At 42.3% G+C, this 72,089-nt stretch overlaps 3 protein-coding genes and 2 long non-coding RNA genes across 5 annotated transcripts; all 5 read left to right on the forward strand.

The window, feature by feature from the left end:
- Nucleotides 1–20,036: 20,036 nt before the first annotated feature.
- Nucleotides 20,037–21,464, forward strand: LOC133903557 (small heat shock protein, chloroplastic-like). The gene is made up of 2 exons (XM_062344978.1): nt 20,037–20,346; nt 20,870–21,464. Exons 1-2 carry the CDS (start codon nt 20,130–20,132, stop codon nt 21,244–21,246), a joined length of 594 nt encoding a protein of 197 aa, XP_062200962.1. The 5' UTR covers nt 20,037–20,129; the 3' UTR covers nt 21,247–21,464.
- A 3,131-nt stretch (nt 21,465–24,595) lies between these two features.
- LOC133902911 (uncharacterized) lies at nt 24,596–26,328 on the forward strand. The gene is made up of 2 exons (XM_062344234.1): nt 24,596–24,861; nt 24,982–26,328. Exons 1-2 carry the CDS (start codon nt 24,657–24,659, stop codon nt 26,064–26,066), a joined length of 1,290 nt encoding a protein of 429 aa, XP_062200218.1. The 5' UTR covers nt 24,596–24,656; the 3' UTR covers nt 26,067–26,328.
- A 16,870-nt stretch (nt 26,329–43,198) lies between these two features.
- LOC133902989 (uncharacterized) lies at nt 43,199–44,017 on the forward strand. Its single transcript, XR_009907180.1, has 3 exons — nt 43,199–43,433; nt 43,517–43,690; nt 43,783–44,017. It is a non-coding gene; the product is annotated as an uncharacterized LOC133902989 (long non-coding RNA).
- Nucleotides 44,018–44,465: 448 nt separating this feature from the next.
- LOC133903085 (uncharacterized) lies at nt 44,466–44,969 on the forward strand. Its single transcript, XR_009907200.1, has 2 exons — nt 44,466–44,595; nt 44,713–44,969. It is a non-coding gene; the product is annotated as an uncharacterized LOC133903085 (long non-coding RNA).
- Nucleotides 44,970–45,768: 799 nt separating this feature from the next.
- LOC133903610 (uncharacterized) lies at nt 45,769–51,630 on the forward strand. Its single transcript, XM_062345032.1, has 2 exons — nt 45,769–45,992; nt 49,465–51,630. Exon 2 carries the CDS (start codon nt 49,475–49,477, stop codon nt 51,602–51,604), a length of 2,130 nt encoding a protein of 709 aa, XP_062201016.1. The 5' UTR covers nt 45,769–45,992; nt 49,465–49,474; the 3' UTR covers nt 51,605–51,630.
- The last annotated feature ends 20,459 nt before the right edge of the window (nt 51,631–72,089 follow it).

Here is a 72,089-nt window from a genome sequence, read left to right on the forward strand (position 1 = left end):
TTACTTTGGAAATGATTCGGCTATGAGAAATTAAATGCGCCAACCAATTCTTCGGATTTAGCTTGTCAAGCTTTGTGCTCTTGTGTTACTGTCTCTTTTTGAGCCTCTATGCGATTCTGAGCTCTATGTTCTGCCCTTTGGAGCCCTTTGACATTTCTAGCTCTCACAAATGCTTTGTGGTATACTTATAAAAACTCATTTAGGATTGCATGTTCATAATGTTTTATCCTTGATGTTTACATTGCCAAAGGGGGAGAGCATATGCACAAAGATGAGAATATGCATAAATATGCTTCAAAGGAAGAGAAATGATAATATTTGCAACAAACCTCAAAGAAAAATGAAAAATGTGCATTCATCAAGGGGGAGCATTTGTTTTTGAGTCCTAGAGTTTTTCTTGCTCTTTTGAGATTTGTGGCTTGTCTTTTCCTCTCTTCGTCCTTTTGCAATCTTTCTTATGCCAAGTGATATGGTTCTTGCTCTTTCTCAAGTTTTGGTCACTTGGACGTGCTTTAATTCTTCAAACCCAAATGTTTGTGTTTTGAGTGTTGTCAATGCACTCATCAAGTGGGAGATTGAGAAACCAAGTTGAAATGTGCCTTGGTTTGCATGTGGTGAGTCATTGACAATGTTGGATTTGAAATGATTTTGGTTGGCATGAGCTCGTGTGTGTGTGATCTTATTTGTGTCTAACCAAAGTTTGAATTAGAGCAGACTGTTTTAGAGTCTAAGAAATTATGCCTCACCAGAACATCCTGTGTGTGGTTTTTTGATCACATCGGATAGTCCAGTGTTACGGTGAAGTGAGCACCAGAGTATTTTCAGTCCTGAAGAAGAAATAGAAGCAAACACCGGATGGTCCGGTGATGGACTTTGAGAGTGCCAAAGTATTTTCTACAGAGAGAGGATTTTTGGAGCCAAGTTTGATTATGTATACTGGGTAGTCCAGTGCTAAGATTGTGAATACCTGAGAATGCACCAGACCTTTTGTTGTAGAGAGGTTGTAGAAGGGTGGTTTGGTGGATTGGCACACGTTGGATTATCTAGTCATGGACATGAGATCACCGGACCTTTTCTTGCAGAGAGCAAAAGTTTCCTAGAACAGATAGCGTTACACTCATCAGATGGTCCGGTGTTCAAGAGCAGAACACACTGTAACATCCAGTGTTCACGTTTTATACAGGATATGCTCTGAGTTGAAGTTTTTGATTTTCAGCTAACCTAGAGATGTTTTGGAGTGTGGAGAAATGTATTTGCTTGTTTCAAGGTGTGTAGGTGACGGATGGAACTTGACGATCGACTGCGGGTGATCAAGGCTAAGAGGGTGCTTGGTGCCAGACAATCAAGAAGGGCTGGGCGGTATCAAGGGTGATCCTAGCTGTACATATGAAGGTCAAGCAAAGCACAAAATGGAGGATGAAGACGGCATGTTGACAAAGTCAAGAGAAGGGGATGCCGATGCAAGCGACAAGACGACCAGAGGGATCAGGAGCGGGAGAGGCTTCCTGGTGGTCAAGATCACAAGACAGAGGACACACGTCATCATCAGAGCGCTTGCTTCAGGTGGAAGTAAGTGGCGGCTAGTCATGCTTTGAGAAGCATGCTAGGGTTTCGTGGTTTGGCCTCAAAACCATGGGAGGACTGGAGAAGTACATAGCATCATCGTAAAGGTTACATCGAGGCAAAGCCAAGTAGTGAAGGCACCGAGGTCATCCGATGAATGGAGAAGAAAATTAACCAAAATACCCTCGGTGGTAGGTAGGAGTGTACTACAAGAGAGGTATTTTGAGAAAAAGCTAGGAAACTTGGGGGTCAAGTTTCATAGGTCTATAAATAGAGAGTAGGGCCCGCGGGAGGGCGCCACGTGGCGGATTACTGGCCCAGCCTCAGGATTCGGGGACCCCTGGTTCCTGATTCACTGACAACGTCGAGGTAACCAGCATCCATCATCAGACTCCCGGATGGGCCAACGCCCCCATAATGTTCACTTTTGATGACTCCGAGGGGTTAAAGCTCCCCCACTCCGATGCCTTAGTCATCTCAGCCAACATCGCCGAAGTAGAAGTCCAAAGGGTGTGTTCTTCATCTCCCCCATAGGTCAGTGGACTGAGTTCACCACTCGCTTGGAGTTCAAGACAACCAATAACATCGTGGAATATGAAGCTGTCCCCTTAGACCATCGAAAGGCCTGGACCTTAGGAGCCGCCAGAGTCATCATTAGGACCAACTCTTAAGTCGTTGTTGGGCACATGGACAGGATCTTTCAGGTTCGGCATCTAGACATGGTGAGATACCTCGAGGCCATCCATAGGACCGAAGGGTGCTTCTGCGGCATATCAGTATGGAGCATATCATGGGTGGACGATCACAATGCGAACACCTTGGTAAAAGTTGCCACTGGGAGCGGAGACATGCCATTGGGAGTGATGAGCTCATGGCTTCTTCGGATGCGATCAATACTGCCAATAACCCTCAAATCACACAAGCTCCAATTATAAGAGCACGTGCATGACAATTAGACCACCAGGTGAACTCGTTTCTCGCTGTTCATGCTTCATTGGATGGATTCCTACTAAATTCTTGTGATGTTTTATTGCTTAAGAACGTGGGAGAAGCACCACAACCTTACCTGAATGTCACCCCTTGAAGGCCAAGTCTACTTGGACTCAACACTGAGCTCTAATCGTGGTCGTGGTCGAAGTCATGGTCATGGTTGAGTCGCAAGACAACACATCAGTAAAACGGGCATAACTCTCTCATACGAAATCCATTTTAGGCAATCTTTGACATTCTGGAAAGCTTACGATGAGCCATTTCAAATGGATATGAGCTCAACCAAATATTACTTATAGTTTAGTCAGATTCAAAGAAATAAGGTGCTGCTCCACTGTTTTGGACCTACTTGGGTCTTGTAATCGTGTCGGGGTCGGAGTCCAGGTTGTGCACGCCTCTTTCCATGGTTGACAACTCTAGGTCGACCTCCTCACATTCGCCCTATATATACAAAGTAGCTGTCATAGTTTAGGCTCGGGTTTAGCTTAGATTATTCTGTTTTAAATAGTTCCACCGTTTATCGGTTTGTTGAACCCCAACTCAAGCACTTCATTGGTAATTAGCAATATTCAGATTGCATCTACCTGTTCTTGCTTGTGTTCTCAATTCGCTTGCAGGAAAAGCCTTCTTGGTGAGGTCAACTGCGTCTTGGCATGGTTGATAACCACGGAGTAGTGGTGTGGTGGTTGCAAGGGTTCTCGATCTGTTCTGTTTGGAGCCTTTGGATCATCAACATAGAAACTCCACCAATCAACTTATAATATTACATTCGGAAGATCGAGTAAACACGCATCAAGTGGTATCAAAGCCTCGGTTGCCCGTTAGGTAATCTCAGTTATCTCCTTTGTCCGTTAAGTGGATACCACCAGATTAGAATGAAACTTAGAGATGAATGGAAGACTGTATTTAAAACTAAGTTTGGTTTGTATGAGTGGTTAGTAATGCCTTTTGGTAAACTAATGCACCTAGTATTATCATGCGATTGATGAACGGAGTATTATGTGATTTCATTGAAAGATTTGTGGTGGTTTACTTTGATGATATCTTGACTTACAATAAGTCATATGAACTACACTTTGATCACTTACGTGCTATTTTTAACGCTTTGAGAGATGTATGTTTGTTCAGTAGCCTCGAAAAGTGCACCTTTTGCGTGGATCGAGTCTCTTTTCTTGGCTATGTAGTTACTCCACAGGGAATAGAGGTGCATGAAACAAAAATTGAAGTTATAAAGAGCTAGTCAACTCTTGAGACTATTACACAAGTAAGAAGCTTTCATGATCTTGCGGGTTTCTATCGATGATTTGTGCGGGATTTCAGCACCATTTCTACTCCATTAAATGAGTTGACACAGAAATGAGTAGTTTTCAAATGGGCACCTGCACAAGAATAAGCATTGAAGTTGTTGAAAGAGAAGCTCACCCATACTCCATTGCTCCAACTCCCTGATTTTGGTAATGCTAGTGGGATTGGAATTGAAAGTGTGCTAATTCAAGAAGGTAAACCAACTGCTTATTTCAACGAGAAGTTAAGTGGGCCAAGTTTGAATTACTCCACTTATGATAAAGAATTGTATGCTTTAGTTCGTGTGCTTGAAACGTTGAAACAATATTATCTATGGCCCAAAGAATTTGTTATACATTCTGATCATGAACCACTGAAACATATTAGAAGTCAATGTAAACTGAATAAACAGCATGCTACATGGGTAGAATTTATTGAGTCTTTTCCATATGTCATAAAACATAAGAAAGGAAAGGACAATGTGATTGCTGATGCGCTTTCTAGGCCTTATACCATGTTATCTCAACTTGATCTTAAGATTTTTCGTTTAGAGACTATTAAGGACTTATATGCTGCTGATTTAGACTTTAAAGAAGTACTTGAACGTTGTAAAGAAGGGAAAATATGAAATAAATATGTGCTGAATGACGGATTGCTCTATCGTGCTAACAAGCTATGCATTCCAGCTAGCTCCGTTTGTCTTTTGTTATCGTAGGAGGTGCATGGAGGACGATTGATGATACATTTTAGAGCAAAGAAGACTGAAGATGTGTTGGCTGCTCATTTCTTTTGGCCAAAGATGAGACATGACGTCGAGCGCTATGTGTCACGTTGCACCTATTGCAATAAAGCTAAGTCTCGCTTAAATCCGCATGATTTTTACATGCCTCTTCATGTTCTTAGTGCACCTTGGGAGGATATTTCCATGGATTTTTCTTTAGGAATGCCTAGGACAAAGAGGGGGAGGGATATCATATTTGTAATTGTTGATCATTTTTCTAAAATGGCACATTTTATACCTTGTCACAAGAGCGATGATGCTACAAGCATAACTGATTTGTTTTTCAGGGAAATCGTTCGACTACATGGAGTGCCTAATACTATGGTCTCAGATCGTGACACAAAGTTTTTGAGTCACTTTTGGAGATCACTTTGGAATAAATTGGGGACAGAGCTACTGTTTTCTACTACGTGTCATCCCCAAACCGATGGTCAAACAGAGGTTGTTAATCGTACATTATCGACCATGTTACGAGTAGTTCTAAAGAAGAATTTGAGGATGTGGGAAGAGTATTTACCACATATTAAACTTGCTTACAATAGGTCGGTACACTCCACCACCAAGGTCAGTCCGTTCTAGGTAGTGTATGGATTTAATCCCTGTGCTCCTGCTGATTTACTACCATTGCATACCTTTGAAAGACAATTTAGATGCTAAGAAACGTGCTGAATTTATTCTTAAGTTGTATGAAACCACTAAAAAGAATATAGAGAGCATGACTGAAAAGTATAGGATTGCTGGAAGTAAAGGTAGGAAGGAAATAAAATTTGAACCGGGTGATTTAGTTTGGTTGCATTTGAGGAAGGGTAAGTTTCCAGAACTAAGAAAGTCAAAATTGATGTCTAGAGCTGATGGATCATTTAAGATAATTGAGAAAATCAATGACAATGCATATAAATTTGACCTACCTGTAGATTTTAGGGTTAGTGGTTGCGAGGGTTCTCGATCTGTTCTGTTCGGAGGCTTTGCATCATCAATGTAGAAACTCCACCAATCAACTTATCATATTACCTTTCAGAAGTTCAGGCAAACGCGCATCACCACTAACCTACACCTGAGGATCACGGATCTCCAAAGGACGTTAAGGTCTCTAGTCTCCGGGGCTCTCCGAAGCCCTTGCCCTCCAAAGCCTAGGTGGGCTCTCCGGAGCCCCTATCCTGTGAAGGACAGGGCAGCCTCCCCAGAGCCTGGATGGTGAGCCATCATGTCTTGGGAAAAGATTAGCTAGAGGGGACCCACTAGACGTCTTTTGCAGGCAAGAAAGTGACTGACATTTAATACCTATGCAAGTGGAGGTCATCCTGACATCCTAGCACAAGTGGCGGCTAGCCTAACACCCTCGACAGTGTGGTGCCATAATAGGCGGCCGGCCTAGTACATCGCCCTTAGGACTACTTGCACCATTGTATTTATCATAATGGATAATATCTTCTAAGTAGGGGTAAAAGTATTCTTGCTAGACCCAGGCTATGTGATTCAACTGGCCCTAGGTCCATGTGGTATAGCGATGGCTAGTATCGCTATCTCTGTAAGTGCAAACTTGTGTACTTGCACCCTGATGGCACTATAAATACAGCGGGCGATCTTTCCTATCAATATAAACAACACATTTGGTTTTTCTTTCTCTCCATTTCTTCTCCAAGCTTGAGTCTCCTCTCTAGAAGAGGCTCCTGCCGCACTTCTTCGTGGAAGATATTTTCTTGCACCAACAAAAACCAGATTCAAACATTAACTCACTCAAATAGAAAATCTCAATTTAAACTCGGTATTCCACTGGAAACAGATTATACATGCTCTAGTAAAAACAATATAGAGAAAGATCCGTTGGTCCGATTGCCTCAAATTTGGATAGAATAAGATAGATTCAAATATAAAATTATTCCAATAAGAATTGATTCAATTGGATATGTGGATCAATAATTATGCCTAGTTGAAGCAGACTGTATCAACCAAAATTGAGTAGATCAAAAACTAGTCGAGTTGACCAAAAAGCTGCTCGAGATCAAACCAAAGCCATTCAAAATTTTCTCAGATCAAACACTAGATATTCTAGAAAGGTTTTGGATGGATTAAACAAAGATGAAACTCGCTAAAAATAGGAAATTAATCGAAAACCAAAACCAAGCACATAGAATATAGAGCAGAGAGAAAATTCCGAATCAGCAATTCATCAACTTACGAAACTTGATTTTCATTGCATAAATGAGTTTATAAGATGCCTCTCCAAAGCATCCAACAAGGATTTTCATGAAATCCCAAAATAGCCCTCTCAAGGGTTTCTCTATTTTTCTCTGTTGTGTTGTCTACCCAATACAACAAACCTCTGTATTTATTTGATAGCCACATGCACAAACATGAACAAATCGAACTACATCTCCAGGTCATATTCAACCTGGTCTGTATCCTCCTCTAATCACAAGAGGACAAACAACTTCTACTAACTAAGCTAATTAGCCAACAACTCTCACTAATGATACATGAAACATCTCCCATGCATACATGCATGTACGTAACAACTCAGAGTCCATCGCTAACACCAACTCTTGTCTCTAGTGTAGCCACCACATGACTCCCTCGTGCTTGCTCCGACTCGAACAAAAGTTCATCTTCTTGTCATCTCCTGATGGGAATGCCTCCTACGTCCATCGTGAAACCTTGTCTCCATATGCATTATTCTCTCAGCTTGAACGTCCTGCATGACATCCTCGATCACATGACCTCAGTTCCTCCTGAACCTAGTCACCGAACCTCAGTTCCTCCCTGAACCTAGATCGTCGATCCTTCATCGACCACGTTCACCTTCGAGCAACACCTGCACATGAGTCAAACAAGTACGAGCACAAGTCCTTCCTAACTTGACTCAAGATCAGTTCACGCAACACCACACAAACTCCAAGCAAAACCAACATGCTAACATAAGCATACCCAACTTCCGATAGCACATCAAACCATCTATGCTATCCAAGTATATCCAAGCAATATCTTAGGAACTCATGAATATCATCCTAATGTTATTATGCTAAATCACTTTGCTCTACCAATTTCATTATTCAAACCATTTTTTCATCACATGATCTCACAGCCAAATTGGTGCTAGGATTGTAAATTATGTGGATCAATTGGCATGGAAACATACTTTACTATGTTCATGCAGTTTAACCATACGCTTCGATTTTCCACAATTCCTGCAGTGCCACTATTGTATTATGGAGAATCGTAGTATAAGATTTATGTAATGCAACTGATTGAAATTAACTATGTAATGGTTGCATATCAGTAAGGGCCAGCCACGTGTTTGTGTGTTCATGATATCAGCTATGTCATATTTTTTTTAATCTAATCATGTACAGATATACTCTAATTTCTCAAAATTTCACATAAATAGTACACATGAGTACCAATGAGTGCGGTAGCACCATTCCAACCCATTGATGATGCTTGGAGAACTACCATATGCTAAGAGAATAGAACATTTGCCCATAAATATGATTAAGAGAAATTAACAACATAAGTAAGGAAGAAGGAATATACAGAATTTGGGTCACTGATAAAAACATTTCATATAACGGCTACTCTTTGTGAGCAACATGAATACAAATAAATAATAACAAGATGTAATTTCTTGTATGTGATATATATACTGTTGACTAGTTTACATCTGTTGTTCAGTTCTGTCAGTACATATGCCCTACTCTTTGTAGATGCCACATGAATCTAGCAGGTACCATGGACGCAGCCAAAGGAGCGTCTACTTCCCACCGCGTGGTGCCCCACCCCACCCCGCCCTCTCAGCCTATTCCTCTACAATGGCTTCGCCTGCCCTCCCCGGCACACTTAGGATTGATCAAAATGGTATACCTCTCATCTAGTTTGGTTGTACAACTAACAATTGGAAAATGTGTAGTTGTTAAATATTTGCCTGTATTGATGTAGGTATTCCTCCTCTAGTTGCATTAAATAGAATGATTGCTGATATAAAGGGTTGTACACAATTTGTTGTGACTACACTATAGGTGATGGTGGTACGAGGAAGATATCAATTAGATTTTAGATGTCGGCAAGCAAAGAAGAATCTATCAATATTGTTGCCTCTGGTATCCAATCACCTAAGAGCTATGTGGTTGAAAAAAAACGTAGTGGCAGTGGTTTTGCAAGAGGTTGAGGATCAAGTTAAGTACATTTTACCTGACTACAGGTATTTCAAATTGAAAGCGCTTGAGCAGAATGTGGAGGATGTGGCTTCATTTGACTACCATTCTCTCGTGGTCATATGCACTTGACACGGTTGGTGACATGAATTTTAGACTATAGTATTGTTTCACTCAAAATAATTTTTTCTCTTCATGTTCATGCTCTTTGTTTGTAGGATTTTTACTGGAACAACAGGCATTTGGATGTTAGATTGGGTTCACTCTTATGTTATGTCATGATGCAGCTTAATTACACAATGATTAGCCCAAAAGCAAAGAGGGTTCATGAAGGTAGGTGTCAAGCTTATGTGGAGTTCGGTAGAGGAGGTTTCGCTGTTTATGGAATGCCGATGGATCTATCCTTTCTTGCTCGAGATAGTGTGCTCGTTTATGCACTACGCCATTTGGATGAGATAGATGGAGTTGATATCGCAGATATCAACTATTTGGACTCTATGATTCGGCGTGCACCATAGAATCAGGGATGAGTGCATTTGTAATGTGTTTAACTTTATTATGTGAACTATGATAATGTTTATGTGTGGATGTTGATGAACTCATAATTTTGTATGATCTCGATGAACTCATGATTATGTGTGGATGCAGATTAACTATTTGTGATGCATGTGTTTATGTATATATCTTCCTATGATAAATGCCTACATATATGTGAATACAAATTTGAAATCGGATTTTGAATGCTATATTGCAGAATTCATAATTTATTTGTGTCTAGAAAATTATCAGTGCCGGCTCATGACAAAAAGCCGGCACTAATAGACTCTGTATTAGTACCAGCTTTTCCCATAAATCGGCACTGATAGTCTGAGTATCAGTGCCGATTCCTTCTTATGGACCGGCACTAATAGTTATAGGCTATTAGTGCCGGTTCAAAAACCACCATTGATGGTGTTTTTCAGCTGGCACTGATGACTCTTTCTTGGATCTTGCAATAGCCACATCCCAGATTCCAGCTTTGCTCACATACCTTTGCACGCGATGTCCAAGTGACCTTAAGTCTCATCATTCTGTTCTGGATTTGATCAAATAGGGTTCAAAAAATGCAGAGTTCTCGGGCTCAAATAGGGCCTTGGCTTTTAAAAATACTTTAAAAATAATAATTTTGATACTAGACAAGGCATTTGACCAATTGTTTTCCTTTTTAGTGACATAAATGATTAGTTACTAGTAATTTCAGTGGAAACCATGGCCAACCTAAGAAAAATTACTATTGACCATAATTAAAATGACGCTAGTGAATGGTAGACACGAGGACAACTCAATATAGCAAAAAAAAAAAAGAGGCAGATTAGTGCAGTTGCCATACATTAAAAGTGAAATATTTTTTATGGATACCTGATGACGACATATAACTTACTTATACAGTGGTGGGTCATGCGCCCACTGCGAATCTGACAATACAAACCTGTGCAGGACGAAACTGCGTCAGCCCTTTCGGGGGCACCATGGTCACCGATGATGGCACGAGGTTCTCCATTCTAGACCGATTTAGCATGTGCTAACCCATCTACCACTTCCTCAACACGTCCACTTTCGTCGAGTACATTGTGATTGACGCGGTATGCACCATCAAGATCAACCCTAAGGCTCTGCTGGAGAAGATGTCCATCCTTAGCTACTGCATCTCCACAGGTAGAAACGTGAGGGTGGAGTGCCTTCATGAAGTCCCTCTAGTCCTCATCATGCGAGGAGGGGGAACACTTGTCATCGGAGGAGAAGGAGCTAGGGTCATCGGTGGAGACCACCATTACCGCATTATCAAGAGATGACGGTCATGGTGGTTGGGACCAAGGAGAGGCCGAAGATGGCGGTGTAGGAGGAGAGGCCATGATGATGATGATGTAGCAAGCTAGGAATGATGGTGACTGATGGAATGAGGAGACAGGGGAGGGCGAGCAATTGTAATAGCCATTCACGGAATACAAAAGGGTGCCATCGAGTTTTAACAATGGCATGAAGGATGAAGGGGCATGTGGAGGTACGAAGGGGCAGGTAATCTATAAGTGCCCATTGGAGTTACCAACCGGCATTGATGACCATCACTACCAGTTGATAAATCCAATCAGCAATGATAGGGGGTGCACAAATTCACACGTCAGTTGATAAGTGCTAGTTGTTAACTCTAACTTGTAGTAATATCATTACGCCGAGCATGGAAATTAAGCGCGTTGATTTGTCATTGTCAATATGATATCTATTTAATCCTCATGCCACTATTTCTATAGCACAAGTGAGAATTCACTTTGACACTTTTGAGCACCGAGTTCTTTGCTCATCCTTACTTTATTCCAAAAGGCATGTGAAGAAACGTTGTTTCCTTTTCATCATCTAGTGCTTCGGTCTTCCTTACTTAGATATTTGTTCTTCTTGACATAAGTTATAGTTCTCTATTTTATATTTGTACTATTTTTTCTAGAGGTACTCTTCTATGTCTGGCTGCCCCACCTGGAAGGAGGGTTAGAGTCAGCCATATGGTAGCTCTAATCTAGATCTCGTTGCAGACCCTCAGGAATGATTGCCCATCATCTTCGAATACTAGATTCATCCAACCCAAAGTCGGTGTATGATTGTAGCTACTTCTCTCCAAAATGCCTTTGGATGCAACAACACCTTATAGATTGCTTTTGATCCTCGTGAAAACAATTGCTACATTCTCTACCCTAATTGCTGAGATGCAGAGTATTTACATTGTCATGTATACACAATTGATGAAGACAGTGTGCACTTCATGTATACACAATTGATGAAGACATGTACGATGAGGCAGAGGATGTTGAGCATAGTTTAATCATTAGGAGATTATTTTAAACTGTTCTCATGTACTTTTATATATGTATTAGTATATAACTTTTGTGTAATGAAAATTTTCATGTATTATGTTAATATGTGGTTTTCATTTAATATTAAGTCCGACTACTAGTTATTTGCAATTTTTAGTTGTATTTATATTAATAGTATAACTTCTAGTTTTGGTTGTCAATTGACAATGATAGATTATCACCAACACCTCAGTTCTCGCGCCTTGGGCTTTCAAACTATCATTATCGATAGTAATTGTTAACCGACTGAGCTAGTCTATCATTGCCGCTTGGTTACTTGATGCATCAGTGTTAGTTTCGATAACCTATATAACTATCTTCATCTGCCCTTCTTTAATAATTAGCCCTCCCCAGTCTGGTCTGTTCAAGCCCCGCATTCCTATGTGCCTCCACGACACCAACATAATTGCATCTCCTCGGCCTCCACTATCTGGAAGCCACATGCTACCATTTGCCTTCATGACACCAACATCGTCACACCTTTCTCGACATCTTCCACGCTGACACCAGCCTTCTCCACACCGACACCTTGACTCCCACCCTATACCACCATCCTCCATGACACCACATATGTCGTGCCTTTTCAGGCTCCTCCACCATGAGCCATTCACTACGTGAAAAGCGCCCTTCATTGATGGGTGATAACCGTAATGGGTGACGGGTCTGGGACCAGTCACCTTGAACGCGTCACTGATGACTAGTGATTAGTGATGGATTAAGATACATCACTTATGAGGTTATTAGTGATAGGTCATAACTGTGACCTGTCACTTATGACTTGTCATAAGTGACAGGTCATAATCTTGACCCATCACTAATGAACATGAAAAAAGCTAAAAAAAATATTTTTTTCACCCCTCATGCGCGTACCACCTTACCACCTCACATATCATGTAGTTTTGATAGAAACAAGATATCTTATCCTTTTAATCTATTTTACGGAAGGTCATGAGTGATGTGTCGTAACCATGACCCATCACTCATGACTAAATAGTAACAGGTCAGAATCTTGACCTGTCACTAATATTCAATTTTGCCAAATCACGTAGTTACATCCATTTCCCCTTAACTTTTCTTGTCCCATTGCACTTGCACATTCCCCAATTCTTAAATTACAGTTACCAGATTCCAAAGGGTACAATTGCATCAATTCATTCTTTTAAATGAGTAAACGTTTACATTTGTGCTTTTATGCATAAATGTTCAGTTATAGCATGGTTGTAAGCTTTCTGCACTTGGGCAGTAGCTGGCTAGCTCTAATAACAAAGTTAATAATCAGTGATAGGTTATAACATCACTCACTTATGACTGACCTAGGGAGACCCATCACTGATGACAAGTCATAAGTGATGGGTCATACCATGACCCGTCACTGATAACTTGCCTAGAACGACTCGTCACTGATGAGTTAGTCATTAGTGATGAGTAACAACTTGACCCGTCACTAATTTCATCAGTGATGGGTAACTTTATGACCCATCACTAATGACCTATCATAAGTGATGGGTCATGATCCGGTCTCCACCTAAGGCTACATAAATGACGGGTCGTAAAAGGACCCGTCACTTATGACTCTTAAGTGACGAGTCTTGGTGATCCATTACTTATATAGTGTCTCTTTTATCTGTTTTTCACGTAGTGATTGTGGCCTCCTCCACACTATTGTCGGTGTCCTCCTCCACAACGAAATAATTTTGGTTAAATTTTAGAAGATTTTAGGTGCATATTAAATGATTTAGGTTAATTTTAGATTACTTAAGGTAAATTATAGATTAATTTTAGGTGTATTTTAGGATTTTAGTGGATTAGTTTTCTTTTATAGTAATTTAGTTTAATTTAAGCTTTGTTTATCCTCTTAATGATGAAATAGGCCAATGATATGATGCCACATATTTGAAAAATGACAATGTTGGATAGCTCCATGTAGTATGGCAATGATGATACAACATTAAATTAAGTTTGGATGTGATGTTCCATGGTATTAGGGTTTCGATTGAGCAAATTACCTAAACCCTACTACCCATATTATCACATTCAAATTTTGGGACACACGACTGAGACACAAATGAATAATATTTGATGCCATTTTCTTGGAGCAATATAGCTTGCTCAAATTATTTTTTTGTATGACTAAAGTGCACAATAAGTCGCATGGGTCTGTGATGATTATGCACTTATATTGTTGAGGGTTAGTAGCTTGATTGACACTATTTTGTGTCTTATTATTTAATCTCTCTCATATCCTATGAGGTATGGAACAAGAAGGTGTGGAATCGTAACAATCCACTTGTTGCTTATTTTCTAACTTGTGCCCCTAAACTAAGACCCTTTTTACGCGACTCATTGAGGGCAACAATTGCCAATGAAGTATTGTATCTTAAATTACTTTTATCCGATGTAGGGTTTGATTAATAATGTTTTGAATTTTAGTTGAATTTAAGGTATGTTTATTCTCTTACTGATGAAATAGGCCAATGATGATACCGTGTCTAATTAAGTTGTAATATGATGTTGTGTGGTATCAAGTTTAGGTCGAGCAAATTAATTACATAAACCCTGCTATCCATAACATGACATTCAAATTTTGGTACATTCAACTAAGACACAAATGAATAATTTTTATTGCCATTCCTTGGCGCATGGGCTTGTGATAATTATGTTGCTAAGGGTCAATAGCTTGACTATCATAATTACATATTTTCTTATTTAACCTCTCTCATATTCTATAAGATGTGGAACAAGAATGTGTGTAATTGTGATAGTCCATATGTTGCTGCTATTATGACTTGTGCCCTTGAGCTTGGGCTATTTTTACGTGAGCCAATGAGGGTAACAATTGCCAATGATGATAGTTGCCACTAAGGTGTCGTATCTTACTATTGGGGGATTGGTACCAGGCTGGTTCCCCGCTCGACTTTGGCCAACCAAATCTCATACCAGAATTGACAGTGATAACATAATACAGAAGACTTGTGCCAAGTGTCAAAACAAAAGGTCTCAAAGGGTGCACCGAAGGTCCAGAAGTGTTCATTGGAGGCAACGAGGGGACTGAGAGCTACTTGGCGAGGGGTGAAGATCTGGAGGCTCTCATGTCTGTGCCAGGGACATGAACATTGGAGCGAAGGACAACCTAAAGCGGAGAGAAGGAAGGACCCGAAGGGGGCGAGGCCAAAGGGAAGCACGAAGGGTTGGCCGCCATGCGTACCTACAAACATGTGTCATGCACTAGAACAATGAAATGTTATTACAGTGTAGTGATTGTAATACCCATGGAATATCCTGAGAACATTCCAAAGAAAGGGGCACTAATGTAATGATAAATACCACAGCTCAACTGATGTGATGGTATGAACAGTCCATATATCATCATATACTAGTCCACTACTATGTGATTGCTCACCTTGTTAGTAATGTTCAATGTGTTGTGATTTAGATTGCAACACATATGTTGCTTTTATCTGATGCAAGGGTTCACTAATGCTATTTTAAAGTCGATTTTTAGCCACCGTTGAGAGATCATACTAGGGCATATTACACCTGGGCAGGAGGAGAGGAAGGTGCATTAGGTTTGGTGTCACCTTCTTTCTCCTTCTGCCTAGATGAAATTTTCTTGCCAATGATGAATTATTATGTGGTTATCGTTTTTTTGACCTAACCTATGGTGATTTGTTGAATCTTTGTTGGTTTTAATTGTGCCATCAATCATTCATCACTGTTGGATTTTAACATGAATCGATAGTGAAAATTTATCACTCATAGTTTAGAATAAAAAATCAACAATGATAAAACTTTATCATTGCTAGTTTAGAATAACAAAAAGATACTGATAATATTTTATCACTGTCGGTTCATGTAAAAAATTGGCAGCGATAATAATTTTGTCATTGTCAGTTCATGGAAGTAACAATAATATTATCTCTATCAGTTAATCCTTGATTATCAAAGTTAGGTAATCACAGTTGGTTTTAGAACCGACAGTGATATCAGTTTGGAACAGACAATGTTGATTATTTATGTACTAGTGAATATACACTACTACAAAACTGGTCATAAATAGTGGCTCATCATAGCTGATTGTGCAAGAACCAGAAGTGAAAATGTATCACTACCAGTTCTTAATCTCTTGTACCCAAGAAATGATGGAGCCATTAAGAACTGGCACTGAAACAGACTAGCAGTGTCGGTTCGTGTTACAAACCGTTACTAATGTATCAGTGCAGGTTTGTAACATGAACTCGCACTGATAGTCTGTATCAGTGCCAGTTCTAGCCATGAATCGGCACTGATGATCTCACTCCATGATATATTTTCTAAGTCCTATCGGTAAGCTCTCTCGCCTCTCATTTCCTCACCTTCAAGCCATAACATCACCCCCCTCTCTCTCTCTCTGCCCAATCTGCGCCACCTCCCTATCTCCCTAAATCCATTCGCCTTCCTGAGGACGCTTAGCAATAGATCCATGGAGGGAGCCTAGCCTGAGCATCGGTAGCCCCCTAGCTGGATCCAGAGTTCATGGCAGTGGCCGACCTTGACTACACCATGGTTGAGGAGATCGCTGAGATCTAGATCCATGGTGGCGGCCGAAACCACGGCGTGCTCCTGCACGGCGAGTTCTGGCCGGATCCTTTGATTTCTTCTTCAACTCAACAGAGGGTGAAGAGGCTAGACTGTGGCATAGGTGGTGTCCTCATCAGCGATGATGGTGCGGATGGAGCGACCAGCCTCAAACTCGCCTACGCGTCCATGGTGGACATCGACCTTGCCTATGCGCCCATCGGGAGCTCCACAGCCGTGACCTCTACAGTGGGATCTCCATGGCGGTCAGATCAAAGGCGGTGAGGTCCACATTGGCAAGCTCCACATCGGTCAGTTTCTTGTTACCCCATTTGTTGTTTTGTTATGTGCTCGGTAGCTGAAAGCTCTTTGATTGTTCTTTCTCTCTGTTTCTATCCTGCTTGCAAGTGTTGCAATTGTTTGGATAGGAGCAAATTGATCTTGTGTGAAAGAATAGTAGTGAAATGAATTATGTTTGTGTTGTGGTTTAAACTCATGGAATCATGGGGAAATATGATCATGGGCATGATCTTGTGTGTGATGTGTGTTTTGTTTTGCAATAAGGGTCCCTTGTTTCTTCTTGCAATTTCATTTTCGATGATGTGAATATTTGATCTTGCTGCATTCATGGATTAAACCGTGGGGGAGGCCGCTGCATCGGGCATCAATTTTTTGGCCGTGGAACTGATCAATTTTTTGGCCGTGGAACATGCAAGCCCTCTCCCATGCCATCCTGCATCCTGAGCTAGCGCCACGTGTTGCCATGCCACAGAGAATAACCACCACTAGCCCTCATGCTCCTAAGTCGTTGTTGTCAGTCTCTTCATCTGTGCCACCACGGTATGACTGGCCTGTCGCCGCCAGCCTGTCCGCCCTGCATCACGGTATGTTCACCCTCCAAGTGAACTATCCGCCAACCTTCATTGGACCGTCTATCATGTGCCCGCAAACTGTCCGGCCACCACTATCAAACTATCATCAGTTGTCATGTGCATCACAACCAAACACCATCGACAGCCCATGCTCATCACCGAGCATCACAACACCAGCCTACGGTATGGCCAATCGATCGACTGCCTCTTGTCCTTCGCCTGTTGCAATATTCATCAGCGTATGTGACCTCCTATCATGTTTCAGCACCTGCACACCTCGTGTCTACGACCTCCTATCGCACCCCAACACCTGCGCATCCCGTGCATGTCCGCACAACACACCTTGCCACTTGTACGCCGATCCATCAGACGCTTGACCAAAACTTTGATTTCATCTCGCCGAATCACCAGTCTATTCGTCTTTCCCGTGAATTGTCTGCTCGGGTTCATCACTAAACCCGTCTGTCATCGTCGAATCACCTTGCAAGAAACCTGCTGGTCCACACGCGTCGTCTGCGTGCCTTGCCGCACGATGTCTGCCGAGCACACATGCCAAAAGCTGCTTTGTGAGCCGTCCCTCTGAGTAGACCTTGAGCCAACTTTGTGCACGCCCGCTGCTAGAAAAATGCCTGAAAAAAAATGTCGCTCCCGAGCAGTTTTAGCTCCCGAGCTGAACTATTTTTCCTTTCCTTTATCTATTCGGTTGTGCACAATTCCTTGGCTGCAGAATTTTTGTTCTTATCAAACGTGGCTTCCAAGTTTGCTTGCCTTGCTCGTGCATGCCTCCTGCATGGCCCTCATGGGACCCACCTAATGCCGCATGCATCACGCCACTTGCTTGAGCCAGCTGACCGGGCCACAAGCCGCACCATGCCAGGTCTCCGCTTTGGCCTACCGTAGCACTCAGCGCCACACACTTGTCCTCTGCGCAAGGATGTCGCCTGAGGGTTCCATGTCCATCACAAGTATGAGTCCTACTCCGACTCCCCTCCAGACCTGTGCCCGAACACTACCTCCTCAGGCGTGGCACACCAAGTGGTGCCGCCACACGCACGCAGGCTCCCACACATGCATGTCGAATCCAGCCATACCAGCCTCGAACTCTAGCCCGAGCACACCAACTAGAATACGACTCCGCATGTCTGGAGTCTCGATCAGACTCCACTTGCGCCACAACTCGTCAACTCATGTCATTGAGCCAACCACCAGGCGCCAAGTCCATACCGAGCTGAAGCTGTCCTTCACCTGCACGGCTATCCCGTCGCACCTTGACGCTACTGCGGGCTCCCCGAGCAGCACACGATCTGCCCCAGGCTGGCCTACTGTTGTGCCCTCTAGCCTGAACCGGCTGCATCGCGCGTATAGACCCTGGAGACCGCCGTCAGCGGCTACATCCATGCTCCATCCTCGACGATGACGACCGGCTAGCAATACTAGCCACCGCCAACGCTTTCGTACATGCATGTGCACACTGCATGCCCGTGACGCCTCCACGCTGCCATCCACGCTGCATTGTTCATAGGCATGCGTCGACTCGCTGCAGCCATTACACGCACCGCCTGTGCACACCGGTCACCGCCATGCTCCACCTTGCGCTGTATCCACCCACACTGTCGTGCGTTCCACGACACCCTGTAGAAGCATAATCCTCATGCCTCTGCGGGATCTTCCACGCAACGCATCTAGATCCAATCCAACCATAGCTCTAGTATCACTTGTTAGGAAATAAGCCATCAGCGGAAGCAACGGGTGGATCTACCGAGATGATGTACACGATCACAGACGACACCAGAGGCACGATGTTTGTTAACGAGGTTCAACCAAAGCCTACATCCCCGGGGCATGACTACGGGTGCTCCTCCCCAACTAGCAACACCGGCCGCTTTCCGAGGTTACCGCAGACTTGCTGCCCCCTGCGAACCTGTCGCTATGCCATCATGGTTACAAACAGCGGTCCTCCTCTCATATTTATGAGGAGGCTTGGATACAGGAGTCCTACTAGGATTTTACAATGTACCACTAATACAACATCAAATCCTATATGTAACCAACTCCGTACAATTATTCGATACATATCTAATAAGATCGATCTTCTCCTCGCTCGCACAAAGCCGAAACGGCCCTGGCACAATCAGATTTCAGCACCAGCGGCTGCCGCCATTGCGTTGCCAACCTAAGTCCCTCGACGCACGCTCGAGCCTCTGGTTCAGCTACACTAGCACAGCCTCTCGTTCATTGTTTTTCTCATTTTACTATTTTTATACGTGTTGATCTACATATGTCATCAACATAACCACAGTACACCACAGTTGCTTTTATAAAAGATATTTCAAACTGAGGGCTCATATAAAACTAGAAATAAATAATTGGCTCCATTGAAAAACTAATGCAACCACAAAAAACTATTAGTGAATGTTTGGTTCACTACCTGTTGTGCCAAGCCAGATTTTGGCCGTGCCCAGGACATTTGTATTCTATTTGGTTTGTAGGACAAATTTCCCATGCTTCGATTTTTTTCTGGTTTGATCACAAACCAAATATCATTTTCTAGCTCTAAATTTGACAGTCCTAATCTTGTCATGACCGATATTTGATCAGGCTTTTTGTTGTCTACAATCAAACATACTCAAAGTGTCATCAGCATGCCAATGCGTACACCGTGCTTTTCGTGCCACAACATCCCTTGGAAGCAAGGAACCAACCCATTTTGTATCTCATTTTTCATGTCGGACGTGTACATCAATTAGATTTTGCTGTTACTAAAGTGTAGATGGATCTGAGTATCAAAGAAACAAAGAAAAAAAAAAGAACAGAATGCCTTGCAACAAGAAGATTGGCATCATTTGCACCAATGGCTAGTTCCTTCCTGCGAAAGCAATAGACAAGCCACTTTATTCCCCTGATCCATGGACTAAGCAAAGATAACCTGTGATCTTGTCTCCATAGTATCTATAAAGCCCCTCAGGATCTCCTCCATCTCACCAAAGCCCATTCTTACAATCTTCTTCCTGATCTCAGTGTCGAGCTAGAGTTACACTACAATCAAGCAAGTGCAATGTCGACGGTCACTTCTTGCACCCTCCTAAACAGCGGGCCGGCGGTGCGACCTGCAATTTCCTCCGGCGGCCAGCTTCAGTCCGCAAGACCAGCAGCGGTGGCTCCCCTTTCTTCCCAGAGGAGGTCCCGGCCTCTTTCTGTGTGTTGTGCGAAAAATCCAAAGGGAGAGCATAACCCAAAGACAGATTTGCCTCCATTTAACATATCTCCTGTCGGTAAGCTGGTGATGTAATTTTGTTGGTTCATGTTGATATTTTGCCATTAAACAGTGATTGCATATATATTTCAGTTCAGGACACATACAAGATATACATGCATAAGTTTCTCTAAAAATAGATATACATGCATAAGTTTCTCTAAACATAGATATACATGCATACGTAAAAGAATCTGTGCATGCCTCGTCACAAAGACACCTCCAGTCCAAAATAAACGCTGTCCTATATGAATGTGTGCGGCCGAACTTGGAAATTTTGACGATTAGAATATATAAACTATTTAGATATTTAGTCAAAATATTTATAGTTTCCCATTAAAAGTATTTCAACATCTTTATGATTTTAGTAATATATGCTAACGTACACTAAAAATAGCCAAACGTGTACGCTAGATATTATGTCTAAAGTTCCAAATGACGAGTTAATCAGAACAAAGGTATTACATATATATCTTGACATGCACATCAAAATGTTCGTGTTGTGTGATAAGCTGATACTTTGGGTGCCGTGATCTTTGAAGTTCTGGTGCACCCGGTGCCGCCGCGGGAGGAGCGGTGGCAGCTGGAGGAAGAACCGGGCAAAGTGAACCTTTGGTTTGAGGTGCCAGGGCAGTCCAAGGAAGACCTCGCCGTGGAGATCGACGAGGACGTGCTCGTCATCAAGAAGAAGACCAACGCCGTCGGCGGGAACATGGGCCAACGGACCACCGCCGCCAGCGAAGCGAGCAAGGGGACGGCGCAGGACGGCGAGGTCATCTACGCGCGGCTGCTCCTCTCGGCAGGGTACAGCAGGGAAGGTGTGGAAGCTGAGCTTAAATCCGGCGTGCTGAGGGTCAGCGTCGCCAAGATCAGGGAGCAGGCCCGCAGGAAGTTCAGCGTCAACATCGACGTCATGTAGGCGCGCATGTGACATGAATGACATGCATGAAGGAGTTCTTTTGATCCATCTGTCCAACAGGCTCATGAATCAACTTCTGTTCGACATCGGTCGATCGCTTGTACTCTCGATCGTATCGACCATATCATTGTGCGATCTGTGTTCCCAAATACCAATAAAATGAGCCTTCGATGTTCTTTACAAATGCGGAGTTGTTGACCAATACATATTTTTACTAATATTGTCTTATCTATTTACTATTTATATAGGGGCTTGCTAGCATTTGATCTTTTGTGCATCTATATTACTCTTGATTTATGAGTGCCGATTATGCAATAAAAATGATAAATTTACACTTATTTTATGAACAAATTTATCGATATCATTTTGTGCTCTAGTCTAATATACATTAATCTTATGTAATTTTCATATTTTATTAATGCCAAAATTATTTATGCCTATGTATCTGCACTAGAACCCCTTCAAGGTGTTGAAAACTCAAAAATCACAGCTCACCTTGTTCAACGAATGGCAACCTCGCTGACGGTGAGGAGTGGAGGTCTTGTCTTCCTCTTTTAGATCTCATAGTATGATTTGTTTTCTCTCCAATAAAGGTATGGTGTGCCAGAGCATGGTGGTTGTAATGGTGCGGCGATCATGCAGGATTGGATTCCTCCACCTATTCTCCGGTGATGACGTCATCATCACCGGCAGTGACTTCGGCGAAGCGTGTGAGAGATTAGCTTTTCTCCATGTCTTTGCAATAGGATTGGAGAACTTCATCTTGTTCTTGTGCGGGTTGCTGTTCCGGATAAATGGTTTCATCTCTGTCAGCCACGGATTTTATTTATGGGCTACTAGATCCGATGAATCCATGAAAGGTGATGCCAATATTTGATCCTTTACCTATTTTGATGAGAACATTGCCGATGTCCGTTCATAGTCTTATATAGTGGATTCGAGGCATTGGTTATTATAGCTATCTAAGGGTTAGGGTTTGTTGTCAGAGTTATAACAATATTTTGACTCCGGTTTCAATAATCTGCTACGCTAAGCTACTACAGGGAGAGGTAAAGAACGGCAAAAGTTATTAGAGGTCAAGAAGAGGACACTGTTGTATTAACTTTGCAATTTCTTTATTTCTCAAGGACCATTATGTAATATGAGGGTGTATTTCTTCTAAATTTAATATAATTATAGTCCTATTCGAAAAAATAGAAAATGACCGGACAAATAAAGAGAACCTACCACCTCCACTACTGATTTCTATTCACTCCGACGTGTCACTTCCATGCTTAGTAAGCTTGTGTTGCACAAGTTCGGTTGTCCGATTCTGACGCCACCAAACTAAACATACTGAATATGAATCTCTTTCTGTCAAACTCATCGCCCCGAGCACACACAAACAGATCATAAATCAGGTGTTCAGTTTAAGAGGTATTGCCACTCTAAGCCTGAATAATTGTATTCACACACAACAAGTTCATTTGAAGATCTATAGCTTTTATGTCTAAAAGTAGGTAATAATATTACAGAAAGCCCTTTCACTGTCGGCTCCAAAATCCCCTTCACTGTCAGTTTTAGAGCCGGCAGTGGGCAACAGGACTATCACTGCCAGCTCGGTGGACCGGCAGTGAAGGGGGTTATCACTGTCGACTGAAGGATTCAGCCGGCAGTGAATCATTGCCGGCTGAATCTTTCGGCCGACAGTGATTTATTGGAATCACTGCCGGCCGAAGGTTTAAGCTCTCCCCTCTCCACGGTCCTCCTCTCTGTCCTCTTTGTACTCTCTCTCTCTCTCTCCTCAATCTCTCCGTCTCTCTCAATACATGCATACAATAATACATATATTTACTGTAAATTAATAATAAAAAGACCTTCATTAATACATAGTAATAACACATATTACAAGTCAGACATCGACAAACACACAATATACAAGTCATCCCCTGAAAAGTCGGTTGAGTTGAGCCAGTCCAGTATCCCTCTACCTCTCCCATGACGAGGACCATGTCCCCGCACTGACGATTGATGGCGTGAGTACGTCCGGGGACGCCGGGGGACTGTGGTGGTGGAGCGGAGGACCCGGCAACGCCTAATCGACCGCAGCGTCGCCTATGCTCCAAGCGCACCGGCTTGTTAAAGATATCGAAGTCTGACGGCTGAACGCCTCTAAATTTTGATTTAGTTTGTACTATCTATATTTATTCAAAGACATCAAAGACATCGAAGAAGATTACTCTCTCAGCAACAAATACTAACTATAGCATGCACCGGATTATCAGCCTTAAGTTCACACAAATGGAATGGCTCCATGGAATAATGGTCAGTCACAAAAATCAAATGCCTCCAACTCCAAGGAAAGGAACATTTATTTGTCATCATATATTTCCAAGAAAATGAGGGGGCGGCTTATCAATATATGCATAAGTCATCCTCTTGTTTTTGCTTCTCGCATCTTCATCCATGTCTGTTCTTGGCTCCTGATTTCTCTGCGATGTGCGAGCGATCCATTAACTGGAGCGAGATTCAGGTGTCGTTGGCTTTAGCGATAGCCCTCCGCCGGCCACCGCGCTTGCCTCGTCACAAAGCGACTCGCCAAACCTCTCAGGCCGTTGTTGGGGGGTAACAACAGATCGGAGGAGAGTATGTACAAAGAAGGTTGTGATTTTTTGGCCGGGAAAGCAAGGTGCAAATTGGTGGTTTGGATCGGACGAGAGGAGGATTTTAGGTGGAGAGGAAAACACATCTTCTGTTTTGCTCTTTCAATCTCAAGAAACATGATTCCGTTTGCCGTTTTTTCTTTTCACGGTTTCTTTGGTACAGGACAGCAACCAAACACCAAAACTTCACATCTGCCTGACCAGGAAAAATTCTTCAGTTTCACAGGCGGCTCACAGGCTTCTATTTTTCCTGGCACAACACCCAGGGTTCAAACCAAACAGGCCCTGAATGTCTCACGGCAAGAAAGGTATCTTACCTTCCAGAAGGCACTGTGATATATATATAGAATCAGGAACGTAACCAGATAGAGATGGATACATAGATTGATGCAGCTCTAGTTCGGCCAAGCACAAAGAATCAAACAACGAATGCATCAGCATTTCATTACTCTGAACAAAAGGGGGCAAATAAAGCAAAAGAAGAAAAATTTGGACCCTGCATGACCCCAACAAAACGAACACCTGGACAATGGAATGTACGTGCTCAACTGCTGGAAGCATCCAATGCTTTACGTACCAAATCGGTTTCCAAGACGGCCTCCCGCTTTATTCGTTCCCAACCCGACCAAGCAAAGGTGATTTTTCTCCCTTACTCCTCTCCCTGCCTACATAAACGCTTCTTCCTTGGAGTAGTCCTCAAACTAGACCAGAATTGAGATGCACTAGAATATATATATATATATCTCTCTCTCTAGCGTACTGGTGTGCATGTCGACGTTGATGGCCTCCTACAGCGCCGCAGTGAGCCGATCGCCCGTTCTGCCGGCCTCGTCTGTCATGCTAGCCCCCGGTTCTTGGAGGCCTGCGGTCGCATTACGACATTCTGCCGCAATCAAGAGCCGCCAGCGGCTCACCATGACCTGTGCGCTCCCGGGCAAAGAGCGGCCGGCTGTATTCAGCATTTCCCCCACCGGTGAGTAGCAGATCCCATTTACTGGATCTCTAAGATCAATGCATGATTGATAATGGTATGTCAAATCACGGGTGTAATGTAATTGGGAAGATGATGCGTACGTGCATACATGCATTGCAGCTCTGCTGTGCCCCGTGCCGCCGCCGGACGGGAAGGAGCGGTGGAACATCAAGGAGGAGACGCACTGCGTCTGGCTGTGGTTCCAGGTGCCCGGGCTGTCCGAGGAGAACATCGAGGTCAAGGCCAGCGACGACATGCTCGAGATCAAGAGTAATGGCGGCGCCAGCAACGCGACCACGGACGCGCATGGCGTCGGCGCGTTTCACATCCGGCTGCTCATGACCAAAGAGTACGACAGCAGCAAAGTGACGGCCGAGCTTAAGGCCGGCATGCTGGAGGTCACCATCGCCAAGCGCCCGGACCGCGACCGCCAGGCCAAGCCTGTCAAGTTGGGACCCCAAGCTCCCAAGAGCCCAGACGCTGGTGGGTTCATGCAGAGCTCAAACGACGAGAAACCCCAAGGCGTAGGAGCCAAACAAGGTGCAGGTGCAGCAAGTGAGAAGGGCTCAGACGCTGCTGGGTACAAAGGGAGCTGGAAAGATGAGAAAGCTCAAGATGGAGGCGCAAAAACAGGTGCAGTTGGAGGTGCACAGAGAGGAGTAAGTTGGAAGGGCCCAGACATTGGTGGGTTCAAGGAGAGCTCGAAAGATGAGAAAGTCCAACACAGAGGTACAAAACAAGGTTTAGGTGTAGAGACAGGAGCAAGTGGGAAGGGTCAAGACATTGGTGGGTCCATGGAGAAAGCCAAAAGCGGAGGCACAAAACAAGGTGCAATTGCAGGAACAGGAGCAAGTGAGAAGGGTCCAGATGTTGGTGGGTACAAGGGGAGCTCGAAAGATGAGAAAACCCAAGCTAGAGGTGCAGATGCAGAGAAAGGAGCAAGTGGGAAGGGCCCAGACACCGTTGGGTCTAAGGAGAGCTCGAAAGACGAGAAAGCCCAAGGTCAAGGTGCAAAACAAGGTGCAGGTGTAAAGACAGGAGCAAGTGGGAAGGGCCCAGACGCTGGACCATCCAATGGGAGCTTAAAAGATGAGAAAGTCCAAGGCGAAGGCGCAAAACAAGGTGCAGGTGCAGAGACAGGAGCAAGTGGGAAGGGCTTAGACACTGGTGGGTCCAAGGGAAACTCGAAAGAGAAGAATGCCTAAGGTGCTGATGCAGGTACAGAGACACGAAGAGGTTGTCCTCGAACTAGTTGAGGATCTCACGATATTTTCTCCTATGCTTTGAAAGCAATAAGGCATGTTTGGAATGCAATAATTTTATAGGTTTACTGTGAAATCTTTACTTATGAAAAACTGAAATTCTTTTAGATCTTCTCGTTCGGCTATATTCGAAGTAAATTCTACAATGTAAAGGGACTCAGATCCAGCCGGCACTTGGCTTGATCCATGCTAGCTATTGGTTCAACTTGTGCGTCACTGTGTCATCTACTTTTTTTTCTTTTGAATCTAGCCGACTTGTCCGCACAACAGCACTGGCACTGCATGTTAATCTACTGTTAAGAATGGAATCTGTTTGTTTTGTGTTTACCTCAATTACATTTACTTAAATAATTTTGAAAGTTGAACATGTTATTTTCCAAAAAAAATTAAGCTTGCTCTTATAATTTATCTACTTTTATGGTGGTGGTGGTCGCTTCTTTATTTTGAAAAATATTAGTTACCCCTGAAATAATGGCATGTATGTTCTAACTATTTAACATCAATAATATGCTACCAAATTTTTTTGCCCATGCATGAATACATATGTTGTTCGTGCATATGATGGCATTTTTTGATATCCAATAAATCTTTTCTCCCTAATCAGAATGTTGTTGTTAAACCATGATCGGATGTTCCACCAAACCATGGTAGAGTTCATGCTTAGACATATGCGTTATGCAACATACACAAAACTGATTTAATCTTCCATCACTTGACAATATCTCATTATAGCTAACTACAATAAACGGAACTCTATGCATAGGTACTAAGAGTAAGCACAAACTCTACCATGCATGGTTCATACGAATCCAACTGATACCAGTTGTAACTACAATAAATGGAATTCTATGCATAAGTACTAAGAGTAGGCATAAACTCTACCATGCATGGTTCATACAAATCCAACTGATACCAGTTGTAACTACAATAAACGCAACTCTATGCATAAGTACTAAGAGTAGGCATAAACTCTATCATGCATGGTTCATACGAATCCAACTGGTACCAGTTGTCCCGTTCAACTAGAAGAGGACTTAGCTCAATAACAATGTATTACTTTTCAAACATGCACCCAACAAATTCCGAAGTCAGCATTTAACAATTCAAAAACTAACTGTCTCCATCTTAAAACAGATTTGTTTTCACTGAAAATTGAAGTGAGTAATAGATCTAAATATAAGTACTAGTATCTAAATTAACTATATTATCCTAACGTAGCATTTAATGAGTTGAATATACGTGCAAAACTAAAATTCTGAAAGGAAATAAATTTAATAAAGGTAAATCCTCACCTGATCTAACAGACTTACTTATATATCCTCAGCAACATCCTTTGTTTCAGAAAGTAATTTTTGATCTTTTGATTGGTATGGTGCTGCGCTAGATCTTTCTTATTCCTGAACATTTTTCAGTCTGTTGGCTCTGTTTCTTCTGAATGTACAGGGTTTGCATAGTTACTAGTTCTAACTCTTCCAATGTGTCCTGTGAACTTATCAGTTCGTTTGAAATGGGAGAGATTTGATACTCGGAGGATATTGGTGTCTGATTGTCCATATCGCAGACTTGGGACTGCCATACATTACTTTGGCTGAGAATTAGGCCATTCGGTTGTATTTAACACATGGATACTTATATATTAGATACAGATTAGCAAGTGCCGCCATATTGATGCTCCTTTATGATCCAGCTAGCATTTTCCTCTTCTTGAATTCTTGTTATTTTTAAGTGAAACTATTGGCATAACTTTGAATATCCCTTTCCTTCTTCCACATCACCACGACCACCGCAACGAACAACGGGTCGTGCTAGGTATGCATCTCTCCATGGTCCTCGTCACAGGTGCTCAGGAGGCTGAAGTTCTTATCAGAAATAGTCTCTCACTATGACAAAAATTGTTTTCACAGTTAGTTGTCAAACTAACTGCAATAATAGAACTGTAAAAATCAACAACTATTGCAGTCGATTATGATAACCACTGTAATAAAGAGGTTGTAATAATCTTTATTATAGTCCGTTAGTTAATGAAACCGACTAAACTAATCAAAGTACCACATCTTTTTTATTGCTGCAGTCAATATATGGACAATACATATACTGAAGATTCTTATTCTTCATATCGTCCATAGCGTCTCTCACAAATTCTTTCACGTCACCGATGTATTCTTGTCTATGTCTAGGGACATCATACATTCATATTCGATCCATCTACGATCAATATGACAAAAATTAACATTACTTAACTAAAGTAATTAACAAAAAATTAATATGGTGAGGTTGGTTAAACCGAGCTGACCAAAATTAATTTAAATTAATCAAATATTGCTACATTCATTAAAAGTGTACATAAACAAATTTCATGATCTAAATATAGCATGTAAATTCATCTTCAAATAAATATAGAGTGAAACCAAGTGGATAAGTGCCTTGGTTTACTTGTGATGAGTCATTGACAATGTTAAATTTAAGTTAGACTTGCTTGACATAAACTTGTTTGTGTGTGATCTTGTTTATGGCTAACCAGAGTTGGAGTTGGAGTTTTTGTCTTGGACGCAGGAAGTTTACACTCACTAGATAGTCCAGTGTGAGGACTTTTGACCTCACCGGATAGTCCGGTGTGTAACAGGTATGAGCATCGAAGCATTACAATGCACATGCAGAAATGAAGGTTCTCACCGAAAGGTCCGGTGTAAGGCACAAAGAGCACTTGACTAATTTTAGCAGAGAAGAAGTTTTCGGTGTCAGGATGAAGATAGTGCACCGGAAGGACCATTCCACAGAGATGTTGCAAAATATGGTCTAGTGAAAATGTAATCACCAGAAGATCTGGTGATGGGCATGACTGAACATCGGAGCATCGTCGGAGCATTTTTTTAGAGGGACTCCAGAGCCAGAGGGAGAGTACACATTGGATGGTCCTGTGCTTGTACTGGTGGGAACGCCAGACCATCCGGTGTTCACATTTTTGTTCCGACTATCTTTTTAATTGGGATTTGATTTGGACTAACTTATGATAAAGTTATATGGATTTGGAGATGCATGTTTGCTTGTCTAATAATGTGCATATGTTGGATGCAACTTGGCGGCTGAAAGGACAATGATGTCGCCTAGAGGGGGGTGAATAGGAGATTTAATAAAACTTTGACCCCTTTTTCTATTTAGCCTAAACTTGCAGTGTTAATAAACTAATAGATTTTTCACAAATGAAAAACCTAAATATGCTAGGCTCAACTAGTGCACAAATCACCCTAAATAAGTTTGATGGTTACAATCCTAGGGTGTGACAAAGATTATTCCAATCTGGCAAGATAACTCTAATATGAAATTCTGAAATGCATAACTCTTGTATTTGGGCTATTTATATTTGTCCAATATAGTTTAAATCTTGCGAGTACCTTTGTACTCATGCTGTTATCTCAGGTTTGTAGGCGAAGAAAGGTTAGCTTTTGGTTACTTCATGTTCGTCGGTGCCAACGGCGGACAATAGTAGTGCCATCTACTCGTGTGGCTAGGTTTGGGTGGAGCCTAAGGGCATATGGCTCCACCAGTCTTTTTTTTTGTTGTTGTTAAGTTTTAATTCTTCCACTGCATAGTTTATCCCTTTTGTTGTAAAATGTGTAAATGGTTGAATGCTTAAGAACTTGTAATACAATGTTAATTACTCACTCTTTCTTAAGCTTTGTTGTGATGTATACGTTGGAAAGGCATATGTTCCGATCTTAGGCACAAAACACATACCGGAACTACCAGGGTGATATTCTAATTAATCGTTGTAGTCGTGATTATACAAATGATCGACTTAATGATTAATTAGAATATTATCTGGACGGTTCCTCATAGTTCCCCCACTGACATTCCCCCACCGGTCGTGATCGAGACCGATCATAGTAACCTCTTTTCTTTTTCTCCCTCATTGTTAGGCTCATAGCAACACTCATTAGGACACAACAATTTAATTGAGTTTATAGTACATTAGGCTCAATTCATATCATCATATCATGTAGGTGTTGAAACCGATCATATGGCTTAAAGAGGTAATCCCTACGATATGTGGTACTATACACCTTTGGTGCAATCCACTCTAGATGGAAGGAATTTTGTGAAGCTATCTATCTCTTTTGACATACGTTGAAGGGGAGAAAGTAGTGGGGATATCACTATTAGGGCATGTGGCAAGGCATCACCGATTTCGTTGCATTCCGAAAAAACCGCCGTTGAATGGTGCCTAAAAGTGCTTGAGGAGCATGGGTTCTTTTTGTTTGACTGCAACTATTTTTGAATAAAAGCGTTTGAAGAGGTCGAAGAGGATTTGGCTTCGATCAGTGAGAGGCTTGCTCAGTTCCATGAATATAATATGGTACAGTAATATGTAAGATATACATGACTGTTAGCGTGTATTATTTTTATAATTTTATTTTCTTTGCTTGTAGGATGTTTTTGGTGACACCTTTGCGGCAATTAACTCTCATGCTATCTTAGATCAAGCCATGGAGAATCTTGGGTTAAGCTTTTATGGTCCCGGAGTAGACTTCACTACTGAAGGCAACTTTCAGGTTGATAAAATGTTTCATTTAAGTGTAAATGAATCAGCTAATAAGACCTTGTTTACTGTCTATGGTAAAGCATCGGGTCGTCTATGCCAAGCGAAAGAGAATGCACTAATTCATGCACTAATGTATATCGATGAAGTACTATGATACAATATTGTAGATTTCAACTATGTTAAATGTCAAAGGTTATGTGCTCCAGCAAATACTCAAGTGTAATAATGTATGGATATTTGCATAACTAGTATGCATAACTATATTGTATGACTGACTTGAGTTAAATTCTAGTTTCTGGATATATATCTGTGTTCTTGAATGTGAAGACTGCTGTCAAATCTTGACATTGCTTTAGGATGTCGTTCATCAAAGTTCAATTATGTTCTGTTGAATGAGATGTTGAAGTACTCTCTGTTTGCATGCATGTACTTCTCTTGTTTGTAGAAGTCGATCTCTGCATGTGTGATTAGTGACGGGTATCCTTATCACCCATTATTAATGTTAAATAATTAGTGACTAGTGTCCTTATAACCTATCACTAATGTTAAGTCATTAGTAACGGGTGTCCTTATAACCTGTCACTAAATGTAGCCTTTGCGGCTCCCTACCGGGGTCACTCATTAGTGATGGGTTGTTACGAGACCAGTCACTACAGAACAACATATAACTGTCGGCTCCAAAACTCCATTCACTACCGGTTTTGGAGTTGGCAATGGGTAACAGGCAGTGATAGACTATCACTGCCGGTTTGGGGATTGGCAGAGAAGGTGTTATCACTACTGGCTGAAAGCTCGGCTGAAAGCTTTAGCTAGCAGTGTTTTGCCTCTCCCCCTCCCTATGCTCCCTCTCTATGTCCTCTCTCTATCTCCTCGATCTCTCCGTTTCTCTCCCTATACATGCATACAATGAGACATATATTTAATGTAAATCAATAATAAAGGCACCTTCATTAATACATAGTAATTGATTTCATATTCGAGTGAACACATATTACAAGTCATAGGTATCGACAAACACACACATATACATAATAGTTTTCACAGGCCACCTCCCGAAAAGTCGATCGAGTTGAGCCAGTCCAGGATCCCTCTACTTCTCCCGTGATGAGAACCACGTCTCCGCATAGATGGCTGATGGCATGTGTACATTCGGGGACGCTGGGGGACCGATGGTGGTGGTGCAGAGGACCCGGCCACGCCTGATTGACTGTAGCATCACCTACGCTTCAGGCTCGCTATCATGTCAAAGACATCGAAGTCCAACACCTAAACGCCACTATGGCTTGAGCTTTTGGCCTCCTCCACAGCGCACTGATGGGCCACCATCTCGTGCTTATCCACATGGCACTGACGGGCCACCCTCTCATCCTCCTCCTCCTGGGCACACTTACAGGACGCTACTTCTTGCTCCTCTGCAGCGTACAACTGACGGGCCACCCTCTCATTCTTCTCCTCCTGTGCACGCTTATGGACCACTACTTCTAGCTCCTCCTTCGTATCATCATTGGAAGGCCATTCTGTCGAAGAGTTACCGACGGTAGCAGGTCGAAGACCACAATAGGATCCTCCGGACTAAGTGCACTGACATGCATACAATGAGACACATATTTAATGTAAACCAATAATAAATACACCTTCATTAATACATAGTAATTCATGTCCTTTATTAATACATAGTAATTAATATCATTTATTAAAATGGTGTTATTTGGCGATATATAAGTCGTCTAACCCCTTGGTAGCTTTCCTCCTTGTCGCATACTCTCTACTAAAAGGTACAGAATCATTTGAAGATCTCTCACGTGTCGACGGCATGATCAGTTCATGAAACCCGCCGGCTGGGTTGATAACATGTTCCATTAAGAACCCGTCGACCTGTTCTCAAATGGCATGTATTTCTGCTGGTTGTAACGCACCTGTGCATTGTTTGGAGCACTGTGTTTGAAGAATAAAAAAAAATTAGTCCTTCAACATGTATAGAAATTGAAAAGAAGGCATCGATATGTAATTTCATACCTCAAGATCATTGAACATGACAGTGTCTCCGTTAGGGCTGAATCTGTGAATGAAAGTAAGAACATTGAACCCACAGAGATTGTCACCGGGTAGCTGCCTCATACACTTCAAAGAGGAAAGGATTCATCAGTGGAATGAATTGAACCTTTTTATTTAGTAGGAAATGCAAGTCATGAATATTCCCTGAGTACCGAAAAGTCAGTTTTTACATCATACTGCTTCCTGTATGGACGGTACATAACACTCTTTTTTGCAATATCTTGTATACATCCTGTACGTGAATATAAATACCAATTAAACTTAAATGCAATTGATGTGAAGATTAAATGATCGACTTTACCTATTTATCATGTCAATGAGGTATTGGTAAGTCATCTTATCTCTCTTTTTTGAGTCCAGACAATGATCTTGCTCAAGTTTGGGTGGATGACAAGGAGAATTTAATGAAAAATGCAGGAATATATCACCATCGTAAATTAGTACTAAAATCAAGTTGCCCATAAAATGAGAACACCCTAGCATGCAAACACAGTGCATGCTAGTCAAGTTGAACATAAGTAAACTTCTGCAACATCACATCAATGCAATTCAAGAATAACTTATTGGGTTCATCAATAATGAAGTGATAAGTCCAAAAGGTGAGTTTTATGAGCTGACATATAGAGCGCAACCTTCAATAAGCACCCAGGACTTGTTGAGTTCGACATCTTCGGGTAGCAAGAGAGCTTGAATTGCTTATCTTGAACTTGATGTAAAACTGTTGTGAATGACATGTGAATTGTATATGTATATGTGATTTGTGAATGATATGTGTAGAGCTAGAAATATCTTTGATGAATTGTGTATGTATCTATGCTTGTATATGTGTTGTTTTCTGAATATATAATGTGTGTTGTTGTCGATAATAGCTAGATTTTGGAGGGAGGATTATCATTGCTGGTTTATTACATGAATCAGGAGTGATAATTGAGTTATCACTGTCGGTTCATATGAACCGATAGTGATATGTACTATCACTGCCGCTTAATCCACTCTTTGTTCAAAAATTGGCAGTAAAGTAGTTTTTGAATCGGCAGTGACGAGGAATCCTGTAGTAGTGAATATTGTATTGGAAGCACATTTTTGACTTAAAAAACTTGTGTCGGACTCGTTTGATCTAAATATCAATAAAATTTTGTGGGTTAACGTAGCAGAACCTTTTTTTTTTGCTTCATCGTGAACGCTAGCCCATTTGTATTTCCCACATGTGATCATAGGATCCGCAGGCTAGTCATCTTGTTCACAACAGATTGATTAATTCATGTGTTGCTCGCTAACTGCATCAAGTTGTGTATAACCAAAGCAGAAAGTCAACTAGTGCCATTTAGAAAATAACCATGCATTTTGCATCGCCAGCTGGGTGCAACTGCGGTTGTAGGAAAACACAGAGGACGCACCACACTACCACTTGTGATTAATGTCAGTGCTTTAGAAAACCAGACACAGAAGAGGTGGTGCAGCTTGGTCACCGAGGTGGCACAGCATGTTTGAAATTCATTCCTTGGCCCCAAGTCAAATACAAGGCATACATATCTTGAGCAACAATCAATCCTTACTAAAGACAATATGATTAAGAGGAGATGAGTTGGTGATGGCACTTATGTAGACATCTTTTGTTTCTATGTCCTATTGCTAAAGCTGTATTGGTGTCTATCTGGATTGGTGCAGGAACCATTAATTCCCAGCTCTATATCTCAATACCATACTTGGATTGAGTACCATGTGAAAATTGATAGTTCTTTCTATGCTATAGGTTTGGCTGCTGTTTGGTGGGCTTGGTGTCACTACCGGATTTCGAGACTTTACCGTGTGCCTAGGGCACACGGCAAAGGCCTAAAAACACTCGGCAACGTATTTGCCGAGTGTAACACTCGGCAAAGCACTGTCGGCATACACAGTGCCAGCAAACAGATGTTTACCGAGTGTTTTATATCGCGCACTCGGCAAACATATTTGCCGAGAGCCAAATACGACACTCGGAAAAAAAAAGCGACCTAACGGCGGCAGGGCTTTAACGGTCTCTTTGCCGAGTGTCTAAGGGATACACTCGGCAAAAAGAGGACACGTGGCGCTCGCACATCATCCCTTTTTTTGGGCAGTTTGCCGACTTTACCAAGTGTCCGTCGAATACACTCGGCAAATCACGGCACGTTTGCCGAGTGTATTGGAGGGCACTCGACAAAGTGAGCATAGAATAGCGCCCAGATATCACATTTTGGCGACACGTGGCACTCTTTGCCGAGTGTATTGGAGCACACTCGGCAAACTGGCATCCAAAATGCCAGATTGAACAGCCTTGCGACACGTGTCCGGTTTGCCGAGTGTAACACTCGGCAAACTGTTATTTACCAGATCGACAATTGATCCATACCAGATTCAAAACTGTCGCTGCAATTCAAAACAATTTATATATATTTCACAGATTACCACCTTCACATAAACATCACATATTACATAAACATCACATAAACATCGCATATTACACAAACATCACATAAACCGTCGCATAAACATCACATATGCCACAAACAGCGCATAAACTATCGCAAGTGACACAAACATGACAAATTGTCGTGACAAGATAGCAAAACATAGTCCAAACAAAAAGAAAATGTAGCAGGCCGTAACAGACTCAACACTTGATTACCACCTTAACCTGCATCAATTAAGGAGCAGAAACGCTAATTAAGAAGTATGCATTTGAAAGTAAACAGAAATGGTAAGTATGGATATGGGGTTACAAAAGTAAGTTTTCAAAGTGAGAAGAACAAACCAAAGTGAGGTGGAGTACCAAAGTGCGAACCTCCAGCTCCAGGCGTATTCGATCCCTCTGATGGATACTGCACAAAGGAGGAGATAGTTAGCACAACACTCTATGGTTGTAGGAATGGCAATAATGGTGATTACAAGGTTATAAACTAACTCACAGGAGTGTGTGGAGCCTGTGGAGCAAGTGGACGAGAAGGGGTTGGCATCGGTGGCGGAGTTTGGCCCATTGCAGCATAAAGGTTTAGCTCTTTGGCAGAATGTGACCTTCCGGGAGAAGGCTACCAACAACTGTCAGCATTGCATCGAAGGTTTCTCGGCTGCAGCTAAACTGGGACTTGATAGCCATTAGGCGTCCGATGGCATCCAGTTGAGAAACCTTGGAATGCCCGTGAAGGGGTTGCTGCGCCGTAGACAACATATCATAAAAGGCCTTTGCGGTTGACTCCGGCACTTCCTCCATACGTGCTTCATTAAAATGTGTGTCATGAAAGTCATCTAGCATGTCTCCGACCCCGACATCATAGTCGTTGGTGCGTTGATGCACCACCTCCTCTCTGGCACGTTCGGACTCACCATGGTAGGTCCACCGGGTATAGTGTGGTATAAACCCATTCTTACAAAGGTGTTGACCCATGACCTCCTTTGTTTGTTGATGCGTGTTTGCACAAATACTGCAGGGGCACCAAGTTCCACGAGGTCCCTTAGGCCTAGCAAATGCTAATTCCAAGAATGCATCGGTCTTCTGGATCCATTCATCGGTCAAAAAACCCTGACTAGAGCGGCCAGTGTACATCCACTCACGATCATCCATCCTCTAACATATTGGGAAACATACACATATAATATTTTTTATTCAGCAAGTAATATAAAAATCAATTTCATCTACCTATACAATTAATTATTTCCATCAAATATTTGTGTTTTACCATAAGAGAGAATCGGCATGCATCAAACTATCTAATAGGTAAAGATAGGTCCTAATCCCACCCGACGATGTGTAGATTGGGCCGTTTCCATGCTCTACTCCGATCCGAGACAGAATTTCGGCAGCACCTCCCCGCTGTTCTCCAAATACACGTCTCGGCAACAAGCCAAGAGAATGTGTATCCGGAGAACAACGAGGAGACGCTGCCGAAACTCTGTCTCGGATCGGAGTAGAGCATTAAAACGAACCCAATCTACACATCCTCGGGCTGTCCAAAAAATGTGGACAATTCGAAACAGTTACGGTTATAGATATGCAAAGACTTGCATATTTATAACCATAACTCATTCAAACGGGAGACGCATAGGTTATGCGACATGCACATCCTAAAGTCTAAATTAGCCAAAATTCAAAATTTCGGCGGCACCTCCTTTGTAATAAATAGCAAAACTGGCATAACAACACAGGCATAACAATACAACAACACAGGCATGACAAATATGGATGATACAACCATCTAAAGACTAATTAGAGGACAACCCAGACTGAAATATGAATCAACTTTCATAACCCATTCCCCGGATAGTATTGCGACGAGGACTCCATATGATCTACTTCATGTGCTACCAGCAACACATGCTCACAATAACATGAGTCACATATGAAGTCCTCATGGCAATACTGTCCGGAGGAGGGGGTGGCCGGAGGAGGGAGGAGCACATGGCTTCAACGGCGCATGGCGTGTGGCGGTACCTTGTACCCCGGGCGTCGGAGGGGGGCGGCGCGGGGCGGCGCTGGCCGGCGCGGGGCGGCGTCGGAGCGGGCCGGCACGGGGCGAGGCGGCGTCGGGCAGCGTGGGGCAGCATCGGAGAAGGGCGGCGTGGGGCGAGGCGGCGTCAGGCGGCGCGGGGCGGCGTCTGGATCCGGGCGGCGCTGGGCGGGGCGGCGGCGACGGAGGGGGAGTTGGGAGGAGGGGGAGAGGGGCGCTGGCGGCGGTGACGGAGGTGGGGCGCGGGAGGCGACGGCGGCAGCCGAGGAGAAGGCAGGAGGGGAGAGGCGCGCGGGATAGTTTTAGATCTGTCCCCGCGCGCCCTATATTCGGTAAATTGTCGAGTGTCGTTTTTTGCCGAGTTTCAAATCTAGAACACTCGGCAAAGCCCAGGTTTGCCGAGTGTGAAAGCAAGAACACTCGGCAAAGCACTTTTTTGCTGAGTGTGAAATCAAGAACACTCGGCAAACACCTGAATTTTTTTTTTGGCTACAAATGCACTTAATGAATTAAAAATAGCAAATGGACCCAGAAAAATGCCAAATTTTAACATCGAATATGCTATGTTGTATGTTGAGTGTAGAAAAAGTTTCAAGGTCAAACGACGATTCAAACGTCACTTCGGCTTCAAACCTGATCCGTTCCTTCTCGAAACCACGATTCTTCCTCGGAGATGCTTCGGTTTCTAAGCATCGTACGTGACAACTTTTGTGAAACCTTCTCAATTTTTTATCTCAGCCTCTACGTATCATATCATGACACTATGGCAAGTCTCATGTTTTTCAGACTTCGTTTGTTTTTTTTAGAATTAAAAAACCAATAAGCTACATGTTGCTGGTTGAGTGTTGCCGCCCAGATGTTTCAAATTTCTTTTTATTTCTTGGGTAAGGCCTAAAAATAGACTTAACAACATGAATATGATTTTTCTACCCATTTTTATTCATTATTTCATGTACTTGCAGATCAAATTTGACTTATATCCATTAAAAGCCTAGAAATGCACTTAATGAATTAGAAATAGCAAACGGACCCAGAAAAATGTCAAATTTTAACATCGAATATGCTATGTTGTATGTTGAGTGTAGAAAAAGTTTCAAGGTCAAACAACGATTCAAACGTCACTTCAGGTTCAAATCTGATCCGTTCCCTCTCGAAACCACGATTCTTCCTCGGAGATGCTTCGGTTTCTAAGCATTGTAAGTGACAAGTTTTGCGAAACCTTCTCAATTTTTTATCACAGCCTCAACATATCATATCATGACACTATAGCAAGTCTCATGTTTTTCTGACTTCGTTTGCTTTTTTTAGAATTAAAAAACCAATAAGCTACATGTTGCTGGTCGAGTGTTGCCGCCCAGATGTCTCAAATTTCTTTTCATTTCTTGGGTAAGGCCTAAAAATAGACTCAACAACATGAATATGATTTTTCTACCCATTTTTGTTCATTATTTCATGTACTTGCAGATCAAATTTGACTTATATCCATTAAAAGCCTAGAAATGCACTTAATGAATTAGAAATAGCAAACGGACCCAGAAAAATACCAAATTTTAACATCGAATATGCTATGTTGTATGTTGAGTGTAGAAAAAGTTTCAATGTCAAACAACGATTCAAACGTCACTTCAGGTTCAAACCTGATCTGTTCCCTCTCTAAACCATAATTCTTCATCGGAGATGCTTCGGTTTCTAAGCATCGTAAGTGACAAGTTTTGCGAAACCTTCTAAATTTTTTATCACAGCCTCAACGTATCATATCATGACACTATAGCAAGTCTCATGTTTTTCTGACTTCGTTTGCTTTTTTTAGAATTAAAAAACCAATAAGCTACATGTTGCTGGTCGAGTGTTGCCGCCCAGATGTTTCAAATTTCTTTTCATTTCTTGGGTAAGGCCTAAAAATAGACTCAACAACATGAATATGATTTTTCTACCCATTTTTGTTCATTATTTCATGTACTTGCAGATCAAATTTGACTTATATCCATTAAAAGCCTAGAAATGCACTTAATGAATTAGAAATAGCAAACGGACCCAGAAAAATGCCAACTTTTAACATCGAATATGCTATGTTGTATGTTGAGTGTAGAAAAAGTTTCAAGGTCAAACGACGATTCAAACGTCACTTCAGGTTCAAACCTGATCTGTTCCCTCTCTAAACCACAATTCTTCCTTGGAGATGCTTCGGTTTCTAAGCATCGTAAGTGACAAGTTTTGCGAAACCTTCTAAATTTTTTATCACAGCCTCAACGTATCATATCATGACACTATAGCAAGTCTCATATTTTTCTGACTTCGTTTGCTTTTTTTAGAATTAAAAAACCAATAAGCTACATGTTGCTGGTCGAGTGTTGCCGCCCAGATGTTTCAAATTTCTTTTCATTTCTTGGGTAAGGCCTAAAAATAGACTCAACAACATGAATATGATTTTTCTACCCATTTTTGTTCATTATTTCATGTACTTGCAGATCAAATTTGACTTATATCCATTAAAAGCCAAGAAATGCACTTAATGAATTAAAAATAGCAAACGGACCCAGAAAAATGCCAAAGTTTAACATGGAATATGCTATATTGTATGTTGAGTGTAGAAAAAGTTTCAAGGTCAAACGATGATTCAACCATCACTTCGTTTTCAAACCTGATCTGTTCACTCTCTAAACCACGATTCTTTCACGGAGATGCTTCGGTTTCTAAGCATCGTACGTGACAGCTTTTGCGAAACCTTCTCAAATTTTTACCACAGCCTCTACGTATCATATCATGACACCATGGCAAGTCTCATATTTTTCTACCCATTTTTGTTTGTTATTTTATGTACTTGCAGATCAAATTTGACTTATATCCATCAAATAATTTCTTATGAAAAAGAGTTGTCCATAAAGTTAGATTTCGATGGAGCATAGCAAACATGTTATCCATCCAAGAATCGCCAAATGAAGTTGCTTTTTTGTTCCACCACTTCTCACTATGCTACCAGCTACCTTCTCTGATGCACTTAACGATGAACCAAGCAAAACCCATAGATCAGAAGGGCAGCTTGGTGTGTCAAGCTGATCTGCTTTTGCTTCTTCCACTTGGCAAGCATTGAAAATTCCTTCTTTGTCTGGATGACAGCTGGAATGATAGTATATAGCAGAGAAATTCCTTTTTTAAGGCAAGGAAGAAGAATTGTCATTCTCCTTCAGAGCACAACTGATTCCAAGGGCCGCTCCCAGGAGTCCACATCTGCTGCATCTCAATCTTGAAGCACGACGGAATTCTAACTCCAAGTTCATAACAATATCATCCTTAAACCATACTGTAGTAGTACCGGAATCGATGTGTGACGGCCTTTGGTTGGTTGTTATTACGAGAAAGAAAAGAGAACAAAAGGAAACCAAAAAGAAAAGAAAGAAAAAAAATCTTTTGCCGAGTGCTTCATATCGGGCACTCGGCAAACATTTATGTTTGCCGAGTGTCCGTTAGACGACACTCGGCAAAGGGGCGACTCGCCGTCAGCCGCCGAACGGAGGGACACGTGGCGCATTGTTTGCCGAGTGCCCGAATTCGCCGAGTGTTTTTTCTCTATTTTGCCGAGTGCTGTTGTTTGCCGAGTGTTTGTTGAGGTATTTACCGAGTGCTTAATTGTTTGCCGAGTGCGTTAGTCGAGCACTCGGCGTAGGTGGTTGTTTGCCGAGTGCCCGATATAATGCACTCGGCATACACGTAGGCACTCGGCATACACATCGTTTCCGGTAGTGGTGGGCTATCTGGAAAGTCAGAAATAAAGCTTGTTTTGATAAAAAGTTGATTCGGTATTTTAGTGAAATTATTTTTTATTTTTGCTCTTCACTAACTCTCTGAGCAGATTTTCTCAAAGATATGAATAAGTAGGAGTTGATCCGTGGCGTCCAAAGCTTGCTGCAATCAATGTCTCAAGTGTTGGCCCAGCTCCCGGGCGAAGAATAAACGGACAATGAACAAGAATCTGAGGAAGCTGACAACTAACATGCTGTGTTCTTAAAGCAAGCTATCTACTACTATATCCCTGGTGTCTAAACTTTTGTATATATGGTTGTATTTTGCTGGTCCTGCATATCTACTTCTGAAGTTGCAAAACCTCGTACCGGTGGTTAATTTCAGTTAGTATCTTAATGGAAATAGGCACTACCGGAAACGATGTGTATGCCGAGTGCCTACGTATATGCCGAGTGCATTATATCGGGCACTCGGCAAACAACCACCTACGCCGAGTGCCCGACTAAAGCACTCGGCAAACAACTAAGCACTCGGTAAATACCTCAAAAAACACTCGGCAAACAATAGCACTCGGCAAAATAGAGAAAAAACACTCGGCGAATTCGGGCACTCGGCAAACAACGCGCCACGTGTCCCTTTGTTTGGCGGCTGACGGCGAGTCGCCCTTTTGCCGAGTGTCGTCTAACGGACACCGAGTGCCCGATATTAAGCACACAGCAAGCCACGAGCAGAGTCGGCCCAATTGTAGAACAACAAATACCGGAGTTTTTACTCCAGGCTTAGATGGGGCTGAGTACTACGGAAGAATTGAAGAAATATACGAACTGAATTTTGATGGGAGCAAACCTTTGAATCCCGTCATATTCAAATGCCATTGGTTCGATCCAGAAGTAGTGAGACGGACCCCTAATCTTGGGCTAGTCGAAATTCAACAATCAACCGTCTTACCAGGAGACGATGTCTATATTGTGGCTCAACAGGCCACACAAGTTTATTATCTCTCGTACCCGTGCAAAACCGTTGAGCGTCTTAAGGGTTGGGATGTTGTGTACAAGGTACTGCCAAACGGTAAACTACCAGTCCCAAACAATGAAGATTACAACATAGACCCCAACACATATGATGGAGAATTCTTTCAAGAAGATGGGCTCGCAGGGAATTTTGAGATCGACTTGACGGAAGCTCAGGGCATGGAAGTAGACAATGAAACTGGTGCTGACGAGGACGAAGAAGACGAGGTTCAGAATGCGAGGGACTTGGAATTACTTGAGCGGTTACATTTAGGCAATGACAGTGATGACGCCACTCCTCCTCCCGAGCATCAGGATGATTATTTCAACACGCGTGATAGTGATGATGAGACTTATGATCCAGCTGATCCCGATGATGATGATTATTTCTAATAACTGTATGTTTATTTCTAATAACTGTATGATTTATTCTTTCTCATAGCATGTTTTTTTTAGTATGCTTCATTTATTTACATCAAGTTGTAACATCCGTACTAATTGGTTTACTCGTTCTCATAGCATGGTGGGCGGTATGAGGAAGTTAACGTCGCTATACAAAAAGGCGACGGGGAAAGCCACGGATGCAGGTGACGGGTCCGGAAAGAGACCCCGGGGAAGACCTCAAGGAAGGCCGAGAGGCGGAAGCAGGGGTGGAGGAGGTGCTTCTATACATGCTGTTGAGGAGGAGACTGAGTCGCCTCTAGGTGCGGCTGAGTCTGAGTCTAACTCGCCTATACCTACGACTGCGACTCAGTCTGGGGATGAGGAGGAGCAGGTAGAGGAGGAGCAAGTTGACCAGGGGGTAGCTCTAGCTCTACTTCTTCTCGTGTGTGGCTATGTGGTCCTTCTAGCCTCCCGAGGCGACCGGTGCCAATGGCTAGACGCCCGCTCATTCGACCAGATGGAGAGAAGTAAATGGCTCTCTCTACTCTCACTATTTTTTTGCCTTTGTATCTTCAATATTTCAACACATACTAATAAATTGCCTTTACACTTGTGCAAGAACTGGCTGAGGGTTGGAGAGGGTGACCACTCACGCCATGTAAACGGCATCCTTGGACTTTTGATCAAGGAGAAGTTCCCTGGCATGGTTACTTTGGGCGGAGTAACCGAGTCGGCATACACATGGGCCCACTATGCAGCCGCGCCAGACGCCCGTGACCGGGAGGGAAGGGTGTTTCCCAATAGAGCTGAGCGGGTGAAGGCCGAGCTGTGGGTAAGTTTCGTTCGCACTACATTAGTCAATACTAATCGCATGGAAATTATTTAACTAATGACTGGATCCGTCGCGTCTATATGCAGGATTTTTTTAGATGCGAGCCGGGCTTGGAGGCTAGGGCAGCTGCTGTCGTCGACAAAGCTACCAAGAAGCTTGTTAAGGATATGCACTATGAGGCGCGCATCCAGGCCGTGATCAAATTTCACGCGGAACACCTTGGAGCGAAGGTGACAAAAAAAAGACGCTAGGACCATATCTCTGACCCGGGAGCAGTACCTGCAGGTAAAGTACATTAAAGCTTATTATTCCTTAGATTACTAACACTTAATTTCTTCTTCTTATATATCATGTACTTGATTATTTAGGTGCCTCCGGGGTGGTGCGCCGGAGACCTTTCGTGCTGGACGGTGATCGTGGACAAGTGGTGCGCTCCCGAGTGGGAGGAGAGTCACAATGCTTGCCGGGAAAGGCGATTGTTGATGCCTGGCGCGCCACACCATCAAGGCAACCTCAGCCTGACTGGTTTCGCGGCTAGATGGGTATGCAATAGCATCTGTTGTTCCCAAGCTCAGTTCTCCTTAATTTCTATGCGGGCGTCCCCTTTATGAATGTTATTGCTTTTCTGTTGCAGTCGGCAAAAAATGATGATCAGCCTCTCTCCCAGTTCAAGGCTTATGCTTTGGCCCATAAGTCAAAGGCGATGCACGGGGTTGCTTCTGACCCGAATGACCCGGCCTCAGCGTACACCAACGAGAACGTCAAGGCTCGTCTGGATGGATACACATCGATGGCAAAGGAGGTCCACGGCCCAGACTTTGATCCGAGCGAGCATGATCTTGATGGGGAAGTGGTTATGAGGGCGGGAGGAGGCAAGAAACATGGCCAGTTCTGGATTGGCGACGGCACATTCGATACGGCCACCACTCCCTCTCTCTCTCTCTCAGCTTAGAGCTCAGAGCACGAGCTCAGGTCCGGGTATACGCCCTCGCCCAGAGCCTACACGGATTGCGATGAACAAAATCCAGGTTAGTTCTGTTTCATTCATCCTCCACGATCTTTACATGCTTTGCATTGGAACGATGATGAGATTGCGATGACATACTGTAGGCCCAGCTGGATGAAGAAAGGAGGCTTCGGCACGAATTAGAGAGATCGTTCGAGGAGAGGATGGCGGCAGAACGATCCCAGTGGTATGCGATGATGACGCCCCTTTATGCTGCAATGGGCCAAACTCCGCCACCGATGCCAACCCCTTCTCGTCCACTTGCTCCACAGGCTCCACACATTCCTGTGAGTTAGTTTATAACCTTGTAATCACCATTATTGCCATTCCTACAACCATAGAGTGTTGTGCTAACTATCTCCTCCTTTGTGCAGTATCCATCAGAGGGATCGAATACGCCTGGAGCTGGAGGTTCGCACTTTGGTACTCCACCTCACTTTGGTTTGTTCTTCTCACTTTGAAAACTTACTTTTGTAACCCCATATCCATACTTAGCATTTTTGTTTACTTTCAAATGCATACTTCTTACTTAGTGTTTCTGCTCCTTGATTGATGCAGGTTAAGGTGGTAATCAAGTGTGGAGTCCGTTACGGCCTGCAACATTTTCTTTTTGTTTGGACTATGTTTTGCTATCTTGTCACGACAATTTGTCATGTTTGTGTCACTTGCGATGTTTATGCGACGGTTTATGTGATGTTTGTGGCATATGTGATGCGACGGTTTATGTGATGTTTGTGTAATATGCGATGTTTATGTGAAGGTGGTAATCTGTGAAATATGTATAAATTATTTTGAATTGCAGCGACAGTTTTGAATCTGGTATGGATCAATTGTCGATCTGGTAAATAACAGTTTGCCGAGTGTTACACTTGGCAAACAAGGCTATGCCGAGTGTTACACTCGGCAAACCGGACACGTGTCGCAAGGCTGTTCAATCTGGTATTTTGGATGCCAGTTTGCCGAGTGTGCTCCAATACACTCGGCAAAGAGTGGCATGTGTCGCCAAATTGTGCTATTTGGGCGCTATTCTGTGCTTACTTTGGGCGTTATTCTGTGCTCACTTTGCCGAGTGTATTCCACGGACACTCGACAAAGTGTCCTCGTGTTTGCCGAGTGTATCCCTGAGACACTCGGCAAAGAGGCCGTTAACGACTTGGCACCGTTAGGTCACTTTTTTTGTCGAGTGTCGTATTTGGCTCTCGGCAAATATATTTGCCGAGTGCCCGATATAAAACACTCGGCAAACAGTGGTTTGCCGGCACTGTGTATGCCGACAGTGGTATGCCGAGTGTAACACTCGGCAAACACGTTGCCGAGTGTTTTTAGGCCTTTGCCGTGTGCCCTATGCACACGGCAAAGTCTCGAAATCCGGTAGTGAGGGTATCCCGTGTTCGAAAACATATCTTGTGTCAAGGAGTTGGATCAGTCAAATTAGAAAAGTGGAATGCCCGCACTCAAAACTCTCATTTGAAGATAATTTATGGTAAAAAAAAAATCCCTCGAGGACCCTAATAGAAGCCACATCTGACATTTTTATGATAACCGGCGACGACGGATAGAGCTCCCTTCTTGGGTACTTCATGAGCCAGAAATCTAATACTAAATAAATCGAGAAATGGGGCCCGTCAAGTCGTCGAGGGGCCCTCTTCCTTCCTTCTTTTGTCTCAATCTGGGCGAGAGAAGCTTCCTGGGCGAAAAAACCAAACGAACCCAAATCCCAGTGAAGCAGTCCCAGGCTCCCAGCTCAACGGTGGTAGCCGCGTCCGGCGGGAAGCTACGTCCGGCAGCCTCCGTAGGTGCATCGTCTTCTTGTTCGCTGTCGCCAGCATTTACCCGTGGTAATCAAGTAGCTAGCCTTTGATATTCCCGTCTTTGCAACAATTAATACGTCTTCTATCCCAAGTCTCAACTAGGCGTAGAAGCTCCCATTTTTCAGCATTTAGAAGGGGAGTGATATTTCCTCTTCCATTTTCCTAGAATGATATGCTATTTGGTTTAATATTTCGTCTACTATTTGAATGCGTCTCCAAGCTCTAAGTTCAGATCCGTGGAGAAAATAAGGTTCATCTAGATTCATGTAAGTGAAAACGGACTAGATTTTTTTGTGCTGCGAGGCTCATACAAGGACAAGAGTGGCGATACCTGTGTGTTGGAAGACTGCTTACTGCTTAGATGCAGGCATGCAGCAGATCTAACTAGAAACATGTTGCCGCAATTACTTTGTTTTGATACGATTCTTGTGTTTTCAACAAACTGTCTATTATTCACTAACCATCTGCCAACTCAATTTTAGTCCAAGTCCTATTTTGCAATCGTTGCACACCAGTTGCAACAAAGTGAATTAAAAAATGTTCCGATGAGTTATCTCCTATATTTTGCAATCAGTTTGCACAATGTTCAGTTTGAGTTGGAACATTTGTATTCTGGTCATCTATACATTTTGTGGGCAGGCAATCCAGAGTTGGAACACCTGTTTACTAGAGCTCCTCCAAATTACAGGTTGAATCCGGCCCTAGGAGGTCTACCAAATGGGGCCTTAGATGTAACAAGGGTAAAACAAGGTTGACACATTTCCCCTAAAAAAGCAACCAAGCAAGACAAATGCCTGGATTCACTCAAAAAAAGACAAATGCCTGGTATTAGAGTTGCCATACAGCTTCTTCATATAAAGAATGAACTGAAGGAGTCATCCCTGGAATAATTTTATTATTCCTGATTAAAAAAAAGTCCAAAGGCTGCAGAAAGAATCTTGTCCAAACTCCTTTCTTTTTCTCCACGACTTTCGATGCGGTGATTAGCTTTGAGTATGTCACTTTGTTTTGTTTTCCTTTGAGTAAAGGTCATGTTTTCTATGGTTTCAGCTATGGATACGCTTTGAGTTATGTGGTTCGTTCATTTTTTGTTTATTAAATGAATTTACAAAGGTGGGTCTTCTATGTAACAACAATTGGCCATTGTATGTGTTTATCGTCGCTATTTTATAACTCTTTTTTTTTGGGTATTTTATGACTCTTGTTGCTTTAAATTCTTTTTTTTTTCAGTTACTGAGTTTCGTAATTTATTGAAAAAGAACAGGAGAAACTCTTGCCTCGTTTTGTTTTTCAACCCAAAAGTATAAAATATTTTGCAAACACCCGCTCAACTATTACTAATGGTGCAAAACACACCTCTTGGCCCCAAAACCACCATGGTTTCAGATGACTGAATGTTTCGCTGACATGTACTCCATTTTTTTCTTCCTTTGTTTGCTGATTTGTGTTGAATAATGTGGCCATAGCAGCAAGTACATGCGCACATGGACAACCAGCTGAAACTGGTCCACGCCAGCTAAGATTACTGTGTGGTTGCGGGCCAACGAGTGTTCTCCACCAGTTTGATGAGTTGAAGGCTGTTGTTTAAACTATTTGAGAGTTCAGAATTCAAAAATGGAGTGACACAAAACTTCAGTTTGGAATAGTAAACTTGTTCTGTTAAAAGAGTTACTTACACTACTTGACACGATAAGTTGATGACTTCGATTAAAAGGATTCACTCATCCAGCGTTCCTGTTTTATTTACTGATCTCCTTTTGTAGAACAGTCCAATTTTTTGTTTTGTGTTTTCTGAAGGTCTTTGTCCAATGTCCGTGCAGGGGAATAAGATCTCGCATTATCAGAGTCTTCCTATGCACATACAATGAACATGAATTCTTGTTTCCCAATGTTTTATCCTTCCAATAAGAATGCCTATTCATTATTTTCTCCAAATGGTGAGTAGCACAATCCATAGGCAGGTAGTTTAAAGATACTGGTAGTCCTACTGCATGTCTGTAACAAAAGAAGGAAACCGTGAGTCATCTGTCAGCTAAGAAATATTGCTCATTACGGTTAATTTCTTGTATATCTTTGTTGCTTGTGAACTCTTTATCGTCTGCAAATTAGTTCCTTGTAATTTCCGTTAACAAATATGCTGACTGTTTTTACCTTACGCATTTATAAGTATAGAGTACGAAGAAATTGTGGTATATCATCCATGATATAATTTGCTACTTTGTGCATCCCATTATCTCATTGGAGAGCAAATTTATACTTTCCAAAAGCAAACTTGAGCCAGCGTTCTTCGAATCACCATGGCTTATCCATCCTGCCATTTTCTTCTTTCTGCGGCAGTCAATACTGGTACCTCTCGCATGTACTGGTAAATAAAATTTAAAGTGAATTGCACAAAACTACAAATATTATGCTATTTATAACACAAAATTATATGTATCGTGTCTAGTAACATAAAACTACAAGTATTGTGCACTAATTTCACACAAAACTCAATTTTAATTAGATTCATATAAAAATGGTCTTATGTTTCTCAAAAAATCATAAAACCTTTTGTACGTGTCCATAATCCATGTAACCTATTTTAATTGGATTCACTCAAAAAGCATGTGTAGATTTTAAACTAAAATTCTCAAAAAATGATACTTTTATAACTCCTAACAATTGTTAGGGCCTCAAATAAAATCCTAAAAATATGGAAAAACTCACTAATATTCTTCTTATATGATGGACTAATTTCTAAAATTATCTTTAGCTACAAAGTAAATCACTTTATCACCATATAACCTAGGCCTAAAAATAATTTTAGAAATTATTCTATCGTATAAGAAGAATATTAGTGAATTTTCCTATATTTTTTGGATTTTATTTGAGGGCCTAACAATTGTTAGGAGTTATAAAAGTAATCTTTTTGGAGAATTTTAGTTTAATTTCAACACAGTCTTTTGGGGTGAATCCAATTGAAATGGATTGCACACGGATTATGGAATATATACAAAAAGTTCTAAATTTTTTGAAGAAATATATAACTATTTTTTGAGTGAATCTAATTAAAATCGGTTTTTTTTAAATAAGTGTACAATACTTGTAGTTTTGTGTTACTAGACACAATACTTGTAGTTTTGTGTTACTAGACACAATACTTGTAGTTTTGTGTTACTAGACACAATACTTGTAGTTTTGTATGTCATTGTTACCTAACCGACTTAAAGGGTACCAATTATAAATATGTGATGGGCTTTGGGACGCATATGCATATTCCAAAAACAAATTCTAGACTAGGCAAAACGTAAATTGGATCAAATCCAGATTTATCAGTGTACATTGATCGGTAAAGTTTTATACCGGACCCACAGATAAAACCAATATTTCGGATTTACCGTTGGTAGTCAGCCAGTAAAGTGAGTCATGGTATCCTGCTTTATATACTCTGAACAAAATTAATTCCTTGCACCGTTTTAGTTTGCAGCTTGAACATAAATTGGCATGTTTGCATTTTCAGTACAGGAAAAATGGCTGGAGGGCTAATTCACCTCTGGAAAGAATGGGAGATCCAAATACTGGTTCTCCTTAGCTTCACACTGCAAGTTTTCCTCCTCGCTTTTGCAAGGATCCGTCGGCGCAAAGGCTCTGCTTTGTTGAGGATCCTCCTCTGGCTGGCATACCTCATGGCGGACTCAACTGCGATATACACTCTTGGCCACCTATCCCTCCGTGCCAGATCAGGCGAGAAACAACTCGTCGCATTCTGGGCACCATTGCTGCTACTGCACCTCGGTGGCCCGGACACAATCACTGCCTATGCCTTCGAGGACAACCAGCTTTGGCTGCGTCACCTTTTAACTCTTGCAGTGCAGGTCATGGGGGCTGCTTATGTCTTGTACCAGGCCGTTGCAAGCCAAAGGACCTTGGTCCTACCTTCCCTATTGATATTCGTTACTGGTCTCCTAAAGTATGGGGAGAGGACATGGGCGCTCAAATGTGCTAATATAGACAGCATCAGAAGCTCTCTTGATGTGTCGGATGACAGAAATCGTCGCCAACCTTTCGACGGACGGGTCAGAACAACAGAACTGGATGCAGAGGAGGTTCTGCTTGGAGCTCACTACATGTTCAATGCTTGCAAGAGTCTCTTTGCCGATGATTTGATTACATCGGGGCCTGAACAAGACGCCATTGCTCAGGGCATACAGTTTAATGGTGGCAAGTACATGTACGAGTTGATTGAGATGCAGCTGTCCTTGATGTATGACATCCTGTACACAAAGGCTGACGTTATTTACACTTGGTATGGCTCCTGCATCCGTGTTATTTCACCTCTAGCCACTTTGGCCGCGCTCTTGCTGTTTGAACTCAAGAGTAGTTATGCTTACAAGAGAGTTGATGTCATTGTCACTTATATTCTGTTGTTGGGGGCCTTTGTCCTGGAGATCACATCTTTGGTCAGGGCAATAGGGTCTTCTTGGACATGCGCGTTCTTGCATGCTCGGAAATGGGATCGGATCCATGGTGCAGTTCTGTGTCTTCGTCGGCTGTTCGGGGCAGCGAGCAGCAGAAGGTGGCTGCACTCTGTTGGGCAGTATAACTTGTTGGATTTCTGCACTCGTGATACGACCGAGCTAAGGAGCAGGATCACCAAGAAAGTGGGACTGGAGGACTGGTGGAACAAACTCCATTATTCAAGCACCACCGGGATCTCAGACAGCATCAGGGACTTGCTGCTGGAAGAGATACCAAGAAGACAACTAGGCGACATGAGGAACGCGCGGGGCAGGTGGATACTTCACCGGAGGGGCATATACGATGATATCAGATGGAGCGTCGACGACATCGACTTCGACCAAAGCATCCTCATCTGGCATGTTGCCACCGATGTCTACCTCTGCAACCGGCAGCAAGACGCGGATCGTATCCAAAATGCGGAGCGCCTGGTAGCCAAAGCAGTCAAGGAGCTATCCGACTACATGTTGTACCTCTACGTTGTCCACCCCTACATGCTACCGGGCCCTGTCCGCAAGAGCCGGTACGCTAATAACTGTGATGATTTGGTGACACTTTGGAAGGAACACTCAACTCAGTCACCTGACCAAGACAGGGACAGCGAGCTCACACCAAGGGAGAACCTTGCCAGATATCTTTACCGTGAGTTCCGTGACGCTTCCGACAACGATAGCAGTCCTCCAGTCTCCATTCAAATGGAAGAAAAAAATCCCCATGATCTCGCTTACATCGATGGAGCTGCGCTTGCTGGGACGCTGCTTAGTCCCAACTCGGGCATACAGGACGTGATGGAAATGATTGCCGGAGTGTGGATCGAGATGCTGTGCTACGCTGCTCGCCACTGCAGCGAGGTATCCCATGCCAAGCAGCTGAGCAGCGGCGGTGAGCTGGTCACTGCAATGGAGCTACTGGTGGAATATACTGCAAAGTATGACTTCCATCCTCATGAAATAGATGACGGTGCGCCAGCCCAGATTTCTATGGAGAATGGCAATCCTAGCGGAACGGCAGCTGAGGTATTCATCGATCTTGACAACGTCAGTACAGGCGCCGCAGGTGAGATAGTCGAGGAGCATGACGCCATGAATGGTGCGGCAAATGAGACCGGCGAGGGTCACCCCGAGGGCAGGCCGAATGCATAGGCATTTGCCGTGATCTGTGATTTGACTTACGGTGTAACTAATTGTCACTTGATGTGGTTAAGTGAGCCATATCCATGTACGTTCTAACAAATTTATACAACTACTTGTGTTTGATTAGAAAACTGCAACGAGAACTTAAATGTTACCAGAATACGCTGGAACCTTAAAGGGAATAAGTGAAATCTGAATTTCTTTGGCTCACACTTTTAATAGTACAAAATTATGCAATGCAACGGAACTACAATCGAAAACTAGAAATTACATAAGGTTTGATTCCAAATTCCTGTCCAAATAAACAAAACAAAAGCCAATGAACGAACAGATAAAAATTGAAACAATTCATCCTCTCTCTCTCACACACCTGCACCAACCAATCAATAGATTGTAAATCAGCTCTCCTCCAAATATGAGCCAACCGAGCTGCTGGTGGTCTTCAAGCTCCCAAGCACTAAAATCTCTTCTTCATAACACAAGCACTGAAATATGAGAACAAAATGGGAGTGGTGACATCATGCGTGCTGCTCCTTTGAGTCCCCATCATGGTTCATGTTGATGATTCGTAAACCACCGATCTTACGAGCTTGTGAATGAGGTAGGAAATATTTTCTATAGTCCACTCATAAAGTACATACAAAGATTTATACAGGTCCAGATCTTCCTTAAGATAATAGTCATACGCCTTATTTGTCTTGTATTGGTCTCTATGACTGTTTATAAGGAGGTTCTTGGCTTGCCTAGATAGATCTAAACTTAATCGAGAGGTCCCTTAGTGTGTAGCAGTGAGGATCCCTGATGTAGATAAGTAACACAAAAAGCTTGAGGGCGCAAGGCTTATGTTGGCTTAAATGGCTTGAATGGACTTCAATGGGCTTGTCCTCCGCATGGTTTCTTGGTTCCGTATATGTAGAAAGGTCCTCATACCACCTTTGGACTCCTCTTTTATGATTCTTAGAGATAAACTTTCCTGTTTATGAGATATCCTATGTACAAGTGGGCAGTTTTCATAAGTCTAGGGATTCCCCTTCTAGGCACACAGATATACCTCAAGAATATAGGAAACCCTAGGGCTTCCAAATACGGTAGTTTTATACTACCCATTGTCAAGCCCCCATCAGTACATAAAATGAGGTTTTGACGGATCAAAAACTTGGTCAACAAAGATAAATGTTTTGACCGACTGCATCCTCGAGTTGTAACTCGAGTCCCCGGATAGGATGGTATGAGATGTTAAATGTGACAAGACATTAAAGCAGGAGAACGTGTCCCCGAGTTGTAGTCGGGACCGTTACTGTGCAAGTCGAAGAGCCATTCAGAGCCTTTCCGCATCGTATAAAATGAGACTAAGGCATCCCACACGATGTTTACTTCCTCCATCATTGTTTCCCTCGAGCCTTCTTCTCTTTTGTATCTAGCTTGACACCTGCAACCGCCACCAAAAACCCTAGATTCGTCGTCTGCCTCTTTCAGGTGCTATGGGCCGCAAGAAGATTGATATGGCAGAGAGTTGCGCTGCCGGTGCTGCCAAGGCCGTGATTTTGTGTTGTCGGAATCCGAAATTTAAGAGGAGGTCATGACCTGGGCGGAGCGCAATGAGGTCATTCCCTTGCGCCTTGATCGCCTTCGCACCAGCAACGGGTGAGACAATCCCCAGTCCAGACACCACTTGGACTGTCGCATTTTTAGATTTCTTCCGCTATGGCTTTCGTCCCCCCCCCCCCCCTTCTAGCTTCTTCCTCCAAGTGCTCTGTTTCTACAGTATTAAGCTCATCCATCTTACCCTCAACTCCATCGTCATGCTCAGTGTCTTCGCACACCTGTGTGAAGCCTACCTGGGCATGCGCCCTTCAGTTGATCTCTTTTGACACTTCTACCTCCTGAAGGGGTTTTCAGGTATGGGTGCTGGCGGTGCTGGATTGTGCCTCTGAGAAGGGAAGTCGATAGAGTACATCGGCTTCTCTGCCAAGAGCTCCTAGTCATGGTGGCGTAGAAGGTGGTTCTACAGCCAGCAAGGCCTACCTAAAATCTAGTATCGAGGTCTCGCGCCGTTCGTAAGGCTAGCATGGATAAAAACATCGAAGTCCACCACGATCACTCGGACCCTCATCACCGAGATCCTAGATCTGAACGAGCAGGGGTTGACAGCTTGGGACATTGCCAGAGACTTCATCAAGTGATGCCTATGTCCCCTGAGGTCAAGGATTTTCAGTGCTTGGGACTATAGGGCCGGAGAGGACCCAACTCGAAAAGGTGAGACAGGTACCAATCTATCCCGACTAGTTATCTGGGGTATTGTGGTCATATCTTTCATGAGTCATTCTTATTCGCAGATATCTCCCATATGAGGTGGAGTGGAGGAACAAGTCCCTCTTCAACAACCCTCAAGCCCAACCGTGAGAACATTCCGATCCTCATCATTTAGATGGAGGCTAACGCATAGGCCAGGATCTTGTCGATAAGCCTCGTGAGCCTTTTTCTTTTATTTCTTCTTCCTTTCGAGTGGTCCAAATCCAAGGTGGTGGTCGGCACAAATCATGAAGTGATTGGGACGTAGATAGCCCGACCTAGAGACTAAGAACGCGGGCATTCGTAACGAGGAGTCAAACGAGGTTGATATGTGGGAACTGTGGGCCCAGGCGGAAGAGGAGGTGGCGAAGCCACGACACCAGCTTTGTCCTCCAGTAGGCGGTGGTGACATGCCAGTTGAGGATGAGGTCTCAGTAGCCGGAGGTTTGCTGGTCAGCGATCTAGTGTCGCCACCAGCTCCGACCCCGTGCCTTCAACCCTGGCTATAGCACTCGAAGCTCCAGCCCTGACTTCGGCTCCTCAACTTACTCCTCCAGTAAGTGCAGACTTCTTGCCAAACCCTTGTAACCATGGTAGTTGATTAACTTTGTCACGCGGATAGGTGTTAGACAAGGATTGTGGAAAGGTGATCATTGGCATGGGTGCTTTGGTTGTCATGACCTTGCCCACGCCAAGAGCTATTATAGGACCAAAATTGACGACTAGAGGGGTGTTAATAGCCGCATCAACAAATTTCTTTCGAAACTGATGGCATTCTCCTATTTGATCACCCAGTGCACCTCAAAACCTTAGCGAAAGCAAAAACACTAGAGAGACTATTTAAGAAGTAAAGTTCTGAGGCAACATGATTCCACATATGGTATATGGCCTATAGGTTCCATTCAAGACCATTTCATGTGTCTTTGTGCAAAAGCTTGCAACTTTGAATCAACACGAGCTACCTAGAGAAGAAAACCCCAAGTTTATGGAATAGAGACAAGGGAATTCAATACCCACTTATACATATATGTGTGCGAATTTTATGCCTCTAACAACAAAGAGAATGACTTCACAAGGTGCTGAAATTTCAGCCAAAAAACCAAAATGAAAATCACATCCAAAAGGAAGAACTTGCAACAAAGCACGGAGCCAGTAGCAGGAGACTAGAAGGAGATGAACTCGAACATGGGCGAAAACTTGCACTTCATTTCAATAAGAGGTTAGTTCTATTGTAGACATATTACAAAGTATTTTCCTCTCTCAAAAGCTCTACCGTATTACAAAGGCTAAGCCTATCCTCTCCTCTCCTCTTAAACCCTAGCTCTCAAGCATAAGTGACTGGCTTACCCTCTCTCAATAGCCACACACCTCTATTTATGGGCCTTGGGAGCTTTCTTGGATGCCAAATTTCCTTATTCCCAAAATACCCCTCACTTACAATGGCCTCCTACCTACCACGGGGCATTTTGGTCCATATTTTTGCTCCATCCATCGAACGGCCATGACACCTTCACGACTTAGCTGTGCCTCGACGCTAGCTTCGTGATAATGCCAAACCGCAAAACTTCTTCGCATGCTTCTCAAAGCGTGACTCACGGTTGCTTGCTTTGACCTCAAGCAAGTATCATGATGTCAACGTGTGTACTCCGTCTTGCGATCTTGACCGCCGGCAAGTCTCTTGCACTCTCAATCCCTTGGGCCACCTTGTCACTTGCACCGACATTCCCTTCGCTTGACTTTATCACCATATCGTCTTCATCCTTTCTTTCAAGCTTTACTTGACCTCCGTATATACAACTAGGATCACCCTCGACTCCGCCCGGCCTCCTTGATCATCCGGCACCAAATTCCCCTCTTGTCCCTGATCATTCCGCCATCGACCGTCAAGTTGCATCCATCACCTGCACAACATTAGACAAGAAAACATGCTTCTCCAAATGCATATAACTTCATCACACGTTAGTCCAAATCAAATCTCTGTTGAAAAATACAGTCCAAAGAAAAACTTGAACACCGAATGTTTTGATGTGTACCCGTCTCTGAACACTGGATCATCCGGTGTGTGCACTAATTTCTCTGTTGAAAATCTTCTAGAAAACCCTCCAGTGAAGTACAAGGTTCATCACAAGATCATCCAATGTACAATTGTATCATACCTTATTTTTGCAACATATTTGTTAAATGATCCAGTGAAACCTCCGGTGAGAACTCTCCCGACACCAGAATGTCCGGGGTATGCATCTCCACCAGACTAGCCCTCTACAGCATCTCTGGAAAAAATAGTCCGTTAAGCACAAGCCTACAACACCGGAACAACCAGCAATTTGTGCCAAAAACATCTTCTCTGCATGAAAGTCCAGCGCTCCTGTTTCCCTCACATAAGACCATCTAGTGTACATATGAACTTCAGCATCTGAAACAAAATGGTTCGGCATTCACTTCCATCTCATCGCCGGAACATCCGGTGAGATCCAAATATCTCACACCAGATAATCCGGTGAGAACAGATTCCCTGGACTTATGCCAAATCCATTCTACACTCCAACTTTGGTTAGCCATACACAAATACATGCAAATACAAGCTCAACCCAACCAAGTTCAACTCAAATCCAACTTTTTCAATGACTCATAACCTACAAACCAAGGCACTTATCCACTTGGTTTCTCAGCTGTAGTACAGGTGGTCGCCCCTCTGAAGCCATCCAAGAGAGTGGCCCCTCTTTTTCCCATTGAAATTGTCCTGAGGCTTGAAGCGACCCAGGTATGGTTGTTAATGTGGATGTCTTTCTTACATTCATGGGAACACAATTTTTAGCCCCTTTTCGTAGGTTTTTTGGAGCACCAACACCAGCCACCGAGCCTCAACAACCTCAGATCCAGGAATTGAATCCTCCAAGGGACACAGGAAAAAGTCCATCGAGCCCTCGTACTTGCTGATGAAGGTAGGGGGTGGAGGTTTGTTGCCTGAGGCAGATGCAAAGCTGATCCACAGTGTGCTCGGAGACATGCACTGAAGGGATGGTCAAGGGGGCCCAAGCTCTAGGTGGACGTCACGCGGAAGAGTTCACGGGCACCTTTTTTCATGGTGAGTGAATCCTTACAAGACAATCGCTTAAATTAATGAAACCATATGTACTGACATGATGCTTTGCAATTGACCTTGTCATGGATGCCCACACGCTCTGCAATGATGTTCAGCAGGCGAGCGCCTGGATAGCTAGATTCGAGGGGGAACTTGCCGAGAAGGACCGCCAACTAGATGAGATGCGCCTCCAACTCTCCCAAGAGATCTCCGAGAAGGAAGGGATTCACTCCGAGCTGAAGAGCAAATCCAACAGTAAGCCTCTGAAATCTTGGATACACCATGCCTTCTCTTTTTCTTCCAAACTCTATGTTTTTTCTTGAAATCCTAACTGACAAGTAGGTTGTAAATCAAAATTTTGAATATGACCCATCTCTCATGAAGGTCTCAAAAAGATTGAACCCCAGTAAAAAAACACTTAACGGTAATAGTTGAATTTTGTTTATTTAAATGGGAAATGGTGAGAGAACAAATTTCTGGGAGGATGTGTGGGTTGGTGATCAATCCTTAGCTACTAGGTTTCCCAGACTTTATAATCTTACCTTTAACAAGAAAATAACAGTTGGAGAGGTGTTTGAAAGTGGCTGGGCTTGTCTAAAATTTAAAAGAACTCTAGGAGATTTGTGATGTTATGTATAATTTGTCCTTGCTTGCAGGCAACAACTCTAGGATATTTATTTGTTGTTATGTGTAATTTATGATGTTCAATGGATTGTAACTAATTTCTAGGGAAATCATGTTGATTTTTTTAATTTGTTTGATAAATCTCTAGTAAGTCTGATATCTTCGAGAAATCGGGTTTACTAGTGACTTCTGGTACATTTTATTTACCGGTAAAGTTTTTCCTGCTCCGCATAGCCATGCCCCTGATGCCACACATGAGCCAAAGTCAAGGACGCCGCTAGGTCCTGCCACCTTGCAGACTTAAGCCACCACATCATCATTGTGTCCTTTGATCACTTTAAGATTTGAGATGAAGCATTGTGAGTCTCTTCATGATTTCTTTGCTCACTTTAACAAAATCCTTAGCAATTCGTGTGATGTTAATGCTACATTCACGGATGCTAAAAATGCTCGTCATTTAGACATGTGAATTTGAGAGATGAAAGTGAAATCAATTAGAAAATCAACTGTCATGAGTACACTTACTTTGGATATTCTTTACTCTAAACTGATTCTGATTCTTCTTCATCAAGCTTTGTTTATCCTTTTTGTCTTCACTAACCGATAATCAACTTGAGGAAATTTCTAAAGGACATTTAGTGATACTCTCTACTCGTATTAAGAAAGCTTTCTGGAATGTGAGAATGAGGAAGAGGGAGAAGAGAACCTCTAAGATGCTTTGATTGCATTGAACTTAATCAGAGAAAAATAAATTGTCCTAAGCTTGCAAGTATAGCATCAAGTGAGAAAAGGGAGAAAAAGAAGCGCACTTTCAAGATGAAGAACTTTCTCAACCGCAAAGTTGTGTACAAATTCTTTGGGTGCTTAAACAAGTCAACTTGAGCGCTGATGATTCGGAGAGTAGTGAGGATGACACAACATCCAAGAGCAAGACGATGCGTGACTTGATGAGGTTATGTCTCAGGGCAAGAAACAAGGAAAGCACCACCGAGAATGAACTTGACAGCAATGGTAACGAGGTACTACATACTTATGATTATTTGTCTACTGTTGTTGTTCATCTTGGTACACTATTAGGGGAAAAAGGAAAATTAATAAACATGATATTTTGATTGAATCACTTAATTCTAAAATTGCAAAACTTAAAACTTTGATTCCTAATGATAATGATGCTTGCAAATCATGTAACTTAATTTATCCTGAGTTTACTTCTCTTAAATATGTCCGTACTTCAACTCTTGAGAAACTGAAGATACAAATGAGAAAAAAGAAAAACTTGATGTGTTGAATTGCAAAGAAATTAAAAATGCTAGTTATTAAACTTCTGATTTGCTTGATTCAACTTCTTTTTCTAGTTGCTTAATTCTTGAATTGAAGTTGCATGATACTAATGCTAGAGTTTCAAAATTAGATAGTGATATGCTGACTCGTGAGGTTCTTTCATGCTCTAATTATCATATGCACGTGTGCTATTTTACACCTAGGGTATTCAACACCCTGACTCAACATAGCACAGCCTAAGTCGCAGGCCCCGCGCATGCCCGCACACACCCGTGTGCCACCATGTGTCCCTACAGCCCGCGCTCAACCCCACGCACTGCGCCGCACGCCATGTGTCCCCGCGCCTGCTCGCCCACGTGCGTGCTCGCTCTCTCATGCACCTCGCGCCATGTGTCTAGTATTTTAGTAGTCCAGTAGCGTTTAGTAGTTCAATAGCAGCCTTGTAGTTGCTCAATAGTGTTTAGTACTTTAGCAGTCTAGTAGTACTTAGTAGTTTTAGTAGTCCAGTAGTGCTCATTAGTGAAATTTACTATGATTTGGATGCTTTCAGTAGTTTTGTTTAGTAGTTATATCAGTAGTTGTTTAGTAGTTTCAAGCTATAGAAAATTAGTTCAGTAGTATCATTAGTCGTTAGTAATTCAATATTCAGTAGTTTCAAGTCATAGTAAAAATGTTCAATAATTTATGTTAGTAGTGTTAGTAGTTATCAGTAGTTGCTATTAGTATCAGTAGTTTATTTAGTAGTGTCGGTAGTTTGGTCAGTAGTTATCAATAGTTGCTAGTAGTTTGTATTCAGTAGTTTATTCAGTAGTGTCAGTAGTTATTCACTAGTTCTAAGTCATATTAAAATTTGTTCAGTAGTTTCTATTAATAGTGTAAGTAGTTGTCAGTAGTATCAATAGTTTGTTCAGTATTGTTAGTAGTTTTTTCAGTATTTATTTTAGTAGTTCTTAGTATGCTGGTCACGCCTTCAGTGGTCAGTAGTTGCGCGCGGGGCAGAGGTGCGGGGGAGGCGGCACGTGGGGGCGGGGTGGGCAACGTGGCAGACGCGAGGGTTGGGGCATGGGTGGGCGCGCCACGTGGCACGCTCTGGTTGCACACGGCGAGTTGGATTGGCAGCCTGCTGTGGCGGGATGGGTTGTGCCAGCTAGGGTGTAGAATAGCACTACTATCTATGTATATATATATATATATATACACACACACACATATACGTATATATATGTATATATAGGAACACTAGTATGTACTCCCAGGAGTACATACTCACTACTATAATATACCATATAAATAAAGTGGATATACTCCTTTATCACTATGAGTATACTTATATACTCATTCTAAGATACTCCAATGTAAACTACATGAAAAAATTTAAAAGAGGTCCATCAATTTGAATAGATTTTGATAATACCTTTATATTCATACATAAAATGTAATATACTCAAAAAAAATGTGAAAACCACATAAAAGGGTAAATAAGTATACATACCATTTGGATGATCTTATATACTCACATACTTTATGTATATATCATTTATCACATGAGATACTTCGTATGTAACAAGATACGTATGTGGGAATACATACTCCTGAGAGTACCAAATATGTTTCATATATATATGCAGCTATCACTAGATCCTCCTTTTATCAAGCCAGACATTAGCAAGATTGTTGTATTTGACTAACAAAGGAGACCAAAAATACAATTTCAACCTGTAATAGACTTGCTAAATAGATTAAGTCGATCATTTCATTATTCGCTCTAGTAATCTTCCATTTAATTGAATCTAAGTCTAGTAATACTATTCATAATCATGCATAGGGTAGACACACAATACTGTAAGGACATTCTTCAATACCATCCATACGTGAAGGAGTTCAATGTTCGAACCAACTTTCTGGTACATACAGAATATTCATGTCTCCAATTCCTACAAAATGACTAGTTACATGCCACTGATGTTTCATATCTTTTTTCAATGTAATAGTTAGAAATCGAGTAATAATTTATATTGCTTCATGCATGTGAGTTCAGCCACATAATCAGCAGAGACAAGGTGCTCCAAGATGATGCAGAGATATGTAAATACATATTTATGCGTACTTCTCAATTTCTATACGTGTTTCATATGATTGATTTCTTTAACTCTTCTAATGACAGCTAATCAAGTTGAACACAAGTAAACTCCTGCAACATCACATCAATACTATTCAAGAACAACTTATCGGGTTCATCAATAGTAAGGTGATAAGTCCAAAAGTGAAGTTTTATGAGCTAGCATATAGAACGCAACCTTCAATAAGCACTCGAGACTTGCCAGAGTTTGAGAACTTTAGATAGTAAGAGAGGTCGAATTGCTAATTTATTTCCCTTGCATGAATGTTTTCAAGTGAATCCTGAGATTTTTAATATCTAAAACAAATTATGAGTTAGAGAATTTAAACTCTGCCCCCATCAACCAAGAAACATTTGTCAATGACATGTGAATTGTGTATGTATATATGCTTTTTGAATGAAATGTGTCGAGTTAGAAAGATCTGTGATAAATTATGTATGTATATATGCTTTTGTATATGTGCAATTTTTTGAATATGCAAATATGCTGACAATAGCTAGATTTGGGGTGGGGGGTTATCACTACTGGTTCATGTAATGGATTAGCAGTGATAATCTAATAATCATTGTCAGTTTATTACGTGAACCGGTAGTGATAGTTGGGTTATCACTGCTGGTTCATAGTATTAACCAGCAATGCTACGTATTATCACTACCGGTTTTGAAGCTAGCAGTGATAATCATAGATTATTACTACGGTTTCAAAAACTGGCAATAAAGTAGTTTTTGAACCGACAGTGATGAAGGTTCCTATAGTAGTGATTCGATCATGTTATATGTTGCGTCATGATTTTCCATATTTAAGATGTACTTATCATGATTCATACTTGTGCTTCAAAGAACATACTATGATAATTCAAAACTCAAGTATCCTATCACCTTGTCTCCCTTAATTTTTATTGGTTACTCTATTGAAAGGGAGTCATTGTTTTTATTTCTTTTGAAAGGGAATCAATTTTAATTCTTTCGATGGACCTGATGGGCCATGGGCCAAGACCCCAAGAAGCCATATGTCTCAGAGATTCAGATTATCTGTATGGGAGATCGGTAATTAGCGATGGCCCAAAATGGTACTTTTTTGGGCTGAAAACACAAAAAAAAAATGACAAACGGTCGGAAGTGATACCGTTTTCGACTAAAACCGATTCCGAATAAAACAGTCTGTAGTTTTTGAAAATTGTTTCTGATAAAACGGGAATTACCAATTTCGTTTTCATCCCTACTTATGGGTATCATAAGAGTAGCATTGAAAAAAAATTATAGACTTGTAATTATGTTGATGTAAGAGTATTTTACAGTACCTACTACTCCTCGACATACCAGGTAGTAGAGACTAAATCTAACCATCCATTCACAATGTGCATTGTGGACTTTTTATTTAACTATAACTTTTCTCATTATCCGGTTCTTCTTTATTACTTTCCAAGTTGTTGGCTTCTTTGTAATCTAGCAACTTGATCATTCCGTCACTACTTAGAGAACCCATCATAAATAGCATCTCATCAGTGTGTGTTCAGCTAAACCTCCATTGATGCATCATCAGTGCCGGTTTGTACCAAACTAGCATCATCAATGCATCACGTGGTTTTTAATAATCATCACTGCCGATTTATAATAAAAACCAACAGTAATACTAACACTACCAGTTTTTAATACAAACCGGCAGTAAACTGATAGATAGACCCAAATTTTTGATGCATTGTAGTTTTGGCTCGGTGGTCTCACATCCGGCTCATCTTTTCTCTTCACGTTCGGCCCGATTTTTATCTCTCTCTCTCTTCTCTCGTCGGTGCCCAAGTCCCTCTCTCTTATCTCTTTCTCTCGTCTCGGTGTAGCAAAGGTGGGGAAGGGAAGGGCGAGCGTGGTGACGGCAAGATCCACACGGCGGCTTGCGAATCCATAGTGGCGGGGTCCTCCACGGCGGGGCGCGGGATCTCGACGAGGGGCGAACGACAAATATATGTGCGGTGGGGTCCTCTACGGCGACGGGTCCATGGCTCAGGTGGAAGATAGCACTACTACAAAATCGAGCATATATGTTCGCGCATCACTGCAGGTACCTAATAGGCCAACAGTGACCGTACATCACTATCATTTCATAAGCCAAGCGAGAAGAATCAACAATTGTGGCTGGCTCAAGCCATTTGCCGGCAGTGATGCCCTGCTGTAGCTTCACTACCGGGTGAGAGTACTGGCTGGCAGTGTTACCTGGACTATCACTGTCAGTTCTAGCAATGAACCGACAATGATAGTTTGTTAAGTATCACTGCCAGTTTATGTTACGAATCGACAGTGAAATTTGAATATCACTGCTGATTTGTAATGGATGACAACTTATCTTAAAGGATTCATTACTTTTTCATACAAAGCCAGATGGGGACAAACTTTATATAAAAATTATAACTCTCAACTAGATCTACAAATTTGTAGTTGAAAATGTTTGCATTTGAAGTCATTTAGATGTCCAAATAATCATTTGAAGTTTCAAACTTAAGAGATCAAAAAGAATTGTATATGTTGTTGTTATCACTAATACTTCTGTGGTGGGATAGTAAGAATATATCACGCGAGCTAAGAGGTTTCAGATTTGAGTCCCACGAACCACACGCATGTCTATTTCGCACAAAAAATCGTGTGACTCGTGACTTCGACGGTGTGGGTGCGGGGGTTCCTCTGGTGAAAAAAATTTGCTTTCTTCATCCAAAAAATGCCGATTTGGGGACGAACTATCACTGCCAGTCCCTAGGCTGGCAGTGATAGTCGGGGACTATCACTGCCTGTTGCTCATTGCCGGCTCCAAAACTAACAGTGAAGATGGTTTTAGAGCTGGCAATGAAGCTCATTTCTGTAGTAGTGGAGGCATGGTGGGGAGACGATGTGTTTACTATGGCAGCGGCCTTCATGCCATCGTGTTCTCTTGTACAAGGCGCCTGACGGTGACTTGGTCGTAGCGGCATCGACAGCCAAAAGCTGAGTTGGAGGCGACTGCGTTGGTGGCAAGGGTGTCGGCTCTGGCTCGACTGGCTTGATATCGAGCCGACTCGATTCATTTTTTTCTCCACAGAACACCTATCACTACCGATCCTTGATCTGCAGTAATATGTACCAATTTTCACTACCGAGTAAGAACTGTCGGTTCCAAAACCAGCAGTGATAGGGTTTTAGAACCGGTAGTAATCACTTTTTTTTGGGGTAGTGCATAGTGATCACCGTGGACATCGCCACGCGAGTTCTCAAGAAAATGAAGCAGCGGAAGACACACTACACCAAAACACCTCATTAGTGCCGGTTCAAAATTGCCATTAGTGGCGGGTTTTGAACCAACAATGATTATTCGGCACTGATAGTCACTAACTATCAGTGTCGGGTATGAAACCGACACTGAAAATCACTATCAGTACCGGTTGGTGGCTCTAACTGGCACTGATAGTCAGTCTCAATTCAATGTTTTTCAGGTCGAAGAAAGTTTCAATTTTTTTTCGCGACCAGAGGCGCCCAACCAGAGGGTGCCCACCCGACCGTGCCCAATATTCACAACGTCATGTGATATTCGCTTGCATGTGGCAACCAAGACTCGAACTCAAGGCCTCACAGCCTGTACTCACGTATGACCCCTCTAACCAACTTAGCTATCGTCCGTTCGTGAGTATAGTAGCAAAATAAATCCTTTTGACATCTTCTAACCGAACGTTTGAATAGCTATTTGGATATCTAAATGTTCTCAAACAAAAAAGTGATCAACTACAAAGTTATAGATCTCGTCAAGATCTATAAGTTTTATAAAAGTTTTTCCCCATCCGACTTCGTGTGAAAAAGTTATGAATTTTTTAATGTGAGCTGTCATCGACCACTGCTACAACTTTATTATAATTATTTGGGTATATAAATGACTCAAATTAAAAAGTTTTGAACTACAAAATTGTAGATCTCATCGAGAACTATAATTTTCATATAAAGTTTTTCCCCATCCAACTTCGTGTGAAAAAGTTATGAATTTTTTAATATGAGCTGTAACAGTTGCAATCATCAGTGACGGTTCGTAACTAGAACCGGCACTGATACTAATTATCAGTGCCGGTTCATGTCTAGAACTGGTACTGATACAGTCACTATCAGTACCGGTTCCAGCCAAAAATCGACACTGATAGTCAGTGTCGGTTCTTATCTCCTTAACTGTTGTTCGCACGCGAGAGTTTATGAACTAGCATTAATACTTCTTTAGTGTCAATTACTAGTTAACTGGTAATAATAAAACGTTACATATGTGGTGTTATGTAAGTAGTGACACCACCATTAATACGATCTAGAAGTTGCATGTTTGTCCAACGCTTAGCCATGACTATGGGATGGTCTCTCCGTTCGTTTGGAATTTGGAACGAAGCCGAAACACACTGGAACAACCGGCAATACCAATGGCGGATCGGAATGCCTTTTCGGCCTGATTAACTCGCACTGAAAGAGAGGAAGAGACGGTACGAATTGAGAGATCGAGTAAGAAGAAATAGTTCTTACCCTGCATGTATTTCAAATTAGGAAATATACATAGTATAAATCGCGGTTTACCCTTGTTTAGTTGGTATTTGGCCATGAAAGTTGTGTAATCAGTTCGTACCCCGCCGTGAAATCAGGAAATTGATGTGAAGCTTTATTTTTGGAAACGAATGTTAAGAAGGGGATCCATATCTTTGAACAGTTTAAGGAATCACCCTTCCTAATTGACGTGTTTAGATCCTCTTCACGTACTTGTGCTCATGGTTGTCGCCTTGATAATTCAGTAAGTCTGGAGAGAACGCGCACCAAATGGTATCGTGGAGCTCTGTAAAAGTCCTTTAGAAAGTACCTCAAGCACCTTGCAAGCCTTACACAAACGCTGACACCCAGCACCAAATAGACAGCATCTCGACAGCGCTTGTTTCCAGCAAAAAGAAGCTTGAATGAATTGCTACCATCCAAAGTCCAGTCTTCCGTCCTCCATTCCAGCCCGCTTGAGCATCTGCTATTTCTCCCACCATGTTGCGAATTCTTGCCGAGCCTTCATACGAAGCACCTCTTTATTCTCTTGTTTCTGCGGAGAAGCCCGGTAGTCAATACATCCAGTAGCAGACCGTGTGTATATATAACAGGAGTTGGATCAGGAGGCAATATAATAGTTGTTTGAAACAGGCTGCATTGCATGTTTTCCATAACGACCAAACGATGGTCGTGCAGGAAAAAAATCCTGTGCAGACGGGCTGCAAACCTCTCCCCGTGCAGCCCCTGCCTTGATGCACGACGCGTGGCAGCGGTTTCGATCTGACGGGACAAACCATTTGTGGTCGATCTGGACGCCTGCGGCTCGCGATCTGGACACCCATGGCTCGGCTCGGCTCTCAGGTGGACATGAGCGTATTGTTTCCAGAATTCGAGAGGACACGGGCAATCTCTGACCACTACTGCAAACGATGTGTATGGGCAATCTTTGACCATGACTGCTCCTTTAATCCAAGGTGGATATACAAGTCTTCTACTTGGAGTTCAGCAGGATTTCACATTGGTCTCGCCTGCTAGAAAGTTACATTTCGATTAATAGCACTTGGTGCAACCTATAAGTAGGCTTTGGTTGGTATATTTTGGTGTATCAAACTATATCTTTTACTATGTTGCACTATATTTGTTTGGATTGAACTGAACCATTGAAGCCTTGATTTGTTACCTGCTTCCTTTGTTGGAGAATTTGAGATATGATGATGTGATAAGAGAAGCATTTCTATGTCTCATTGAGCAGAGAAGCATATGGCAGTACTGCAGTAGCATTTGTTCAGTTTCTGAAACTCTTTTGTTCAGAACAGTTTTTTGTATAGTTTATGTTTTGTTCAGAAAAGCTTTCTGAACTTTAATTAGCATTGTCATGTTCCTGTTTCTTGAATTGGCAACTTATCAGCGTGACTTATAGCATCTGGATTTCACTGAACATGCAAAAAGGTACATTTTTACTGAACATGCAAAAAGCCATCTACATAAAAATGTCAGGCAAAAAGGAAGAACATGCACATTTTTAACAGATTTCACTGATAGAACCATATACATTCCACCAATATCTTATAGCATCTGGATTACAATTTATAGTGGAACCATATACATTCCACCAATATCTTATAGCATCTAGATTACAATTTATAGCATCTGGACTACAATCCTTGCAAACTATTGACAATTTACAGATTACAAAGAAAGGTACAATCAACAAACTACAATCATCTTTTGTCACATTTCCAGTCCTTTCAGTCTGAGCATTTCCCTCTTCTGTTGCATTTACAATCCTTTCAGTCGGAGCATTTCTCTTATCTGAAAAAACATGGAAATGAATGTGTTTGGGGAAGCTTAACACTTGTAAGAAACAATAACTCTGTCAATTTGCAGAGCTCTGAGTCTCTGAAGATGTCTTTTGAGGCACGGGTAGGTGCTACTGCTACTGTCACAGTGGAGAGACAGGGAAGAGGAGAGCACTAGCTGCTTGATTCCTCGAACCTCCTGGACGAGGACCGGAGGAACATGCTCCTCAGGCTGCGGCTGCTCTCCCTCGCCTGCTTCCCCCCTCCTCCTCCCTGCGTAGTGGCGGCGCGCTCCTGGGCGCCGGTAGTCGAGGACGAGGCCAGACTCGAGCTTCCGCGCGACGGCGACGACCTCGTACGTGTCCCACAGCGACTGCGCGAAGTCCCATGCCGTCCCGGCGCTGCGCGTGTCCCGGGCTGCGGCCGTGGCCGCCGCGGCCTCCAGCTGCGCGGAGGGGAACGACCATCACAAGGTGGGAGGCGGAAATAGCGAAGGAAAGGGATCGTGGTTGAGCCGTGAGCGAGCGAGCCAGGAGGGGATTGAACGAGCGAGCCGCGGGCGTCGAGAATCCACCATCCTGGAGCCGAGCGGGATGTCTTGGTTTCCCGTCAGATCGTAACCGCTGCCACGCGTCGTGCATCAAGGCAGGGGCTGCACGGGGAGAGGTTTGCAACCCGTCTCCACCAAATTTTTTTCCGGTCGTGCACCCCACAATCACCAGTCCATAGCAGAAGAAGACTAGCTAGCTAGCTACTCGCTGACTTCTAAGTGAAGACACAATTACATGTCACTCGCATAGAAAACCGCAACGGGTAGCAGACAGCTAGGATGACCATTTCGTGAAAATGAATGAAACCGAACCTAGCTTGCCAATCCGACTGCTCTTGTTTGATTTGGCTCTATGCATCAATTGGCTGATCGTACATAATTGAGCAATCCAAGTCACGACTTTTAGAGTCACTTCGCAATACGTAAGTGAAATCAACGGAGATGCGACGTTCAATCGTAATATATACATTGCCCCCACGTTCACAGATAGGTCATGCAGACGTTATCGCGTGCAAGCGCATCTCGCGTGTGAAATGCACGGGATATATATGATGCGAGTTCAGTGATTAGTTGATCGAGTTGCAATCAATATAGTAATATTACAAGTCACCTCTTTTCCATTATAATAAGCATTTACGGCCTCAGTTGCCGCTGTTCCAAGTGATTAGAGTTCTTGGCTCTCATTAACTGAAAGCACGTATACCATATGTGGTAGTACGCGTCGATGGCTAGTATATGGAAATTGGTATAAAGTTATTAGAGAAAACTAATTAACTACGAACATTTCAACGATTTGGGGAGTATAAAATAGCATCAAACGGGGAAATTATCCATTTTGTATATGATTTTTGTAGTACCACTAAGAAATTCGGCTGTGGCCTACCAACTTGTGAAATGAGCAAGTCTCTTTCCGCTTGTCGTCTGAGCAATGGGTTGAAAGATCCGATTTTCAACGGATCAAGAATCACCTTAACTCTGTCTTTCTCCAAAGAATAGGTATTCAACCCATCATGGACCACCTTTCTTTCATACTGCCAAGTTTGCGATGGAGATGCCAATCTCTGGTTGAAATGGTCAGATTTTATCGCTGTAAGGACCGATGACACCGGGGTGAATTAGGGATTGTAAAAACTACTGGCTCAATTGACATTTGTGCCTTTTTGAGCAAATGTCATGTTTGATGATAAATTTTCATAAAAGTGACATATATTGCTTGAGCGAGGCACAAAATAAAAAAGTTGTTTACAGTGAAATCTTTACTTGTCCTATAGTGATTTGCCTCTTAAATATTTAGGTGTTCCTATGGGTAAGAAAATTTTAAGTAATATCCAATAGAAACCTACTGAAGATAAGTTCAAAAAGAAATTGGGTGGTTGGCAAGGGAGATTTCTTACCATTGGTGGTAAACTAAGCCTTACTAACTCCGGTTTAAGTAATGTGTCTCTGTATATGTTATCTATGTATAAAGTGCCTAACCACCCGTTTAGATAGGCTTTTTTCAAATTTTCTCTGAAAAACAATCACAAGCTATCCAAATAGCTAGCTTCTGGCCCTGTTTTCTGGTGGTTTTTGGCTGACTGAGGAAGCGACTATGACTAAAATGAACTAAAAGCAGCGAAGTAGGTTCTGACTGTCTTTTCTGACTTTTAGATGTGCTAAGAACCTAAAAGTTTATTATAAAAGCTAATAACCAAATTTCAATAGCTACAATCGCTTCCTCTAAAACCAGAAACTCTGAAGCCACAGCTTATCCAAACAGGCCCTAAAGGTGTGGTGCAAAGCATGAATTGCTTGAAGGCTAGATTGTTGTGACAAGAAAGCCCTGGTTTAAAGAAATATCACCTGATAAATTAGCCTACCATTTGTCGGTCAAAGGATCAAGTGGATTTGGCAGTTTTAGGTCTAGAGGTTATGAACATCAGTTTTCTGAGAAAATGGTTATGGAAGTTGGAGAACAGTGATGGATGCTAGCAAATACTTAGAAAGAAATATCTGAAGCAGCAAACTTTGTCCCAAGCAGTGTCTAAACCTAGAGATTCTCATTTTTAGAGAGGGCTGATGGAGGTCAACTCAATCAAGTGTTCAATCTTTCTATACAGAAGAAGTAGGAAATGGTGAACAGACATGGTTCTAGGAGGATGTATGGATCAATGGGCAATCTTTGGCTCAGCAATTCCCAAAATTGTATGGTCTGACTTTTACCAAAAATATTACTATCAGTAATGTGTGAGAGGAAGGTTTTGGATATATCAGATTCAGAAGGACGCTGTGGCATGATATAGCAAGAATGTGGGCTCAGTTTCAACAGTTGGTCATGCAAGTGCAGCTTGGAGAACAACCAGATAAGGTGAGGTGGAATGTGGGGAGCAAAGGCTTTTCAATAAGGTCCGTGTATCTTTCACTGAAGAGTCAATTAAGGGGACTGCATTCCCTCACAAGTTCTTATGGAAAATCAAAACACTATTAGAAAAACCCGTTGTAGATACATTTTATTTTTGGGCTAGTCCGCTCGCAGTGGGGAGTGTTGGCGCAGTCAAACAGGGGTCGGCCGTAAAGCTGCTGAAGGACGCCTTGCCTGGGTCGCCACAACTCGCTACTGCACATGATGACAGGTCTAGTACAGCAAAGTTTTTCTATGCAGAAGCACTACTGAAGGCAGTGAACCAAGGGTGCATTATCCCCGAGAAGGCAGTAGATGTGAGCAACAATGATGACAATTATGCTTATACGGTCTCAAAAATTCACTTGTGGCAAGTACCTATGGGGCAGGCTGAAACGGTGGTTGAGGTGCTAGCAAAAATAAAATTGTTCGGCACTGTCTTTCATTCTCTAGCTTGGAACAAGTTGCAGGCATTATGCAAAAAAAATGGCATTAGGACGAATATGACCAATCATGCCATGGCTGATGCACTTCAGGCCCTAGATGTTGTTAAGGGACTAGATGAGCACATTGCAGAGCTACCGGGGGATAACATGTTCACTATCCCAGAGGGGAACACTAGTGGCCAATGATCTAGTGGGCGAGCTGCGGCTCAATATGAGGAGGATGCACTGACAAAAGCAAAGTGGCTGGTAGTATAGAGGAATCTAGATGAAGGTACATCCAGCTTATCAATTAATTCTTTTAAATTTTTACCTTCAGAGCTTATTACCTCCAACATTAAGAATTTAGGGGTATCCATGGAAAACAATGATAGAAACATTACACAATCTGTTATTTCTATCAAAAATATTGAGGTAGATAGATTAACTGTCACAATGAAAACTCCTAATTCTAGAGAGCTTAATAAACAGGGTAGTAGACCAGTAGATCCTTATTCTTCTGAGGATAATGATGAAACAAGAGGTATTGATGTGACCCTCAATCACTTATGTCATGATTTAACTGAGATCCTCAATGATGAGGGTTTAGATCACATATGTCATGATCTAAATGCGGTTCCAAGAAAGAAAAAAATTCCAATTCAGGGAAATATAAGGGCAAGATTGACTGCCCTCCCAAAAACCAAATACCCCGTCCAAATTGTTTCTTAAATGAAAGGGATTTTTTGGAATAGCAGAGGTTTGGGAGACTTAGCTATGCATAGTTACATTTCCAATAAGGTAAAAGAATAACAATTAGATTTTCTAGCCATCATGGAATCAGGCTGAAGCACTTTTCATCCTTCAACTCTTAGATATGTGGCAGTCTGGAGTATTTATGGCATAGTATGGCACCTAGAGGGCGTTCAAGTGGCATGCTTATTAGGGTAAACTAGTCTGATTGGCACGCGTACGCCGCACCTATTTTTTTTTCTGTGTAGAGCATGATAAAAGAAGACTAAAAATTAAGTTCACAAATTTTGTACATTTCAATATTTATTTATAAAATTATTAATATTAAACACATTAAATTAATTATATAGAAAACAATATTACTTTTATGCATGCACATAGTTTTAACATGTAGGTGAAAGTAATACTAACCTAAAAAAAATAGTTTCATATTTTTTTGAGTTTTAGATATTTTTCTTTGCATTTTAGATTTTTTTAAGCTAATTTATTAATGTAACTAATATTCATTTCGATATTTTTCTAGAATTTTTGGAAAGAAAATTATATATATACGTATACATACGTATATATATATACATATATATACATATACATACTCAGGGTCCACTGCTACAGTAGCAGAGCCCCTGAGAGGGCACCAATTCCTCCACCGTTAGGATATAGTATTGATGCGGCTCTAT

The sequence above is a fragment of the Phragmites australis genome, chromosome 21, assembly GCF_958298935.1.
Source record: "Phragmites australis chromosome 21, lpPhrAust1.1, whole genome shotgun sequence".
Taxonomy (NCBI): Eukaryota; Viridiplantae; Streptophyta; class Magnoliopsida; order Poales; family Poaceae; genus Phragmites; species Phragmites australis.

What these genes read in the sequence shown, in the direction of transcription:
- LOC133903610 (XM_062345032.1), top strand. Translation starts at nt 49,475, where the DNA reads ATGGCTGGAGGGCTAATTCACCTCTGGAAAGAATGGGAGATCCAAATA.
- LOC133902911 (XM_062344234.1), top strand. Translation starts at nt 24,657, where the DNA reads ATGTCGACGTTGATGGCCTCCTACAGCGCCGCAGTGAGCCGATCGCCC. An exon ending in ATTCAGCATTTCCCCCACCG is followed by an intron (nt 24,862 to 24,981) that starts GTGAGTAGCAGA and finishes CATGCATTGCAG; the next exon opens with CTCTGCTGTGCCCCGTGCCG.
- LOC133903557 (XM_062344978.1), top strand. Translation starts at nt 20,130, where the DNA reads ATGTCGACGGTCACTTCTTGCACCCTCCTAAACAGCGGGCCGGCGGTG. An exon ending in ATTTAACATATCTCCTGTCG is followed by an intron (nt 20,347 to 20,869) that starts GTAAGCTGGTGA and finishes TGATCTTTGAAG; the next exon opens with TTCTGGTGCACCCGGTGCCG.